The sequence below is a fragment of the Hyla sarda genome, chromosome 12 (assembly GCF_029499605.1).
Source record: "Hyla sarda isolate aHylSar1 chromosome 12, aHylSar1.hap1, whole genome shotgun sequence".
NCBI lineage: Eukaryota > Metazoa > Chordata > Amphibia > Anura > Hylidae > Hyla > Hyla sarda.
Genome location: NC_079200.1, coordinates 7,234,990 through 7,307,078, shown reverse-complemented (window position 1 = coordinate 7,307,078; position 72,089 = coordinate 7,234,990). Strand labels below are relative to the sequence as shown.

General features: G+C 43.6%; 1 protein-coding gene across 1 annotated transcript; it reads left to right on the top strand.

Moving 5' to 3' along the window:
• Positions 1-16,241: 16,241 nt before the first annotated feature.
• Positions 16,242-60,005, top strand: LOC130296905 (uncharacterized). The gene is made up of 16 exons (XM_056548952.1): positions 16,242-16,369; positions 17,019-17,097; positions 18,637-18,810; positions 19,207-19,327; positions 19,411-19,550; positions 19,680-19,788; positions 26,938-27,673; positions 27,964-28,166; positions 34,297-36,131; positions 36,436-36,509; positions 36,619-36,629; positions 51,404-51,481; positions 51,964-52,055; positions 53,956-54,031; positions 54,310-54,486; positions 58,113-60,005. Exons 1-16 carry the CDS (start codon positions 16,242-16,244, stop codon positions 59,402-59,404), a joined length of 5,325 nt encoding a protein of 1,774 aa, XP_056404927.1. The 3' UTR covers positions 59,405-60,005.
• Positions 60,006-72,089: the final 12,084 nt, after the last annotated feature.

Genomic DNA, 72,089 nt, shown 5'->3' with positions numbered 1-72,089 from the left:
AGGTCAGCGACAACTGGCAGAGGAACTTCAGCGGGATCCATGGCCGGATCTACTGTCACGATGCCGGCTGGCAGGTAGTGGATCCTCTGTGCCAGAGAGGGATTGGCGTGGACCGTGCTAGAGGATCGGTTCTAAGTCACTACTGGTTTTCACCAGAGCCCGCCGCAAAGCGGGATGGTCTTGCTGCGGCGGTAGTGACCAGGTCGTATCCCCTAGCAACGGCTCAACCTCTCTGGCTGCTGAAGATAGGCGCGGTACAAGGGAGTAGACAGAAGCAAGGTCGGACGTAGCAGAAGGTCGGGGCAGGCAGCAAGGATCGTAGTCAGGGGCAACGGCAGGAGGTCTGGAACACAGGCTAGGAACACACAAGGAAACGCTTTCACTGGCACTAAGGCAACAAGATCCGGCGAGGGAGTGAAGGGGAAGTGAGGTGATATAGGGAAGTGCACAGGTGTAAACACTAATTGGAACCACTGCGCCAATCAGCGGCGCAGTGGCCCTTTAAATCGCAAAGACCCGGCGCGCGCGCGCCCTAGGGAGCGGGGCCGCGCGCGCCGGGACAGAACTGACGGAGAGCGAGTCAGGTACGGGAGCCGGGGTGCGCATCGCGAGCGGGCGCTACCCGCATCGCGAATCGCATCCCGGCCAGCGGCGGTATCGCAGCGCCCCGGGTCCGTGGAACCGACCGGGGCGCTGCAGTGAGAGGAGTGTAGCGAGCGCTCCGGGGAGGAGCGGGGACCCGGAGCGCTCGGCGTAACAACCATAGCTGTATAGCTTCTCATGTTGTATCTATATACTCATGTTTTATCTATATCTTTGTGCTAGCAGCTTGCTGCTGTATTCTTCTGTTGCTGTATATATATATATATATATATATATATATATATATATATATAAATAGTTATAAAAATAATTGCAGCGCTGGAAATATACAGTTTGTGGGTGATACAGTTATAGTCTGTTATAGTCGATTGCAGTGGTCTCCATCCTTCGGACCTCCAGATGTTGCAAAACTACAACTCCCAGCATGCCCGGACAGCCATCGGCTGTCCGGGCATGCTGGGAGTTGTAGTTTTGCAACATCTGGAGGTCCGCAAGTTGGGTTCACACTATGGTTTGTAATTACTGTTCCCGTATAGGGGTGGGCGGGGCTTAATCGCGGCACCCGAACTCAGCCGTATAGGGAACCGTAGTTAATGTATGTCTATGAGCCGACCGGAGTGAACCGCAGCCTCCGGTCGACCACGTTTTTGCTTGCGGTCGGGAAAGCGCATACGGCCGAAAAAGCAGCCGACCGGAGGCTCATAGACATACATTAACTACGGTTCCCGAATACGACTGAGTGCGGGCGCGGAGATTAAGCCCCGCCCACCCCTCCTCCCAGCCGTATACAGGAACCATAATGACAAACCGTAGTGTGAACCCAGCCTTATACACAGATTTAGGACAGAAGTCCAAACACTGGAAGTGCAACCTGGAGTGCTGAGGGGGGGGGGGGGGGTGTCCAACCAACAGCATATGGCAGTTAAGTGTGAGAGGAGCTATGATTGGATGAGGCTGGACACCCCCCCCCCCCCTAAGCACTCCAGGCTGCACTTTGTGTTTGGACCTCGGTCATAAGATGGGGGAAAATGTGCTCTGGAGCTTTTTTAAGCACAAATAAAATATTTTTTATTTACCATAAGGAGTGCAATAGCAAAAATGAATTTTAATGAGAGCTACCCTTTCCTTGTCAAGGATAGGAATGGCAAATAAGATTGCTGGATAGTAGGCAATAAATTACTTCTATTTAAAAATCTTACTCCTTCCAGTACTTATCAGCTGATGTATGCTCCACATGAAGTTCTTTTCTTTTTGAATTTCCTTTCTGTCTGACCACAGTGCTCTCTGCTGACACCTCTGTCCATGTCAGGAATTGTCCAGAGTAGGAGGAAATCCCCCCATAGCAAACCTCTCCTGCTCTGGACAGTTCCTGACATGGACAGAGGTGTCAGCAGAGAGCACTGTGGTCAGACTGGAAAGAACAACTCAACTTCCTGTGGAGCGTACAGCAGCTGATAAGTACTGGATGGGTTAAGATTTTTAAATAGAAGTCATTTACAAATCTGTTTAACTTTCTAACATCAGTCGATTAAAAATTTTTTTTTACAGCGGTGTACTCCTTTAAAGGGGTATTCCGGTGAAAACCTTTTTTATTTTAAATCAACTTGTGGCAGAAAGTTAAACATATTTGTAAATTATTTCTATTAAAAAAATCTTAATCTTTCCAGTACTTATTAGCTGCTGAATGCTACAGAGGAAATTCCTTTCTTTTTGGAACACTGATGACATCACGAGCACAGTGCTCTCTGCTGACATCTCTGTCCATTTTAGCAACCATGCATAGCAGATGTATGCATGGTGGCTCAGTGGTTAGCACTGCTGCCTTGCAGTGCTGTGGACTTGGGTTCAAATCCCACTAAGGACAACAATAAATAAAGCATTATTATTATTATTATTATTATAATATCGTCAGCAGAGAGAACTGTGTTCGTGATGTCATCAGAGAGCATTCCAAAAAGAAAAGAATTTCCTCTGTAGTATTCAGCAGCTAATAAGTACAGGAAGGTTTAAGATTTTTTAATAGAAGTAATTTACAAATATAAGAAAGAATTGGGGCTCAGGGTAAATGATGTATGGACACAACTGGCTAAATATGTTAAATGATGATATTTATTAATTAATTATAGTAATCAAATTATTTGTAAGACGTGGTAAGTACCGTGACTTACAGGGCCCTTGTAGAGCCACGGCACTCCCTACAAATAATATAGTATAGATAAAATTGCAAATACAATTAAAATAAATTAATCATGAATATAAAATGTTATTTAACCCCTTAAGGACACAGCCCATTTTCACCTTAAGGACTCAGCCATTTTTTGCACATCTGACCACTGTCACTTTAAACATTAATAACTCTGATGCTTTTAGTTATCATTCTGATTCCGAGATTGTTTTTTCGTGACATTTTCTACTTTAACATAGTGGGAACTTTTTGTGGTAACTTGCATCCTTTCTTGGTGAAAAATCCCCAAATTTGATGAAAAATTTGAAAATGTAGCATTTTTCTAACTTTGAAGCTCTCTGCTTGTAAGGAAAATGGATATTCAAAATAATTTTTTTTTTATTCACATATGCAATATGTCTACTTTATCTTTGCATCATAAAATTGACAAGTTTTTACTTTTGGAAGATATCAGAGGGCTTCAAAGTTCAGCAGCAATTTTCCAATTTTTCACAAAATTTTGAAACTCGCTTTTTTTCAGGGACCAGTTCAGGTTTGAAGTGGATTTGAAGGGTCTTCATATTAGAAATACCCCATAAAAGACCCCATTATAAAAACTGCACCCCCCAAAGTATTCAAAATGACATTCAATAAGTGTATAAGAACAGTGGATAAGGAGATTCATGCGTTACAAACCAGCTGTAAAAATAAATGTAGCCCGAAAAATTGTAATCCCAATAATTGAAAAAATTCCATTAGCCCCAATAACTCAATAACTACAATAAGCCCCATTAACTCAAAAAATCCCATTAGCCCCAATAACTTAAATAATAACGTTAGACCCAATAACTCAAAAAAGCCCATTAGCCCCAATAACTTAAATAGTACAATTAGCCCTTATAACTCAAAAAATGACATTAACCCCAATAACTCTGAAAATCCCATTAGTGAGACTATATGTGTAAAACTTAATGGAAATGTAAAGTGTATGTTCACAAATGCCAGAAGCCTAGCAAATAAAATGGGGGAGCTTGAGGCCTTGATACTGGAGGAACATATTGATATAGTTGGGGTCACTGAGACATGGCTGGTGATATAGTTGGGGTCACTGAGACATGGCTGGTGATATAGTTGGGGTCACTGAGACATGGCTGGTGATATAGTTGGGGTCACTGAGACATGGCTGGTGATATAGTTGGGGTCACTGAGACATGGCTGGTGATATAGTTGGGGTCACTGAGACATGGCTGGACTCCTCACATGACTGGGCTGTCAATCTGCAGGGGTTTACATTGTTTCGCAAGGATAGAATGAACAGAAAAGGTGGTGGAGTCTGTCTGTATGTAAGAAGTGGTATGAAAGTCAGTGTGAACGATGCCATAGTGTGTGATGATTCTGAGGAGGTGGAATCATTGTGGGTAGAATTACAAAAGGAGGGAAATACTGAAATAATATTTGGTGTAATCTACAGACCCCCTAATATCACTGAAGAGATAGAAGGTCGGCTGTATAAACAAATAGGGAGGGCCGCCCGGGCAGGTACAGTGGTAATAATGGGAGATTTTAACTATCCAGATATAGATTGGGGTCCGGGGTTGGCTAAAACTACAAAGGGGAGAAAATTCCTAAATTTATTGCAGGATAATTTTCTGGGCCAGTTTGTGGAGGACCCAACAAGAAGTGATGCCTTGTTGGATCTGATCATTTCCAACAACGCAGAGCTGGTTGGTAATGTAACTGTGCGGGAAAACCTTGGTAATAGCGACCACAATATAGTTACTTTTGACTTAAAATGTAGAAAACAAAGACAGACGGGGAAAGCAAAAACATATAACTTTAAAAAGTCAAATTTCCCTGGACTGAGATCTGCACTACAGGACATAGACTGGGGGGAGGGGTTCTCAAATACTGATACAGAAGGTAAATGGGACATCTTTAAATCAACTCTAAATAACTATACAGCTAAATATATACCAAAGGGGAACAAATATAAACGATTAAAACTAAATCCTACATGGCTGACAAATGATGTTAAAAGAGCAATAAACAACAAAAAAATAGCCTTCAAAAAATACAAATCTGATGGGTCAGCTATAACATTTAAACAGTACAAGGAGCTTAATAAAATCTGTAAAAATGTAATAAAAACAGCAAAAATTCAAAATGAGAGACAGGTGGCCAAAGAAAGCAAAACTAATCCTAAATATTTTTTTAGATATATAAATACAAAAAAACCAAGGACAGAGCATGTAGGACCCCTTAATAATGATAATGGGGAGGTTGTCACGGGCGATCAAGAGAAGGCGGAGCTACTGAATGGGTTCTTTAGTTCTGTATGTACTATGGAAGAAGGAGCTGACATTGGCCAGGTCAGTGCTGGTAACACATCATGTACAGGTCAGTGCTGGTAACACATCATGTACAGGTCAGTGCTGGTAACACATCATGTAATGTACTGAACTGGCTTAATGTAGAGATGGTACAAGGTAAGTTAAGTAAAGTAAATGTAAGCAAATCTCCAGGGCCGGATGGACTACACCCAAGAGTTCTTAGAGAGGTAAGTTCAGTAATATCTGTACCCCTGTTCATGATATTTAGAGATTCTCTGGTGTCTGGTATTGTGCCAAGGGACTGGCGCAAGGCTAATGTGGTGCCAATCTTCAAGAAGGGCTCTAGGTCTTCCCCAGGAAACTATAGACCGGTAAGTCTAACGTGCATTGTGGGTAAATTGTTTGAAGGACTTATAAGGGATTACATACAGGAATACATAGGGGATAATTGTATTATAAGTGATAGCCAGCATGGGTTTACTAAGGATAGAAGGTGTCACCAATCTAATCTGCTTTTATGAAGAGGTGAGTAGAAGCCTTGACAGAGGAATGGCTGTGTATATAGAGGGGGGGGGGGTGTATATAGAGGGGGGGGGCTGTGTATATAGAGGGGGGGGCTGTGTATATAGAGGGGGGCTGTGTATATAGAGGGGGGGTGTGTATATAGAGGGGGGGGCTGTGTATATAGAGGGGGGCTGTGTATATAGAGGGGGGCTGTGTATATAGAGGCGGGGCTGTGTATACAGAGGAATGGCTGTGTATATAGTGTTTCTGGATTTCCCTAAAGCATTTGATACTGTCCCTCATAGACGTCTGACAGGTAAGTTAAGGTCTTTGGGTTTGGAAACTTTAGTTTGTAACTGGATTGAACACTGGCTCATAGATCGTACCCAGAGAGTGGTGGTAAATGATTCGTACTCTGATTGGTCCCCGGTTATTAGTGGTGACCCCAAGGTTCAGTACTGGGCCCGCTGTTGTTTAATTTATTTATCAATGATATAGCGGATGGTATTAACAGCTCTGTATATAGAGGGGGGGCTGTGTATATAGAGGGGGGGCTATGTATATAGAGGGGCGGTGTATATAGAGGGGGCTGTGTATATAGAGGGGGGCTGTGTATATAGAGGGGGGCTGTGTATATAGAGGGGGGCTGTGTATATAGAGGGGGGCTGTGTATATAGAGGATGGTAATAACAGCTCTGTTTCTATCTTTGCAGATGACACCAAGCTTTGTAGCACGGTACAGTCTATAGAGGATGTGTATAGGTTACAGGATGACTTGGATAGACTAAGTGTCTGGGCATCCACTTGGCAAATGAGGTTCAAGGTGGATAAATGTAAAGTTATGCATCTGGGTACTAATAACCTGCAGCATCGTATGTCTTAGGGGGGATTAAACTGGCAGAGTCACTGGTAGAGAAGGATCTGGGTGTACTTGTAGATCACAGACTACAGAATAGCACAATGTCAGGCTGCTGCTTCCAAAGCCGGCAGGATATTGTCATGTATAAAAAGAGGCATGGACTCAAGGGACAGGGACATAATACTCCCCCTTTTTAAAGCATTGGTACGGCCTCACCTGGAATATGCTGTTCAGTTTTGGGCACCTGTCCATAAAAGGGACACTGCGGAGTTGGAAAGGGTGCAGAGACGGGCGACTAAACTAATATGGGGCATGGAACATCTTAGCTATGAGGAGCGATTAAAGGAGTTACAATTGTTTAGTCTTGAGAAGAGACGTTTAAGGGGGGATATGATAAACGTATATAAGTATATAAATGGCCCATACAAAAAATATGGAGAAAAACTGTTCCAGGTTAAACCCCCCCAAAGGACGAGGGGGCACTCCCTCCGTCTGGAGAAGAAAAGGTTTAGTCTAAAGGGGCGACACGCCTTCTTTACCGTGAGGACTGTGAATTTATGGAACGGTCTACCTCAGGAACTGGTCACAGCAGGAACAATTAATAGCTTTAAAACGGGATTAGATACATTCCTGGAATAAAATACCATTAATGCTTATGCAGAATTATAAAACTACATCCCTTTCCCTTATCCCCTTACACCCTTCCCTTCAATTCCCTGGTTGGACTTGATGGACGTCTGTCTTTTTTCAACCATACTAACTATGTAACTATGTAACTATGTATTAACCCTTTAGGTGTTTCACAGGAATAGCAGCAAAGTGAAGGAGAAAATTCACAATCTTCATTTTTTACACTCGCATGTTCTTGTAGACCCAATTTTTGAATTTTTGCAAGGGATAAAAGGAGAAAATGTATACTTATATTTGTAGCCCAATTTCTCTCGAGTAAGCACATACCTCATATGTCTATGTTAATTGTTTGGCGGGCGCAGTAGAGGGCTCAGAAGGGAAGGAGCGACAAATGGTTTTTGGGGGGCATGTCACATTTAGGAAGCCCCTATGGTGCCAGAACAGCAAAAAAAAACTCGGGGAACATAACAAGGGGTAAAGTAAACCTTAATACCCCACAGGTGATTCACGACTTTTGCATATGTAAAAAAAAAAACAAAAAAAATTCCCTAAAATGCTTGGTTTCCCAAAAGTTTTACATTTTTAAAAAGGGTAATAGCAGAAAATACCCCCAAAATTTGAAGCCCAATTTCTCCCGATTCAGAAAACACCCCATATGGCATACCATTTTGGAAACTAGACCCCTTGGGGAACGTAACAAGGGGTAAAGTGAACCTTAATACCCCACAGGGGTTTCACAACTTTTGCATATGTAAAAAAAAATAATAATAATTTACCTAAAATGCTTGGTTTCCCAAAAAATTTACATTTTTACAAAGGGTTAAAGCAGAAAATACCCCCCAAAATTTGAAGCCCAATTTCTCCCGATTCAGAAAACACCCCATATGGGGGTGAAAAGTGCTCTGCTGGCGCACTACAGGTCTCAGAAGTGAAGGAGTGACATTTGGCTTTTTGAAAGCAAATTTTGCTCTGGGGGCATGCCGCATTTAGGAAGCCCCTATGGTGCCAGGACAGCAAAAAAAAAAACACATGGCATACCATTTTGGAAACTAGACCCCTCGGGGAACGTAACAAGGGGTTAAGTGAACCTTAATACCCCACAGGTGTTTGACGACTTTTGCATATGTAAAAAAAAATTTTTTTTTTTTACCTAAAATGCCTCTTTTCCCATAAATTTTACATTTTTAAAAAGGGTAAAAGCAGAAAATACCCCCCAAAATTTGTAACACAATTTCTCCCGAGTACAGCGATACCCCATATGTGGCCCTAAACAGTTGCCTTGAAATACGACAGGGCTCCAAAGTGAGAGCGCCATGCGCATTTGAGGCCTAAATTAGGGACTTGCATAGGGGTGGACATAGGGGTATTCTACGCCAGTGATTCCCAAACAGGGTGCCTCCAGCTGTTGTAAAACTCCCAGCATGCCTGGACAGTCAGTGGCTATCTGGCAATACTGGGAGTAGTTGTTTTGCAACAGCTGGAGGCTCCGTTTTGGAAACAGTGGCGTACCAGACGTTTTTCATTTTTATTGGGGAGGGGAGGGGGCTGTGTAGGGGTATGTGTATATGTAGTGTTTTTTACTTTATTTTGTGTTAGTGTAGTGTAGTGTTTTTAGGGTACAGTCACATGGGCGGGGGTTCACAGTAGTTTCTCGCTGGCAGTTTGAGCTGCGGCAGAAAATTTGCCACAGTTCAAACTTGCAGCCGGATACTTACTGTAATCCTCCGCCCATGTGAGTGTACCCTGTACCTTCACATTGGGGGGGGGGGGGGGGAACATCCAGCTGTTGCAAAACTACAACTCCCAGCATGTACGGTCTATCAGTGCATGCTGGGAGTTGTAGTTTTGCAACAGCTGGAGGCACACTAGTTGTGAAACACCGAGTTTGGTAACAAACTCAGTGTTTTGCAACCAGTGTGCCTTCAGCTGTTGCAAAAGCTACAACCCCCAGCATGTACGGACAGCGGAAGGGCATGCTGGGTCTTGTAGTTATGCAACAGCTGGAGGCATACTACTTTGGCTGGGGATGCTGGGGACTGTAGTTATGCAATAGCTGGAGACACACTGGTTTGCTACATAACTCAGTGTGCCTTCAGCTGTTGCAAAACTACAACTCCCAGCAGTCACCGACAGCCAACGGGCATGCTGGGAGTTGTAGTTATGCAACCAGCAGATGCACTACTACAACTCCCAGCATGCACTTTAGCTGTTTGTGCAAGCTGGGAGTTGTAGTTACACAACAGCTGAAGGTACACTTTTCCATAGAAAGAATGTGCCTCCAGCTGTTGCAAAACTACAAGTCCCAGCATGCCCATAAGGGCATGCTGGGAGTTGTGGTGGTCTGCCTCCTGCTGTTGCATAACTACAGCTCCCAGCATGCCCTTTTAGCATGCTGGGATCTGTTGCTAAGCAACAGCAGGAGGCTGTCACTCACCTCCAACGATCCTCGCTGCACCAGGTCAGTCCCTCGTCGTCGTCGCCGCAGCTCCTGGGGCCCCGATCCCAACATTGACGCCGGGGATCGGGGTCCCCAGCACCCGGGGTGCACGTCCCGCACCCGCTCACGTCCTCTGAAAGTGTGGCGGAGCGGGTTGCGGGAGTGACACCCGCAGCAGGCGCCCTGATTGGTCGGCCGGGAAACCGGCCGACGAATCAGGGCGATCGTGAGGTGGCACCAGTGTCACCTCACCCCTGCAGGGTCTGGCTGTTCGGGGCTGTCGGAGACATGGGGGGGCATAATGACCCCCCTGGGCGATATGCCCCGATGCCTGCTAAACGATTTCAGCAGGCATCGGGCACCGGCTCCCCTCCAGCTAGCGGCGGGGGGCCAGGATTTGACAGGACGTACTCAAACGTCCTGAGTCCTTAAGGACTCGGAAAAGGGGCCGTTTGAGTACGTCCTGCGTCCTTAAGGGGTTAAAACATGATAGTATTATTGAGACCAATCAAAAATTAAAAATGATGGCCAATCAAAAATATGATATCCAACAAAAGGTCCTCCTTAGATGTTAGTAACTAATAGCAACCAATGGGGCTATTTATATATATAGTAATATAACCACAGTCTAATGAGTCTTTTGATAAATAGTTAAATAGGTTTGTATCCAGTTCATTAAACATATCAGTGCAGCGCTGTTATATCCCTTGGTAACAGAGTTAATGTATCACTTGGTAGCAGAGTTAATGTATCACTTGGTAGCAGAGTTAATGTATCACTTGGTAGCAGAGTTAATATATCACTTGGTAGCAGAGTTAATGTATCACTTGGTAGCAGAGTTAATGTATCACTTGGTAGCAGAGTTAATGTATCACTTGGTAGCAGAGTTAATATATCACTTGGTAGCAGAGTTAATATATCACTTGGTAGCAGAGTTAATATATCACTTGGTAGCAGAGTTAATGTATCACTTGGTAGCAGAGTTAATATATCACTTGGTAGCAGAGTTGTAATAATTGCCGGCAATTGTAACAGTTAGTAGAATGATACAGTTATGCTCACCGCCCCGGGACCGGTACTTGTCCGGATGCTGTTGCTCTTTAGTGATGCTGCGATCCCTCCTGCGGTCTCTCCTGCGGCTTTTAGGGATAGTTGGAGATACTGCGATCCCTCCTGCGGTCTCTCCTGCACTTTCTCCTGTGCGCTTTGCTGGAACAAACTCTGTTATCTCTCTCACGGCGGGAGAGGACACTGTTGGGGGGACTCTGCCGTCTCCTATGGTGAAGGTGCCGTGACGGGCGGTGGGCTCCGAGTGTTGTAGCTCCAGCGCTTCTATTCAGAGTAGCGGTCGCGTCCTCGTGGCTACAAGACGCGCGTATGTGGCTGGCAACTGACCGGGTGAGACACCTATCGATGCGGGACTCACAAAGGCTTAGGTAAGTGGTCTCAATAATCGTATTGGGGGGGCTGGACGCGTTTCAAGACTATACTCAGTCTTTTCCTCAGCAGCAATGTAAATACATGATTTATATTGCTGCTGAGGAAAAGACTGTTTTTTGTAAATTTTGTAAAAATATTTATGTAATCATGGGGAGGATTTTAATGGTACTGACACAGAATAAAGAAAACGTCATTTCTACTGTAAAGTTTACAGCGTGAAAATGAAACCTCCCAAAATTAGCAAAATTGCGGCTTTCGTTTAAAAACATGAAAATAAAATTGTCTGCGTCCTTAAAGGGTTACTCCGACGCTAGACATCTTATCCCATATCCCAGCGGTGGGATCTCCGCGATCTCCCGCAGCACCCGACGTTCTAAGGAAACACTGGGTTCCGGCAGCAGTGGTTGTGGCGTCAAGGCCACGCCCCTAGTGATGTCACACCACGCCTCCTCCATTCATGTCTATGGGAGGGGGGCGTGATGACCACACCCAATAGACATGAGAGGGGGGGGGGGCGTGGTGCTGACGTCACAATCACGGCCGCCTGCTCTAAGTGTTCTGAACATAATGTTGAGAACGCTGGGGCACGGGAGTACCCCTCTAAGGGGTTAAAGGGGTACTCCGGTGAAAACCTTTTTTCTTTTAAATCAACTGGTGGCAGAAAGTTAAACATATTTATAAATTACTTCTATTAAAAAATCTTAACCCCTTCCCGACCTATGACATACCTGTACGTCATGGGTGGCAAGGTGTTCCCGACCCATGACATACAGGTACGTCATGGACATTACTGCCGCTACTCGCGGCATCCCGCAGCGCCCGGAGAGATGGTGGCTATCACTGATAGCCAGCCATCTTACCATGCGACCACAGGGGGTTTCGTCGCCCACCCCCCCCAGCGATCGCTGCTATCAGCTGGTCAAATCTGACTAGCTGATAGCAGCGTTTCGCTATCAGAATACTTAGCAGCGCGGTGTGTGAGTCCAGATCACAGGGATCGGGACACACACCGCTCTACTAAGTGTCCCTGACCCGTCCCCCGGCGTCACTTACCCGTCGGAGCGGTGTCCCGAGCGGTCCCGGCGTCCTCCGTGCGGTCCCGGCGTCCTCCGTGCGGTCCCGGCTGCGCTGCGTCCTGGCGGTGAGTTTCCGGCAGCAGTGCGGCATCTTCATTGGCAGCAGTGAGATCGCCGTAAAGCGATCTCACTGCTGCCTCTGAGAGTTTCAAAACTGCAACTCCCAGCATGCCCAGACAGCCTTTGGCTTTCTGGGCATGCTGGGAGTTGTAGTTTTGCAACATCTGGAGGTCCTCAGTTTGGAGACCACTGTATAATGGTCTCCAATCTGTGCTCTTCCAGATGTTGCAAAACTACAAATCTCAGCATGCTCAGTCTGTCCAGGCATGCTGGGAGTTGTAGTTCTCTAACATCTGGAAGAGTACAGATTGGAGACCATTATACAGTGGTCTCCAAACTGTGGACCTCCAGATGTTGCAAAACTACAACTCCCAGCATGCCCAGACTGCCCAAGCATGCTGGAAGTTGTAGTTCGGCAACATCTGATCCTTCAGATATTGCCGAACTACAACTTCCAGCATGCCTTGGCAGTCTGGGCATGCTGGGAGTTGTAGTTTTGCAACAACTGGAGGCACACTAGTTGGGAAACATTGTCCGTTTCCTACCTCAGTGCCTCCAGCTGTTGCAATTGTTGCAAAACTATAACTCCCAGCATGCACTGACAGACCATGCATGCTGGGAGTTGTAGTTTTGCAACAGCTGGAGGCACACTGGTTTGGAAACACTAAGTTTGGTTGCAAAGCACTTGAAAGTTTATTACTTAACTTAGTGTTTCCAAACCAGTGTTCCTCCAGCTGTTGCAAAACTACAACTCCCAGCATGCACGGACAGCCAAAGGGCATGCTCGGAGTTTGCAACAGCTGGATGTTTGCCCCCTCCCCCCAATGTGAATGTACAGGGTACACTCACATGGGCGGAGGTTTACAGTGAGTGCTGCAAGTTTGAGATGGCGCAAATTTTGCGCTGCAGCTCAAACTTCCAGCGGCAAACTTGCTGTGAACCTCTGCCCATGTGACTGTGCCCTAAAAACACTACACTACACTGACACTAACCTAAAATAAAAAGTAAAAAACACTACATATACACATACCCCTACACAGCCCCCCCTCCCCCCAAAAAATGAAAAACGTCTGGTACGCTACTGTTTCCAAAACGGAGCCTCCAGCTGTTGCAAAATAATAACTCCCAGTATTGCCGGACAGCCATTGACTGTCCAGGCATGCTGGGAGTTTTGCAACAGCTGGAGGCACCCTGTTTGGGAATCACTGGCGTAGAATACCCCTATGTCCACCCCTATGCAAATCCCTAATTCAGGCCTCAAATGCGCATGGCGCTCTCACTTTGGAGCCCTGTCGTATTTCAGGGCAACAGTTTTGGGACACATATGGGGTATCGCCGTACTCGGGAGAAATTGCCTTACAAATTTTGGGGGGCTTTTTCTTCTTTAACCCCTTATGAAAAGGTGAAGTTGGGGTCTACACCAGCATGTTAGTGTAAAAAAATTAATTTTTTACACTGACATGCTGGTGTTGCCCTATACTTTTCATTTTCACAAGAGGTAAAAGGGAAAAAAGACCATCTAAATTTGTAACGCAATTTCTCCCGACTACGGAGATACCCCATATGTGGGCGCAAAGTGCTCTGGGGGCGCACAACAAGGCCCAGAAGGGAGAGCGCACCATGTACATTTGAGGCGATTTGCACAGGGGTGGCTGATTGTTACAGCGGTTCTGACAAACGCAAAACAATAAATATCCACATGTGACCCCATTTTGGAAACTACACCCCTCACGGAATTTAATAAGGGGTGCAGTGAGAATTTACACCCCACTGGTGTATGACAGAGTTTTGGAACAGTGGTCTGTGAAAATGAAAAATAAAATTTTTGATTTGCACAGTCCACTGTTTCAAATATCTGTCAAACGCCAGTGGGGTGTAAATGCTCACTGCACCCCTTATTACATTCCATGAGGGGTATAGTTTCCAAAATGGGGTCACATGTGGGGGGGGGGTCCACTGTTCTGGCACCATAGGGGCTTCCTAAATGGGACATGCCCCCCAAAAACCCTTTCATAAAAACTCACTCTCCAAAATCCCATTGTCGCTCCTTCCCTTCTGAGCCCTCTACTGCGCCCGCCGAACACTTTACATACACATATGAAGTGGTTACTTACTCGAGAGAAATTGGGTTACAAATTTTAGGTGATTTCTCTCCTTTTACCCCTTGTAAAAATTCAAAAATTGGGTCTACAAGAAAATGCGAGTGTAAAAAATGAAGATTTAGAATTTTCTCCTTCACTTTGCTGCTATTCCTGTGAAACACCTAAAGGGTTAAAACACTTACTGAATGTCATTTTGAATACTTTGGGGGGTGCAGTTTTTATAATGGGGTCATTTATGGGGTATTTCTAATATGAAGATCCTTAAAATCCACTTCCAACCTGAACTGGGCCCTGAAAAATTACGATTTTGAAAATCTTGAGAAAAATTGGAAAATTGCTGCGGAACTTTGAAGCCCTCTGATGTCTCCAAAAGTAAAAACTTGTCAATTTTTTAATGCAAACACAAAGTAGACATATTGTATATGTGAATCAATATGTAATTTATTTGGAATATCCATTTTCCTTTCAAGCAGAGACTTTCAAAGTTAGAAAAATGCTAAATTTTCAAAATTTTCATGAAATTTTTAGATTTTTTACCAAGAAAGGATACAAATATCAGTGAAATTTTACCAATAACATAAAGTAGAATATGTCACGAAAAAACTATCTCGGAACCAGAATGATAAGTAAAAGCATCAGAGTTATTAATGTTTAAAGTGACAGTGGTCAGATTTTCAAAAAATGCCCAGGTCATGAAGGTGAAAATGGGCTGGGTCATGAAGGGGTTAATCCTTCCTGTACTTATTAGCTGCTGAATACTACAGAGGAAATTATTTTCTTTTTGGAATGCTCTCTGATGACATCATGACCACAGTTCTCTCTGCTGACGTTATTATAATAATAATAACGCTTTATTTATTGTTGTCCTAAGTGGGATTTGAACCCAAGTCCCCAGCACTGCAAGGCAGCAGTGCTAACCACTGAGCCACCATGCTGCCCTTAGCATACATCTGTTATGCATGGTTGCTAAAATGGACAGAGATGTCAGCAGAGAGCACTGTGGTCGTGATGTCATCAGTGTTCCAAAAAGAAAGGAATTTCCTCTGTAGCATTCAGCAGCTAATAAGTACTGGAAGGATTAAGATTTTTTAATAGAAGTCATTTACAAATATGTTTAACTGTCTGCCACCAGTTGATTTAAAAGAAAAAAGGTTTTCACCGGAGTACCCCTTTAATAGGTGTCTGATCCGACCGCTAAATAAAAAGCGATTAAAAAGTCCCATCAAAACAAAAATGGTCCCAATAAAAACTATAGATCACGGCGCCAAAATGACCCTCATAAATAGCGCCGTGTACGGAAAAAATAACAAAAGTTTTTAGGGGTCAGAAGAGGATTTTAAGAAGACGAATTTTCATCAATTGCTCCACGTTATTTAACCCAGTGGTCTTCAACCTGCGGACCTCCAGATGTTGCAAAACTACAACTCCCAGCATGCCCGGACAGCCGTTGGCTGTCCGGGCATGCTGGGAGTTGTAGTTTTGCAACATCTGGAGGTCCGCAGGTTGGAGACCACTGATTTAACCCATTGAAAACATTAGTAACTTTAGTGTATTCCAAACAGTGTGTCTCCTGCTGTGTCAAAACTACAACTCCCAGCAAGACCGGACATACTGGGAGTAGTTTCGCAACATCTGGAGCCACACTGTTTGCAAAACACATAGTTACTGTCTGGATATAGTTGGGTACTATGTAGGAGCCCAATGGTGTTTAACCCCTTAAAATCCTCACTTACTTAATCAAAACTTTATTTATGTATTGTTTACTGCTGTTTCTTCTACAAAAATAAACAAATTAAATACTTTTAAACAAATTAAATACTTTTTTTTCCTTGATTATGATTTTCCCCAAAAATATTTAACATTTAAAATACAAAAAAAAAACAAAAAAAACCCGCTGAGCTCCGCCCATTCCTGTCATATGATCATCTTCACAGGTCCTTCAACTCCACGGGTCCAATCCCACTGGTTGGCTCCGCCCACTCGTGTCACATGATCATACCCACAGTTCCATTATCCTGCACAGCTCCGCCTCCAAAATGTATTGGTCACGTGACTGTGACATCATCACAGGTCCTACACCGCGAGCATGGAACAGAAACAGAGCAGGACCTGATCGGGCAGTCACTGCTGTTTGTGTCTTGTTTGGAGATTATATGAGGAGGAGGTTTGTTACAGTGTGTCACCCCAGTAGTAAGGAGATTACATGAGGAGGAGGTTTGTTACAGTGTGTCACCCCAGTAGTAAGGAGATTACATGAGGAGGAGGATTGTTACAGTGTGTCACCCCAGTAGTAAGGAGATTACATGAGGAGGAGGTTTGTTACAGTGTGTCACCCCAGTAGTAAGATTACATGAGGAGGAGGTTTGTTACAGTGTGTCACCCCAGTAGTAAGGAGATTACATGAGGAGGGGGATTGTTACAGTGTGTCACCCCAGTAGTAAGGAGATTACATGAGGAGGGGGTTTGTTACAGTGTGTCACCCCAGTAGAAAGGAGATCACATGAGGAGGAGGTTTGTTACAGTGTGTCACCCCAGTAGTAAGGAGATAACATGAGGAGGAGGATTGTTACAGTGTGTCACCCCAGTAGTAAGGAGATTACATGAGGAGGAGGTTTGTTACAGTGTGTCATCCCAGTAGTAAGGAGATTACATGAGGAGAAGGTTTGTTACAGTGTGTCACCCCAGTATTAAGGAGATTACATGAGGAGGAGGTTTGTTACAGTGTGTTATGTAATTCAGTCTCCTCCTCTTTTACAGGACTCTTTCCCTCCAGCTGACCCCGTTGTCTCCTCTTCTTCTGAATGACCCCCAAGGATGGACAAGGACAGGAATGAGATGACTAAGAGAATATTACACTTCACCTTGGAGATCCTCCACCTGCTGACCGGAGAGGTGAGGTGACCCATCTACATTTCCACCATTGTTGTCCCCATCTACATTTCCACCATTGTTGTCCCCATCTACATTTCCACCATTGTTGTCCCCCCCCATCTACATTTCCACCATTGTTGTCCCCAACTACATTTCCACCATTGTTGTCCCCAACTACATTTCCACCATTGTTGTCCCCAACTACATTTCCACCATTGTTGTCCCCAACTACATTTCCACCATTGTTGTCCCCCATCTACATTTCCACCATTGTTGTCCCCAATTACATTTCCACCATTGTTGTCCCCAACTACATTTCCACCATTGTTGTCCCCAACTACATTTCCACCATTGTTGTCCCCCCCCCAACTACATTTCCACCATTGTTGTCCCCCCCAACTACATTTCCACCATTGTTGTCCCCCCCAACTACATTTCCACCATTGTTGTCCCCTCCAACTACATTTCCACCATTGTTGTCCCCCCCAACTACATTTCCACCATTGTTGTCCCCCCTCATCTACATTTCCACCATTGTTGTCCCCCCCAACTACATTTCCACCATTGTTGTCCCCCCTCATCTACATTTCCACCATTGTTGTCCCCCCTCATCTACATTTCCACCATTGTTGTCTCCATCTACATTTCCACCATTGTTGTCCCCCCAACTACATTTCCACCATTGTTGTCCCCCAACTACATTTCCACCATTGTTGTCCCCCAACTACATTTCCACCATTGTTGTCCCCCCTCATCTACATTTCCACCATTGTTGTCCCCCCTCATCTACATTTCCACCATTGTTGTCCCCCCTCATCTACATTTCCACCATTGTTGTCCCCACTCATCTACATTTCCACCATTGTTGTCCCCCCCCATCTACATTTCCACCATTGTTGTCCCCATCTACATTTCCACCATTGTTGTCCCCATCTACATTTCCACCATTGTTGTCCCCATCTACATTTCCACCATTGTTGTCCCCATCTACATTTCCACCATTGTTGTCCCCATCTACATTTCCACCATTGTTGTCCCCCCATATACATTTCCACCATTGTTGTCCCCCCATCTACATTTCCACCATTGTTGTCCCACCATCTACATTTCCACCATTGTTGTCCCCCCATCTACATTTCCACCATTGTTGTCCCCCCATATACATTTCCACCATTGTTGTCCCCCCATCTACATTTCCACCATTGTTGTCCCACCATCTACATTTCCACCATTGTTGTCCCCCCAACTACATTTCCACCATTGTTGTCCCCCCAACTACATTTCCACCATTGTTGTCCCCCCCATCTACATTTCCACCATTGTTGTCCCCCCATCTAAATTTCCACCATTGTTGTCCCCCCATCTACATTTCCACCATTGTTTTCCCCCATCTTTGGAGCCGCTCTATGTTCTGGATGTCTCTTTGTAGGTGAGGTCTCCAGAACTGACCCCAGTATTCCAGATGTGCTCACTAGAGCTCTATACAGGGGCACAATCTCCTCTTTGTAGTGAGGGAGGACTACTGGGGTCAGTCCCATCATTGTCTCTCTCCATACACAGGATTACACCATAGTGAAGAAGACATGGGGGGAGTGTGTGGCCCCCAGCAGCCATGAGTCAGGAGGATGGAGCAGGGCCCGGGGCCCCATCACGGAGCCTCCACCTCACTCACCGATACATGAGGAGAAGATCCTAGAACTCACCCACAGGATCACTGAGCTGCTGACTGGAGAGGTGACACTGCTGGGACATTATACAGTAATGGAGGGGTCTGGTGATGATTAGAGAGGTGACACTGCTGGGACATTATACAGTAATGGAGGGGTCTGGTGATGACTGGAGAGGTGACACTGCTGGGACATTATACAGTAATGGAGGGGTCTGGTAATGACTGGAGAGGTGACACTGCTGGGACATTATACAGTAATGGAGGGGTCTGGTGATGACTGGAGAGGTGACACTGCTGGACATTATACAGTAATGGAGGGGTCTGGTGATGATTAGAGAGGTGACACTGCTGGGTCATTATATAGTAATGGAGGGGTCTGGTGATGATTAGAGAGGTGACACTGCTGGGACATTATACAGTAATGGAGGGGTCGGGGTGATGACGATATCATTGTGTGTCAGGTTCCTATAAGGTGTCAGGATGTGGCGGTCTATTTCTCCATGGAGGAGTGGGAGTATGTAGAAGGACACAAGGATCTGTACCAGGACATGATGGAGGATCACCGGCCCCGAACAGCTCCAGGTAAGTAGAGACATATATAGATATCACTGTCCCCTACAGATGTACAGGAGATGTTGTATTCATTCCCTGTGTGTTCCCTACAGATGGATATACAAGAGGTGATGTATTCATTCCCTGTGTGTTCCCTACAGATGGAGTCATTGATAGAAATCCACCCGAGAGGTGTCCCCGTCCTCTGTATTCCCAGGACTGTCCAGAGGGAAATGTCCCAGAGAAGCATCAGGTAGATGAGGCTGCTCCTATATCTCTATAGGGGGGTCCTGCAGTCATAGATGTGGGGATAGATTTTGGGTGTCTCTGTTGCTCCTCCTGTCTGCTGTATTGTAATGAATTGTTCTATATGTCACATCAGGGGGGAGATCTGACTAATAATAAAGTGGAGGATGAAGAAGAGAGGATGAGGGGCCATCACCCGTGTATGAGGGAAGTGAAGGAGGAAATTCCAGGAGGTGTTACCCCAGGTATGTAATAATTCCAGGAGGGGTTACCCCAGGTATGTAATAATTCCAGGAGGGGTTACCCCAGGTATGTAATAATTCCAGGAGGTGTTGTCCCAGGTATGTAATAATTCCAGGAGGTGTTGTCCCAGGTATGTAATAATTCCAGGAGGTGTTGTCCCAGGTATGTAATAATTCCAGGAGGTGTTGTCCCAGGTATGTAATAATTCCAGGAGGTGTTGTCCCAGGTATGTAATAATTCCAGGAGGTGTTGTCCCAGGTATGGAATAATTCCAGGAGGTGTTGTCCCAGGTATGGAATAATTCCAGGAGGTGTTGTCCCAGGTATGTAATAATGGATTACAGAGGGAATTCAGAGGTTTCTTCAGGGGAGGCTCCACCTTAGATCTACATTACATTAACCCTTCAGGCCCCAGTGATCCCCTGTGTTATGTAGAGTACAGGACCTGAGGGAGGTGACTGCACATAGAGATCCTCTCCAAGGTGATCTATGGATCCTGTTATACTCCAGGCTGAACACCTTGGCTGCCAAATTCCTGAGATGCTGCTTAAGAACCGTAGATTTTGTCACCATAATAAACTCAGCCTCGGACCACCATTTTGATGTTCTGTTCCTGCCTATACCCAGCTTCTCCCAGTAGTGGTGGGTACCAGGTAGTTATACGGGGGTTAGCATTAGCGGTTTTATAGGCCAACAATGAGCCCTTCTCAGTAATGGAAATCTATCAGACAGTTCAAATATTAAGCCATGAATAACTTAAAAAACATAGAAACACTAGAAAATATATCAAATTAAAGCCGTAACACCATCAGTGACCATTTTATTAAAAGAAAGAAATGTAAGTAATTTAACCTAAACGGACATAGTTAAAATGATCCTGGAAATCTGTGTTTAAATAAAAACAAACAAAAAAACATCTGAATACAGTGACCCCCCCCCCCCAACCTACGATGGCCCCGACATACGATCATTTCAACATGCGATGGCCTCTCAGAGGCAGCATCAACATATGGTGCTTTTGTATGTCGGGGCCATCGCATAAACGGCTATCCTCCAGCACAGACTGCTTCAGCTGCCACCGGATAGCCGTTTACGGTGCCCCGTGTGGTCCGCTGACGATCACTTACCTGTCCTCGGGGCTCCGGCGCGTCCTCTTCGGGATCCCCTGCATCGTCGGCGCTCTCCATCGTCGTCATCACGTCGCTGCGCACGCCGTCCCGTCATCCAATAGGAGCGGCGTGCGTAACGACGTGATGGCAGCAATGGAGAGCGAGGATGCCGGGGAAGCAGAGGCCTTACCGGAGCGTCGGGGACACCACGGGGACGCGGCGACAGCGATGGAAGGCGACATCCAGGGCAGCGGTGACGAGCGGTGACGGTCCGGAGTGGCGGGGACAGGTGAGTATAACCTCCAATACCAGTGGTCTTCAACCTGCGGACCTCCAGATGTTGCAAAACTACAACTCCCAGCATGCCCGGACAGCCGCTGGCTGTCCGGGCATGCTGGGTGTTGTAGTTTTGCAACATCTGGAGGTCCGCAGGTTGAAGACCACTGTCCTATACTTTACATTGCACGGATCCCTCAACATATGATGGTTTCAACAAACGATGGTCCATTTGGGACGGATTACCATCGTATGTTGAGGGACCACTGTATTAAAAAATTTAAACTGTAAAAAATGCAAATATTTTACAAACCTGTTCTATGTTTAGTCTTGGCTCTGCTAACTGCCGCAGGGTTTCCTGGGCTAGAGCAGAAGATTCACCTGTAGGGGGGGGGGGGGGTATTCCTGGCAAAACTTTTTTTATATATCAACTGGCTCCGGAAAGTTAAACAGATTTGTAAATTGCTTCTATTAAAAAATCTTAATCCTTCCAATAGTTATTAGCTTCTGAAGTTGAGTTGTTGTTTTGCGTCTAACTGCTCTCTGATGACTCGCGTCCCGGGAGCTGTGCAGTTCCTATGGGGATATTCTCCCATCATGCACAGCTCCCGGGACGTGACATCATCATTGAGCAGTTAGACAGAAAACTTCAGAAGCTAATAACTATTGGAAGGATTAAGATTTTTTAATAGAAGTAATTTACAAATCTGTTTAACTTTCCGGAGCCAGTTGATATATATAAAAAAAGGTTTTGCCTGGAATACCCCTTTAATAGGCAGAACATACAGTAGTAGAAAAACAAGTAGTCTCAGTTGCCCAGAACTTTATCGGTGGTCAGAGATACTAAAGAAACTTTAAAGGAAAACTGTCACTTGACGCTGGAGACGCTGATTAAAATGAGCCCTACCTTGTCCGGATCTGCGCCGCCGTTCTCCCACAATTGTAGTTTTATTATGTGTTGAAATCTTCCTGTAACTGGCACGGGCGGGGCTTCGGCGCTTAACTGGCACTGATGTTAGCGCCGCTTATGAATATTCATCCCCCTCCCCCCCAGTTAGGAGCGGCGAAGAGAGGGAGAGCTGGAGGGAGGGGGGGATGAATATTCATAAGCGGCGCTGACATCAGTGCCAGTTAAGCGCCGAAGCCCCGCCCGTGCCAGTTACAGGAAGATTTCAACACATAATAAAACTACAATTGCGGGAGAACGGCGGCGCAGATCCTGACAAGGTAGGGCTCATTTTAATCAGCGTCTCCCGCACTATCCACCAAACCAGTACCTGTGTATATAGTGCGGGAGACAACAGGTGACAGTTTTCCTTTAATGTATTTTTCCTGCACAGTGTGGACCGTCTGGAGGAGGCAGACAGGCTTATAGATTGTAAATACACAGGTCAGCTAACTCCCTATCTGTGCATAGCCCCAACCCCACCTCCTTTGTCCTTTCTTGTTTGCTTGATTATTAGACATGGAAAGTACAGGCAGTGGACATCAGATTACAGACAAGTGAGAAATGTAGCGGCCAAGACGTGAGAACTTTTTTCTGGTCTAAGGAGCCATTTTTGGTAAACAAAGTGACTAAAATATTATGTATGTATTACATGATGAGAAGCTGCTGAAACGACAGTCACCATGATTGCCTGTGTATATGTATATATATATATTATACAGTGGTCCCTCAAGTTACAATATTAATTGGTTTCAGGACGACCATTGTATGTTGAATCCATTGTATGTTGAGCCCATAACTCTATGGAAACCTGGAAATTGGTTCTAAAGCCCCAAAATGTCATCCAAAAATAGGAAGAAGTGAGAATTAATGTAAAATACGTAGATAACTAATATAGATAAAGCAAATCCTTACATATAAAAGTAATAAAGATCTGCTGGGAGCTGTAATCACTGTCTATGTAGAGGACAGGAGCTTCTTCAGGGTCCTGTACAGTACACAGTGTCCTAAAAAAGTAATGGAGCCGCCCTCACCTGGTGTCCAAAGGCACAGGTAAAGAGTACGGAACATGTAATACCTCCCTGTACTCTAGGTGGCGCTACTAGATACCAGTCAGTGCATACACTTCAGTAATACAGGTAAAGAGTACAGAACATGTAATACCTCCCTGTACTGTAGGGGGCGCTACCAGACACCAGTCAGTGCATACACTTCAGTAATACAGGTAAAGAGTACGGAACATGTAATACCTCCCTGTACTCTAGGTGGCGCTACTAGATACCAGTCAGTGCATACACTTCAGTAATACAGGTAAAGAGTACAGAACATGTAATACCTCCCTGTACTGTAGGGGGCGCTACCAGACACCAGTCAGTGCATACACTTCAGTAATACAGGTAAAGAGTACACAACATGTAATACCTCCCTGTACTGTATGGGGCGCTACCAGACACCAGTCAGTGCATACACTTCAGTAATACAGGTAAAGAGTACAGAACATGTAATACCTCCCTGTACTGTAGGGGGCGCTACCAGACACCAGTCAGTGCATACACTTCAGTAATACAGGTAAAGAGTACACAACATGTAATACCTCCCTGTACTGTATGGGGCGCTACCAGACACCAGTCAGTGCATACACTTCAGTAATACAGGTAAAGAGTACAGAACATGTAATACCTCCCTGTACTGTAGGGGGCGCTACCAGACACCAGTCAGTGCATACACTTCAGTAGTACAGGTAAAGAGTAGTACAGAACATGTAATACCTCCCTGTACTGTAGGGGGCGCTACCAGACACCAGTCAGTGCATACACTTCAGTAATACAGGTAAAGAGTACACAACATGTAATACCTCCCTGTACTGTATGGGGCGCTACCAGACACCAGTCAGTGCATACACTTCAGTAATACAGGTAAAGAGTACAGAACATGTAATACCTCCCTGTACTGTAGGGGGCGCTACCAGACACCAGTCAGTGCATACACTTCAGTAATACAGGTAAAGAGTACACAACATGTAATACCTCCCTGTACTGTATGGGGCGCTACCAGACACCAGTCAGTGCATACACTTCAGTAATACAGGTAAAGAGTACAGAACATGTAATACCTCCCTGTACTGTAGGGGGCGCTACCAGACACCAGTCAGTGCATACACTTCAGTAATACAGGTAAAGAGTACAGAACTTGTAATACCTCCCTGTACTGTAGGGGGCGCTACCAGACACCAGTCAGTACATACACTTCAGTAATACAGGTAAAGAGTACAGAACATGTAATACTAGTGCTGGGCGGTATGGCCTAAAATGAATATCACAGTATTTTTTTTTTATTATCACGGTATTACCGCCACCCCCACCCTGCGAGCGGGGTCCATGTGCCAACTAGCGGGGTGAAATATGCCCCCCGCGAGCGCGATCGCTACCGTCACCGCTAGCGGGGTCCCTGTGCCCACTAGCGGTGTCACAAGAATGCCGAGCGCGGCTCTGTTCCCCGTCCCTGTCAGCTCTTAGGGTACGGGAACAGATTTAAAAGCCTCACGCGCAGCTAACGTAGTACTGCGCATGCGCAGTACTACGCAAATAGCGTAGGGCTAACGCTAGGCTCCTAGCGCTGCCTACGTTAGCCCTACACTATTTACGTAGTGCTGTTCCCGTACCCTGAGAGCTGACAGGGACGGGGAACAGAGCCGCGCTCAGCATTCTTGTGACACCGCTAGTGGGCACATGGATCCCGCTAGCGGTGGGGATTGATCGTGCTCGCGGGGACATTGGCTGACAGGTGCAGCGGAGGGACACAGTAAATGGATTAGCTTCTGTAATCGGGCCACAGAAGCACACCGGGACAAGTGAGGGCGCCGCACTGGGCTCTACAATTCATCCGGAGGGTGGGGGAGGGGCCCGACCGGTATAGTGGTATGGGCAAAAATCCATACTGTGGGAGAAAAAAAAAAGGGTATCCGGTTCATACTGGTTTAGGCTGCTTTCACACTATGAAAAGTACCCGTTATACAATGCCGGTTATAAAATAGCGGGCGATCGCGGGGTTAAACCGCCATTAGAAAATCCCTAACGTACGTTAGAAAATCCCATTATAGTCTATGTGATTTTTCTAATAGCCGTTTTAACCCGTTATCGCCCGTTATTCATAACGGACGTTATTTTATGACGGGAGATAGTAACAGGAGAAATAGTGCGTGCACTTCTTTCTATTTTGCCCCCTCATGGCCAGACAAACTGTAGTGTAATATCCACTTATTACCTGTACTGCGCCATTTTCCCTGTTGGAATATGCTGTGACAAGCAGGAGATCATGTGACACTTTGTACTGGCTTTCAGTGTCTTCGCCTTGTAAACCACACCCCTTTCTGGTGCTACACCGACAAACCACGCCTCCTTTCTAACATTATCCAACCAAGCCACCCCTCTCTCACAGCTAAAGACACGCCTCCTTCCGACATCATGCCAGTAAGCCATGCCCCCTTTCTACTGGTAGTGGCAGTGGGGTTTGCTGGGAATCATAGTTTTGATAGAGTGCGCAGAAGGAAGGATGAAAAAGTAAATGGAGCAGTGGGCAGAGGAGGACGGTGCAACAAGGAGCAGTGAATGGGGCCAGAAACAAGCCGGGGGGCTCTCTAGGCATATTCCACTTTTTTTAGGTCCTTGGCTAACTCGTTTAAGTTACTTTAAATCTACCAGGCTGCTGGAGGCCACACCCCTTTCATTAATCCTGCCCTTTTTTTAATATTTTGTGTTTCAATCTAATAAAATTAGTAAATAGAAGAACAAAAGCCAAAAAAAAAAGGGGGGGGGGGCACCCCATTGTGTAGATTCACAATAGGTATGTACCCGATCACCACACCAATGTGAGATACTTACCTTCTGGAGTTAACCCTCTGCACTCTCAACCCGAATCATCATGCAGCTGAGACCGATCAATGAAGAGGAATAAAGGAAAAGATGGGTTCACAGAGGGGCTGCTGGATGCATGAAGTAAGATGACTACAGGCAATGCCCAGGACAAATGCATAGAATGTCGGGACGTGTTTCAGCGCAGACGTGTGCCTTCCTCAGGTCCAACAAATACGCTGCTGAAGCGTCCTGAAGTGTTTGCTGTGCATGGACAGGAAACACTTCAGGACGCTTCAGAAGCTTATGTGTTGGACCTGAGGAAGACGCATCAGGACATTACAGAAGCTTATTTGTTGGACCTGAGGATGGCGCATCAGGACGCTTCAGAAGCTTATGTGTTGGACCTGAGGAAGACGCATCAGGACATTACAGAAGCTTATTTGTTGGACCTGAGGAAGGCGCATCAGGACGTTACAGAAGCTTATTTGTTGGACCTGAGGATGGCGCATCAGGACGTTACAGAAGCTTATTTGTTGGACCTGAGGAAGGCGCATCAGGACGTTACAGAAGCTTATTTGTTGGACCTGAGGAAGGCACATCAGGATGTTACAGAAGCTTGTTGGACCTGAGGAAGGCACATCAGGACGCCTCAGCTTATTTGTTGGATTTGAGTAAGACTCATCAGTACACTTTAGTATATGTTGGATCTGAGGAAGGCGCATCAGGACGCTTCAGAAGCTTATTTGTTGGATCTGAGGAAGACGAATGTCTGCACCAAAGCGCGTTGTCCCATTTTATTATTAAAGTTGATTGTTGTCCTGTGCATCGCCTGTGGTCATCTTCCTTCATGCATTCATCAGCGCCTCTGTGAACCCATCTTTTCCTTTATTCCTCTCAACAGTAAAAAAAAATATGTTTGTCTACTTTGTGGTTTGTAAGTCTCAAAATCCATCTTTAATTCTTACAGAAAATCCCGGTAAGAACTCTGAGGTGAACGTCATATTACCCATAAAATATAAAGTAGAAGGAGATATCATAGAGCGCTCCTTAGAAGAAGACATACTCACCCTTATTGTACATCCAGAACTTCACAATACAGAGCTATCGTATAATAATCCCCCTGATTATACGGAACCTTCTCCTGACCAATTACAGATTGTTACCACAAGGACAGATCCGAAAGATGGAGAAAGGATTCAATGTGGTGAATGTGGAAAACAGTTTACAAGAGGATCAGAACTTTTTACACACTTAAGAAATCACACAGGAGAAAAACTGTGTTTATATTCAGAATGTGGAAAATATTTTACGAAGAAATCACAGTTTGTTACACCTAAAATAATTCGCAATGGAGAGAAGCCGTATTCATGTTCAGAATGTGGGAAATGTTATATGAAGAAATCACTGCTTATTATACATGAGAGAAGTCACACGGGAGAGAAGCCGTATTCATGTTCAGAATGTGGGAAAAGTTTTACAAGTAACTCAAATCTGGTTCGACACGAGAGAATTCACACAGGAGAGAAGCCATATTCATGTCCAGAATGTGGGAAATGTTTTATAAGTAGATCATATCTTGTTAGACATGCGAGAAGTCACACCGGAGAAAAGCCATATCCGTGTTTACAATGCGGGAAATGTTTTAAGGATCAATCAAATCTTGTTAAACACGAGAGAGGACACACAGGAGAGAATCTATATTCGTTGGGAAACTGATTTGGGTCCCTTGTCTGATGATGACTGGTCTACCGTTTTAGCCCTAACTCCTTATTTGTCTCTCTCTGAGGCAAATCGCTTGTCTCAGTTGTATCTGTTGCATAGGGTATACAAAACACCAGCACTCCTCCATAGGATTGGTATAAGATGTGACTCTACAGGCCCTTGGTGCGGTCAATTAAATGCTCATTTAATACATATGATGTGGGACTGTCCCCACCTTGTCTCTACTCCTAATTCATAGGGTGTATGGAATTACATTATCTTTCACCCCTAGGGTGTGTATTCTGGGCCTTATTGGGTGTGATTCTTGCCCCTCTGGTGTTGGGATTGGGATGTTACGAATGTTGTACCAGGCGAGGAAGTTAATTGCCCAATACTGGATTAGAGCAAGTCCTCCCTCCATTGTGGATTTAACTGTCCGGCTGTCGCTCATTGTGCGTTTGGAAAAGGGTATAAATGAGAAAAGGAAAGCTAATCGTAAATTCCAGGCGGTTTGGGGACCGTGGTTGAATGCTTTTGATGGACAATCAGATAATCATTAACCCCTTAACGACGCAGGACGTATATTTACGTCCTGCGCCGGCTCCCGCGATATGAAGCGGGATCGTGCCACGATCCCGCATCATATCGCGTCGGTCCCGGCGCTCATCAACGGCCGGGACCTGCGGCTAATACCACACATCGCCGATTGCGGCGATGTGCGATATTAACCCTTTAGAAGCGGCGGTCAAAGCTGACCGCCGCTTCTAAAACGAAAGTGAAAGTGACCCGGCTGCTCAGTTGGGCTGTTCGGGACCGCCGCAGTGAAAGCGCGGCGTCCCAAACAGCTGACAGGACGCCGGGAGGGCCCTTACCTGCCTCCTCGGTGTCTGATCGGCGAATGACTGCTCCGTGCCTGAGATCCAGGCAGGAGCAGTCAAGCGCCGATAACACTAATCACAGGCGTGTTAATACACACCAGTGATCAGCATAGGAGATCAGTGTGTGCAGTGTTATAGGTCCCTATGGGATAACAATGATCAGTATAAAAGATCAGTGTGTGCAGTGTTATAGGTCCCTATGGGATAACAATGATCAGTATAAAAGATCAGTGTGTGCAGTGTTATAGGTCCTTATGGGATAACAATGATCAGTGTAAGAGATCAGTGTGTGCAGTGTTATAGGTCCCTATGGGAGCTATAACACTGCAAAAAAAAGTACAAAAAAAGTGTTAATAAAGGTCATTTAACCCCTTCCCTAATAAAAGTTTGAATCACCCCCCTTTTCCCATAAAAAAAATAAAACAGTGTAAATAAAAATATGGTATCGCCGCGTGCGTAAATGTCCGAACTATAAAAATATATCATTAATTAAACCGCACGGTCAATGGCGTACGCGCAAAACAATTCCAAAGTCAAAAAAAGCGCATTTTTGGTCACTTTTTATACCATTAAAAAATGAATAAAAAGTGATCAAAACATCAGATCAAAACAAAAATCATACCAATAAAAACTTCAGATCACGGCGCAAAAAATGAGTCCTCATACCGCCCTGTACGTGGAAAAATAAAGTTATAGGGGTCAGAAGATGACATTTTTAAATGTATAAATTTTCCTGCATGTAGTTATGATTTTTTCCAGAAGTGCGACAATATCCAACCTAAATAAGTAGGGGATCATTTTAACCGTATGGACCTACAGAATAATGATAAGGTGTAATTTTTACCGAAATATGCACTGCGTAGAAACGGAAGCCCCCAAAAGTTACAAAATGGCGTTTTTTCTTCGATTTTGTCGCACAATGATTTTTTTTCCGTTTCGCCGTGCATTTTTGGGTAAAATGACTAATGTCACTGCAAAGTAGAATTGGCGACGCAAAAAATAAGCCATAATATGGATTTTTAGGTGGAAAATTGAAAGGGTTATGATTTTTAAAAGGTAAGGAGGAAAAAACGAAAGTGCAAAAACGGAAAAACCCTGAGTCCTTAAGGGGTTAATAGGTATCTCCTTTGACTGGATGGCTGTGAGGATGGAGTGGAATGGGAGCTATTGCTCCACTTGATTGGCGCCTGGTGTTCCGTGACCTGCTATATGTCCGTGCCGTCTCTCCTTTATGTTTCCGATTATGTCCGCATGACCTCCTACAGAATCGATTTGGGGTTCATATATTGTCATACGGCTTTTTATCGCGGTGCTTTCTACTAATGGACGGCTTCTTTGTTGTTCTTTTTGTAGTCGTTTGGTGGACAAAGGGTTGGGATGTATGTCTCTGGGGTGGTGGGTCTGGGTGTTTGATGATGTATGGGTATTTGTTGTTAAAATTGTAAAATGTTTTAATAAAAATATCTGATTTAAAAAAAAGAAGCCATATTCTTGTTCACAATGTGGGAAATGTTATACGGATAAATCGACTCTTACTAGACATGAGAGAAGTCAGACTAAAAAAGACCATATTCCTGCTCAGAATGTGGGAAATGTTTTACAAATAAGTCACATTTTCTGATACATGACATAAGTCACGCAGGGAGAAGCCATTTTCATGTTCAGAAAAGAAGACGCTTTATTGGAGGCAACAGAAAATTGCACTAGACTTGTCAGTAAAAGCAGAAAAAGGAAGAGACCACTGTGGTTCTCAGCAGAAGTGGCCAAAATCATTAAAAACAAAAAAAAACTAGCATTAAGTCATTATAAAACAACCCAGAGCAATGAAGATAGGGAAATCTACAAGACTAGGCAGAAAGAGGCCAAGCAAGTTCTAAGAACTTCTAAAGCACAGGCAGAAGAAAAACTAGCTCAGTCTGTGAAAAAAGGGGTTAAGACATTCTTCAGATATATAAATGAAAAAAGGAAATCAAAACAAGGAATAACTAAATTAAAAACAAAGGAAGGAAGGTGTGTAGAAGAGAAGAAAGGGCGAGCCGACTGCCTTAATGATGACTCCTGTTCAGTTTTTACAGAAGAAAAAGAAGGAAAAGGACCTCCATTAGAGAGATAAACTAAGGAATCGTTTGATGCATGTGTCTTTACAGAGGAAGAGGTTCTACGTTTGCTTTCTAAAGTGAAGACAAATCACAGGGGCCTGATGGGATACACCCAAAATTATTAAAAGAGTTTAGTGGTGAGCGAGCAAAACCGTTAGCAGATTTATTTAACCAATCAATGGTAACAGGAGCCGTCCCGGAAGATTGGAAATTAGCAAATGTCTTGCCCATTCACAAGAAAGGTAGTAGGGAGGAATCAGGTGACTATAGGCCAGTAAGTCTGACATCAATAGTGGGGAAGTTAATGGAAACCCTACTAAAGGATAGGATTGTGGAACATCTAAAATCCCATGGATTGCAAGATGAAAATCAACATGGGTTTACTTCAGGGAGATCATTTCACAGCAACAAAAAACTGTCAGATTAAAGGTTCCTCTCTAGGTATCACAGCAACTGAAAATAACCTTTTTCTAAAACATATATACTTTAATGGTATGCTTTAAAATGAGAATAACTAAAGCAAAAATAAACTATAATTGGTGACATATAGGTGAAAAAATATATCAAATAACGAGACACAGGTCCTATTGTTAGATGGGCAGCACCCTATGAGAGAGATAATGTACCACAACCGTCGATCACTGCGGATATATCAGTGGTACAATTAGATACATTCTCATATATATTCAATGGTGCTACTCATTATCTAGGACCTCTCCCCACACCACGTGAGAAAGGTGATAAGATAAATGTTACAATTTGGTATCCGTTCCGACGCGTTTCCCCCCAACTCGTGGGGTTTCTCAAGGAACTAATGGGATACAATCAACAGTCATAAAAATCGTCTCTGGTGTTTTTAGATTGTCTCTGATGCAGTAGGTGCCTGAATAAAAAAAATACATAAACACACTATTTGCATCTCTCTCGGTCCAGCATAAAAACTGCTAAATACATACATGAAAGAAATGAAAATAAAAGGATATTTATATAGAAACTCTCCCCAGGAGGGGTACATACCATAACTTGATTGACATCACTCTCAAGGCAGATAAATTATGGACAGTCTATTGTACTGCATCTCCAAAGAAGAAGCACTAGATAAACAAGCAGCAGTACATGTCCGTCAGTTTTTAAACCACATTGCATTAACACAATCAAGCAGGGGGGACATGATATAACAAGGTACCCAGCTGTGATACATACCTATCTTATGCCCGCCTTGTACCAACAATGGATACCGAGCGCCAGGATAAGCGCACTCTTTAATCACCGGCGGCATGTGTGTGGCTCAGTACACTGCCATTAAATACACCGGCCGGCATACATTTCCGGGGTAGCACCGATTCACTTCCGGTATTTACCCGACTGTGTAATGCGCATGCGTGACTTCCCTGCTTCTGAAAGTGTTTTCTATGATGTCACTCAGATCAAGCGCAGGCGCATTCGGATTTCACAGCGCTCACATCAGTGTCTCCGTGTGTGCCTATTGCGCATGATCGGAGCTACTCCCGATCATGTGACCGTCATGTGATTTTGGTGTTTAAAAACAATATGGTAAAGAATGGACCAAGTCAGTCCACTCTATCCCATAGTGTACAAACAAGGTAAGTATGAACTGTTGTCCATCGGGGAGGTTTATATTGAAAAAGATGTAAATTTATTATTATTACAGGACACCATAGATGGTAATTATTATGAAGGTTTGTGATTATGTCCGCAGATTTGGATGTGCTTATGATCACCAAATCCATTGTCCTTCCATATTGGTTAATCAAAAGGAGAGAGAGGTGGTTATAGAAAAAGAAGCTGTAAGAAAATAATAAAAATAATAATACTAACACTTAGAGTAGCAAAAAAAGAAGATCTATCATTCTGGTCATATATTGAGATGATATAGCTACCCAGAGTAATAATATGTCATACCTTCCTCTTAAATCTATACCTGTTTCGGATCCCTGTTGATCTTATCATTAATCCCAGCAAAATCAAGTTTTATGACTATATCTTGTTAGGGAAGATAGATGTAATACGGGCTCCAGAACTTATGTAAAGGAAAAGAAAAAGATAAGAATGAACAAAAATGGGGAGACAGCGGTGCCCCCCTAAATCTAAATCCTCAACCCTCTGTCCCTACCTTTTGAGGGACCCACCTCCTTAGCAGGGTGGCCTCAACCACGAGGACTTTCCCTCCCTTACTAAGTGATGGATCTATCCGGTTCACATCCTACAGAAAGGAAAATGGGACGAATGTCTTTGGCGATCCCATCCCCGCAAATCTATAATCACAGCCTGTCATCAAATTATAGTTAGTCTTCATAATGTTCACCAAATAAATTTTAGCTCCTACGTTGGAGACAAATAGATACCCTAAAACAAGGGGGGAGAGAACAAGGCAATTTATCACATCTCCTAGTCTCCTGTAGCCTAAGCTAATCCTCCTTTATCATCCAATGAAGTGACACTGTAAATTATCCCTGTTCGATAAAGGGTGTGAATAAAAGGCTCTCATTTAAGCCATAAGGTCTCACTGTCTTCAGTCTGAAAATCCATTCGGCCTCCTTCCTCAAAATCTTTCTATCCGTATCACCTCTCCTTATACTCGATCTGATGACCTCTATCACCTGAAATGTTAATACCTTAGGGTCTCCATTGTGTTGTTCCCACACATGTTTGGCTATAGAAGTGTCATGTCTGTGTCGTATGTCACCTAGATGTTCACCCACCCTCCTTCGTATCTCACGGCTCGTTTTCCCCACATAACCTAATGGGCATGTACATCTACATAAATAGACCACTCCACTTGTTTTACAGTTTGCGAAGTCCCTAATCTTAAATTCTTCACCTGTATGATCGTTCTTAAAGGTTTTGGATTTGTCCATAAAAGGGCATGCTATACAGTTCCCTCCACATCTAAAAGTGCCTATAGGCTTTCTTGCCAACCATGATCCTGATACTTCTTCTCTTTCGAAGTGGCTATGGACCACAAAGTCCATGATGGATCTTCCTCTTCGAAAAGTAATGGACGGGTGGTCAGATAACACATCTTTCAAGTGAGGGTCAGTTTTTAGAATGCCCCAGTATCGACCCAAAATCTTTTTAACCTGTTCTGATCTTTCATCAAATGTGCCTATCAGGCGGATCTGTTTGTTTTTATTGGGTGGTCTCTTTTTAGGAGTTAGAAGGTCTGTCCTATCACTCTTAAGTGCATGTTTAAAGGCTTTCCTAAGGACCCTATCGGGATACCCCCTTTCTTGAAACCTCTTTCTCAGGTCAGCCGACTGTCTAATAAAGTCCTCCCTATCTGAGCAATTGCGTCTCAGTCGTAAATACTGACCCTTGGGGATCCCGTGTTTCTGAGGGTTGGGGTGGTGACTCTCGTATCTTAATAAGTTATTGGTCGCCGTGGGTTTCCTATATATGCTCGTCCTAAGGCTCCCCCTTCCGTCTTTCTCAATTAGCACATCCAAAAACGGGAGGGATACAGAGCTGCTTTCTGATGTAAACCGCAGCCCAATAGGATTATGATTGAGGGATGATACAAACTCCTTAAACAAAGCCTCCGTACCTTTCCACAATATAAACACGTCGTCTATGTATCTTCCCCAATATAGAATTTTTGATGTATACTGGTTTTCCTCCTCTCCAAAGACAATGTTATCCTCCCACCGGCAGATAAAGGGGGAAACCTGGTTATCTTACCCATTGACAAATATAAGACCATGTGTTTAGACCTTCTTCGGGACAGGGATGGATATGCTGTACTTACCTCGGATCCGACTGATGAATTCTTATTGGAACTAGAAAATGTGCTTGTTGATGCCTTAGATAAAAGACTGATTGATAGGGATGAGTTTAAATTCCTCCTCCCCAATAAACCACAAATAGCGACTTTTTACGCGTTGCCAAAGGTCCATAAGGGGCTTCATCCTCTAAAAGGACGACCAATTGTATCAGGTGTCTCATCAATCACACAGAATTGTGGCATATATGTAGCCAGGATCCTGAGAGAGTTTGTAACTGCCCTTCCCTCTTATATTAGGGACACTTCTGACTTATTGCAAAAACTTGACGGGATAACAGTGGAAACAGATGTTCTACTAGCATCAATAGATGTAGAGGCCTTGTATAGTAGTATACCACACGAATGGGGTTTAAAAGCCACTGAACACTATTTAAGGTCTCGAGGTATCCCCTGTCAAGAACATAGTCGCTTTGTTTTATCCCTCCTCCAATTTGTTTTGCAACATAACTATTTCATATTTGACCGTCGTATCTACCACCAACTCAGGGGCACAGCGATGGGGAGCCCTTGTGCCCCCACATACGCAAACGTGACCCTGGGTTGGTGGGAGGATAACATTGTCTTTGGAGAGGAGGAAAACCAGTATACATCAAAAATTCTATATTGGGGAAGATACATAGACGACGTGTTTATATTGTGGAAAGGTACGGAGGCTTTGTTTAAGGAGTTTGTATCATCCCTCAATCATAATCCTATTGGGCTGCGGTTTACATCAGAAAGCAGCTCTGTATCCCTCCCGTTTTTGGATGTGCTAATTGAGAAAGACGGAAGGGGGAGCCTTAGGACGAGCATATATAGGAAACCCACGGCGACCAATAACTTATTAAGATACGAGAGTCACCACCCCAACCCTCAGAAACACGGGATCCCCAAGGGTCAGTATTTACGACTGAGACGCAATTGCTCAGATAGGGAGGACTTTATTAGACAGTCGGCTGACCTGAGAAAGAGGTTTCAAGAAAGGGGGTATCCCGATAGGGTCCTTAGGAAAGCCTTTAAACATGCACTTAAGAGTGATAGGACAGACCTTCTAACTCCTAAAAAGAGACCACCCAATAACAACAAACAGATCCGCCTGATAGGCACATTTGATGAAAGATCAGAACAGGTTAAAAAGATTTTGGGTCGATACTGGGGCATTCTAAAAACTGACCCTCACTTGAAAGATGTGTTATCTGACCACCCGTCCATTACTTTTCGAAGAGGAAGATCCATCAGGGACTTTGTGGTCCATAGCCACTTCGAAAGAGAAGAAGTATCAGGATCATGGTTGGCAAGAAAGCCTATAGGCACTTTTAGATGTGGAGGGAACTGTATAGCATGCCCTTTTATGGACAAATCCAAAACCTTTAAGAACGATCATACAGGTGAAGAATTTAAGATTAGGGACTTCGCAAACTGTAAAACAAGTGGAGTGGTCTATTTATGTAGATGTACATGCCCATTAGGTTATGTGGGGAAAACGAGCCGTGAGATACGAAGGAGGGTGGGTGAACATCTAGGTGACATACGACACAGACATGACACTTCTATAGCCAAACATGTGTGGGAACAACACAATGGAGACCCTAAGGTATTAACATTTCAGGTGATAGAGGTCATCAGATCGAGTATAAGGAGAGGTGATACGGATAGAAAGATTTTGAGGAAGGAGGCCGAATGGATTTTCAGACTGAAGACAGTGAGACCTTATGGCTTAAATGAGAGCCTTTTATTCACACCCTTTATCGAACAGGGATAATTTACAGTGTCACTTCATTGGATGATAAAGGAGGATTAGCTTAGGCTACAGGAGACTAGGAGATGTGATAAATTGCCTTGTTCTCTCCCCCCTTGTTTTAGGGTATCTATTTGTCTCCAACGTAGGAGCTAAAATTTATTTGGTGAACATTATGAAGACTAACTATAATTTGATGACAGGCTGTGATTATAGATTTGCGGGGATGGGATCGCCAAAGACATTCGTCCCATTTTCCTTTCTGTAGGATGTGAACCGGATAGATCCATCACTTAGTAAGGGAGGGAAAGTCCTCGTGGTTGAGGCCACCCTGCTAAGGAGGTGGGTCCCTCAAAAGGTAGGGACAGAGGGTTGAGGATTTAGATTTAGGGGGGCACCGCTGTCTCCCCATTTTTGTTCATTCTTATCTTTTTCTTTTCCTTTACATAAGTTCTGGAGCCCGTATTACATCTATCTTCCCTAACAAGATATAGTCATAAAACTTGATTTTGCTGGGATTAATGATAAGATCAACAGGGATCCGAAACAGGTATAGATTTAAGAGGAAGGTATGACATATTATTACTCTGGGTAGCTATATCATCTCAATATATGACCAGAATGATAGATCTTCTTTTTTTTGCTACTCTAAGTGTTAGTATTATTATTTTTATTATTTTCTTACAGCTTCTTTTTCTATAACCACCTCTCTCTCCTTTTGATTAACCAATATGGAAGGACAATGGATTTGGTGATCATAAGCACATCCAAATCTGCGGACATAATCACAAACCTTCATAATAATTACCATCTATGGTGTCCTGTAATAATAATAAATTTACATCTTTTTCAATATAAACCTCCCCGATGGACAACAGTTCATACTTACCTTGTTTGTACACTATGGGATAGAGTGGACTGACTTGGTCCATTCTTTACCATATTGTTTTTAAACACCAAAATCACATGACGGTCACATGATCGGGAGTAGCTCCGATCATGCGCAATAGGCACACACGGAGACACTGATGTGAGCGCTGTGAAATCCGAATGCGCCTGCGCTTGATCTGAGTGACATCATAGAAAACACTTTCAGAAGCAGGGAAGTCACGCATGCGCATTACACAGTCGGGTAAATACCGGAAGTGAATCGGTGCTACCCCGGAAATGTATGCCGGCCGGTGTATTTAATGGCAGTGTACTGAGCCACACACATGCCGCCGGTGATTAAAGAGTGCGCTTATCCTGGCGCTCGGTATCCATTGTTGGTACAAGGCGGGCATAAGATAGGTATGTATCACAGCTGGGTACCTTGTTATATCATGTCCCGCCTGCTTGATTGTGTTAATGCAATGTGGTTTAAAAACTGACGGACATGTACTGCTGCTTGTTTATCTAGTGCTTCTTCTTTGGAGATGCAGTACAATAGACTGTCCATAATTTATCTGCCTTGAGAGTGATGTCAATCAAGTTATGGTATGTACCCCTCCTGGGGAGAGTTTCTATATAAATATCCTTTTATTTTCATTTCTTTCATGTATGTATTTAGCAGTTTTTATGCTGGACCGAGAGAGATGCAAATAGTGTGTTTATGTATTTTTTTTATTCAGGCACCTACTGCATCAGAGACAATCTAATAACACCAGAGACGATTTTTATGACTGTTGATTGTATCCCATTAGTTCCTTGAGAAACCCCACGAGTTGGGGGGAAACGGATACCAAATTGTAACATTTATCTTATCACCTTTCTCACGTGGTGTGGGGAGAGGTCCTAGATAATGAGTAGCACCATTGAATATATATGAGAATGTATCTAATTGTACCACTGATATATCCGCAGTGATCGACGGTTGTGGTACATTATCTCTCTCATAGGGTGCTGCCCATCTAACAATAGGACCTGTGTCTCGTTATTTGATATATTTTTTCACCTATAGGTCACCAATTATAGTTTATTTTTGCTTTAGTTATTCTCATTTTAAAGCATACCATTAAAGTATATATGTTTTAGAAAAAGGTTATTTTCAGTTGCTGTGATACCTTCAGGGAGATCATGTCAAACAAATCTTATTGATTTTTTTTGACTGGGTGACTAAAATAATAGATGGCGGAGGGGCAGTAGACATTGCATATCTAGATTTTAGTAAGGCTTTTCACACTGTCCCACATAGAAGACTTATCAATAAACTACAGTCATTGAGCTTGGACTCCAATATTGTTGAGTGGATTAGGCAGTGGCTGAGTGACAGACAACAGAGGGTTGTCGTCAATGGAGAATATTCAGAACGAGATCTTGTCACCAGTGGGGACCTCAGGGATCTGTTCTGGGACCAGTATTGTTTAATATCTTCATTAGTGATATTACAGAAGGTCTCGATGGTTTTGGTCTTTTTGCTGATGACACAAAGATATGTAACAGGGTTGATGTTCCTGGAGGGATCCGCCAAATGGAAAAGGATTTAGGCAAACTAGAAGAATGGTCAGAACTCTGGACACTGAAATTTAATGTGGATAAGTGCAAGATAATGGACCTGGGGCGTAAAAACCCTCGGGCAGAATATAGAATATGTGATACAGTCCTGACCTCAGTATCAGAGGGATTTAGGAGGAATTATTTCAGAAGATTTAAAGGTAGGAAGACAATGTAATAGAGCAGCAGGAGATCATAGCAGAATGCTTGGATGTATAGGGAGAGGTATAATCAGTAGAAAGAGAGAAGTGCTCATGGGTGTATAGGGAGAGGTATAAGCAGCAGAGAGAGAAGTGCTCATGGGTGTATAGGTAGAGGTATAAGCAGTAGAAAGAGAGAAGTGCTCATGCATGTATAGGGAGAGGTATAAGCAGCAGAGAGAAGTGCTCATGGGTGTATAGGTAGAGGTATAAGCAGTAGAAAGAGAGAAGTGCTCATGGGTGTATAGGGAGAGGGATAAGCAGCAGAAAGAGAAGTGTTCATGGATGTATAGGGAGAGGTATAAGCAGTAGAAAGAGAGAAGTGCTCATGCATGTATAGGGAGAAGTATAAGCAGTAGAGAGAGAGAAGCGTTCATGGATGTATAGGGAGAGGTATAAGCAGTAGAGAGAAGTGCTCATGCTGCTGTACAGAACACTGGTGAGACCTCACTTGGAGTATTGTGCGCAGTACTGGAGGCCGTATCTCCAGAAGGATATAGATACTTTAGAGAGAGTTCAAAGAAGATACTAAACTAGTACATGGATTGCAGGATAAAACTTACCAGGAAAGAATAAAAGGACCTTAACATGTATAGAAGAAAGAAGAGACAGAGGGAGATGATAGAGACTTTAAAATACATAAAGGGAATCAACACGGTAAAGGAGGAGAAGAGATATAAGAGAAGAAAAACTACCACAAGAGGACATAGTGTTATATAGAGGACATAGTGTTATATATAGAGGACATAGTGTTTTATATATAGAGGACATAGTGTTATATAGAGGACATAGTGTTATATAGAGGACATAGTGTTATATAGAGGACATAGTGTTATATATAGAGGACATAGTGTTATATATAGGACATGGTGTTATATATAGAGGACATAGTGTTATATAGAGGACATAGTTATAAATTAGAGGGGCAAAGGTTTCTGCAGTAATATCAGGAAGTATTACTTTACTGAGAGAGTAGTGGATACATGGAATAGCTTTCCTGCAGAAGTGGTCGCTGCAAATACAGTGAAGGAGTTTAAACATGCATGGGATAAGCATAAGGCTATCCTTCATATAAGACAGGGATAGGTATAAGGCTATCCTTCATATAAGATAGGGATAGGTATAAGGCTATCCTTCATATAAGATAGAGATAGGTATAAGGCTATCCTTCATATAAGATAGAGATAGGTATAAGGCTATCCTTCATATAAGATAGGGATAAGCATAAGGCTATCCTTCATATAAGATAGGGATAAGCATAAGGCTATCCTTCATATAAGATAGGGATATGTATAAGGTTATCCTTCATATAAGACAGGGATAGGTATAAGGCTATCCTTCATATAAGATAGGGATAGGTATAAGGCTATCCTTCATATAAGATAGGGATAGGTATAAGGCTATCCTTCATATAAGATAGGGATAGGTATAAGGTTATCCTTCATATAAGACAGGGATAGGTATAAGGCTATCCTTCATATAAGATAGGGATAGGTATAAGGCTATCCTTCATATAAGATAGAGATAGGCATAAGGCTATCCTTCATATAAGATAGAGATAGGCATAAGGCTATCCTTCATATAAGATAGAGATAGGCATAAGGCTATCCTTCATATAAGATAGAGATAGGCATAAGGCTATCCTTCATATAAGATAGAGATAGGTATAAGGCTATTCTTCATATAAGATAGGGATAAGCATAAGGCTATCCTTCATATAAGATAGAGATAGGCATAAGGCTATCCTTCATATAAGATAGAGATAGGCATAAGGCTATCCTTCATATAAGATAGGGCCAGGGACTATTCATAGTATTCAGATTATTGGGCAGACTAGATGGGCCAAATGGTTCTTATCTGCCGACACCTTCTATGTTTCTATGTGGAAAATGTTTTACACAAAATTGGAGATAAGACATTTTAATGTTTTATACGTGGAAATATTTTTACATTTTTGTAAGGGTAAACTAACGTATGCACTGACTGTGGAAACAAAGATTGCTATTCTACACAAAAAAGAGAGTGCTTCAAGTGCCGTTATCCCAATGGTACAACACCAACACCGGTGCACAAATCTACGTGATGTCTGGAGCAGCCTACGTCTACCCCGTGGCTCAAAGGATTTGCGGCGGCGAATTAAATCAATTAAAGGGGTACTCCGGTGCTTACACATCTTATCCCCTATCCAAAGGATAGGGGATAAGATGCCTGATCGCGTTTGTAATCAGTCCCCGGAGCGTGTTCGGACTGATTACAAACGGGGTGCCGCGTGCATGATCACGGGCGCCCCCAGCTGCGGGACTCCCGCGATCAGGCATCTTATCCCCTATCCTTTGGATAGGGGATAAGATGTGTAAGCGCCGGAGTACCCCTTTAAGGAGATCTTCAGGGAACCTCCATGGGCCAGAAGATCGTCCAGAGTCTTCAGAAAAGACACACCTAGAGAGGGCGCTCTTGGCTAAAGTTATATAACATTCCAGACAAGGTATATAAAATAACAAAGGCTTCATTGGAGTAAAGATCGGACAACGGTCCAGCCCTGAAGAAGAGGGTTGGATCCTTGAAACGCGTTGATTTTTACTTCAATAAAACCTGTTGCTATTTTTTATATCTTGTCCGGAATTCACTATTGGATGCTATAATTATATATAATTAGCCAGAAGCGCCAGACGTCTGGATTTTCAGAAGACTCCCAAGGACCTCCTGGCCAAACGAGATTTCCCAAGGGCCTGTGTCTTTAAAGGGGTACTCTGCTGGGTACTGAGCTGGGGTCATGCCATCACGCCCCGCCCCCTTGTGCTGTCGACGTGATGACGAGGAAGGAGAGCGCCGGCCATACAGGGGATCCCTGAACGGAGAAGACACCGAGGCAGCAGGTAAGGTCCCTCCCGGTGTCCTGTAAGCACTAACCCGGCTATTCAGTCGGGCTGTTCGGGACGCCGCGGTGAAATCGCTGAACAGCCGGGTTAGTGTCACTTTCCCTTCAGACGCGGCGGCAGCTTTGATCGCCGCGTCTGAAGGGTTAATACAGGGCATCACCGCGATCGGTGATGTCCTGTATTAGCCACGGGTCCCGGCCACTGATGGTCGCAGGGACCGCCGCGATAGGGGTGTATTCGCCGTATAAGACGCACCGACTTTTTCCCCCCAGTTTTGGGGAAGAAAAAGTGCATCTTATACGGCGGAAAATACGGTAATTATATTGATCATTAGACTGCTATATTGAGATTACAGGCTCAAGTTGCATAATATTTTACAGTTGTTACATTTATTATTGTTTTTTTTATTTATTTTGTATTATTTAATATTATTTAGGGGGGTACAAGTGCCCTGTACATTCCCTATTTAATTTATTATCATTGCATATTAAAAAATATTAACTAATATTTTAAACCAAATATCTTTGACCTTGAGCCCCATTTTTCTTTTAACAGATTTGTAAATTACTTCTATTAAAAAAATCTTAATCCTTCCAGTACTTATTAGCTGCTGAATACTACAGAGGAAATTCTTTTCTTTTTGGAACACGGAGCTCTCTGCTGACATCACGAGCACAGTTCTCTCTGCTGACATCTCTGTCCATTTTAAGAACTGTCCAGAGTGGGAGAAAATCCCCCATGGAAAACATATGCTGCTCTGGACGGTTCCTAAAATGGACAGAGATGTCAGCAGAGAGCACTGTGCTCGTGATGTCAGCAGAGAGCTCCGTGTTCCAAAAAGAAAAGAATTTCCTCTGTAGTATTCAGCAGCTAATAAGTACTGGAAGGATTAAGATTTTTTTAATTTTCTGGCACCAGTTGAAAAAAAAAAAAGTTTTCCACCGGAGTACCCCTTTAAGCTATTTCTTTTTCACTTTTTTGAGACACTGTCACGAATCCTGTTGCAGTTCCCAAAAAGTAAGAATTTTTGGAACGCTTGGACATATCCATTGTGTCTTCCGATAACTCTGTGTGCATTGTAACATCAGCAGGTATTTGCCAACAACCAGGAATACTTTCTGCACAATTATTGTAGTGTTAAAAAATTTACAAAATCCACTAGTGTGTTTTTAAATGGGCGCGGTCAGATCCAAAAATATTATTATATGTTGTTACTGATGAATATTAACTCCTACGGACCAAGGGCGTACAGGTACGCCCTGACATCCTGGTACTTGAGGACCAAGGGCGTACCTGTATGTCCGTGGGAATTCCCTGCCGCGAATCATTCAGCTGGCACCCTGCTGGAAAATACGGATGATCGGAGCTGCTACGGATCAGATCCCCCTGCTCTGCCCACTCCAGGAAGTCCGGGCAGAGCAGGGGAAGATGGTGGCGATCGTGCGGGGGCTGTTGATGCGGGGGGGACACTGGCGGCAGTTACCTGAGATCACGTGGTGATTGGGGATCGGCAGCAGAAAGGAGGCGGCGGTGAAGATCGCTGTAAAGTGATTTTCACTGCTGCTTCTAGGAGTTTCAAAACTACAACCCCCAGCATGCCCAGACAGCCTTTGCAACATTGGTAGGGCCACAGTTTGGAGACCACTGTGCAGTGGTCTCCAGACTGTGCTCTTCCAGATGTTGCAGAACTACAACTCCCAGCATTCCTGGACAGTCTCGCCATGCTGGGAGTTGTAGTTTTGCAACATCTGGAAGGGCACAATTTGGAGACCACTACAATTTAAAGCACACAGAGACTGTCCAGGCATGCTGGGAGTTGTATCTGGTGGTTGAAATTTTTTTATTGGACCTGAAAATGAAAATTTTTTATTTTTTCACTAAAATGCTGGTATCATCCCAAAAAGCCCCCCGAAATTTTTAACCCCATTTCTTCTGAGTATGGAAATACCCCATATGAGGATGTAAAGGGCTCTACGGGCGAACTACAATGCTCAGAAGAGGAGGAGTGCCATTGGGCTTTCGGAGAGAGAATTTGATTGGAATAGAAGTCGGAGGCCATGTGCGTTTAAAAAGCCCCCATAGTGCCAGAACAATGGACCCCCCCCCACATGTGACCCCATTTTGGAAACTACACCCCTCATGTAATGTAATAAGGGGTCTGACAGATTTTTGGAACAGTGGTCTGTGAAAATGAAAAATGTTATTTTTAATTTGCTCAGCCCTCTGTTCCAAAGATCTGTCAAACGCCAGTGGGGTGTAAATTTTTCATTTTCACGTCCGACTTTACCGAAAATTCGTCAAACACCTGTGGGGCGTTAAGGCTCACTGTACCCCTTGTTACATTCCAAAATAGTATGCCAGGTGTTTTTTTTATTTATTTTTTGTTCTGGCACCATAGGGGCTTCCTAAATGTGACATGCCCCCCAAAAACCATTTCAGTAAAACTCACTCTCCAAAATCCCTTAACTTCTGAGCCCTCTAGTGTACCCACAGAGAACTTCACGTTCACATACAAGGTATTTCCTTACTCAAGAGAAATTGGGTTACAAATTTTGGGGGGATTTATCTCCTTTTACCCCTTGTAAAAATTGCAATGCAAAAAAATATAATTTAAAACTGGGTCTACAAGAACATGTTCATGTACAAAATGGAGATTTTGAATTTTCTCCTTCATTTGCTGCTATTCCTTTGAAACACCTAAAGGGTTAACAAACTTTCTGTCATTTTGGATACTTTGGGGGGTGCAGTTTTTTTTATAATGGGGTCATTTGTGGGGTATTTCTAATATGAAGACCCTTCAAATCCACTTGAAACCTGAACTGGTCCCTGAAAAATTCTGATATTGAAAATTTTGTGAAAAATTGGAAAATTGCTGCTGAACTTTGAAGCCCTCTGGTGTCTTCCAAAAAGTAAAAACTTCTCAACTTTATGATGCAAATATAAAGTAGACATATTGTATCTGTGAATCAATATATAATTTATTTGGAATGTCTATTTTTCTTACAAGTAGAAAGCTTCAAAGTTAGAAAAATGCAAAATTTTCAAATTTTTCACAACATTTTAGAATTTTTCACCAAGAAATGATGAAACTATCGACAAAAATTTACCGCTATGTTAAAGTAGAATATGTCACGAATCAAATTCAGAAGTAAAAGCATCCCAGAGTAATAAATGCTTAAAGTGACAGTGGTCAGATGTGCAAAAAATGGTCTGGTCCTTAAGGTGAAAATGAGCTTGGTCCTTAAGGGGTTAAATACTTTTTGTAAAAAAATAAAAATAAAAAAAATGTAGATGTTTAAAAAAGAAAATCCCCTCCGAAGACCAGACAGACAGACATTTCTGCTGCAGCCGGCTTGGGGATTGCGGTGGGAATCCAGTGACAGGACCCTCGCGATCAGACATCTTAAGATGGATAAGATGTTTTTGCCGGAGTACCCCTTTACCTTTTAAACCACTTTAAAACTACCCGAATACCTTCCTTGGTGACCCGAGCAGTGTTATACACATGTGATGGACGGATGGGAAGAGTCACGTTTTTGGATTTTGTGCCAACCGAAAGTAAATTATTTGTTCAAAACCCCTGATGACTCTACTGGTTTAGTGAAACATGTTGGCTGGGCATTTTCTTGTTTTTTAAGATGTTTGCATGCACCCGCAGTGTTTAGGTAGTCAGCAGCTACCAATGTTTTGGACACATTTATCCACATTGACCTCATTTGACGAGTGGTTAAAATACTCAGTGTGACCGAGTCAGGCGCAACTACTATAGACTGTACAAAAGAGGAGTGAGGACCCTGATCACAAGAGCTTACAATCTATGAGGAGGAGACAAGAGGAGTGAGGATCCTGATCACAAGAGCTTACAATCTATGAGGAGACAAGAGGAGTGAGGATCCTGATCACAAGAGCTTACAATCTATGAGGAGACAAGAGGAGTGAGGATCCTGATCACAAGAGCTTACAATCTATGAGGAGGAGACAAGAGGAGTGAGGACCCTGATCACAAGAGCTTACAATCTATGAGGAGGAGACAAGAGGAGTGAGGATCCTGATCACAAGAGCTTACAATCTATGAGGAGGAGACAAGAGGAGTGAGGATCCTGATCACAAGAGCTTACAATCTATGAGGAGGAGACAAGAGCAGTGAGGATCCTGATCACAAGAGCTTACAATCTATGAGGAGACAAGAGGAGTGAGGACCCTGATCACAAGAGCTTACAATCTATGAGGAGACAAGAGGAGTGAGGACCCTGATCACAAGAGCTTACAATCTATGAGGAGACAAGAGGAGTGAGGATCCTGATCACAAGAGCTTACAATCTATGAGGAGACAAGAGGAGTGAGGATCCTGATCACAAGAGCTTACAATCTATGAGGAGACAAGAGGAGTGAGGATCCTGATCACAAGAGCTTACAATCTATGAGGAGACAAGAGGAGTGAGGATCCTGATCACAAGAGCTTACAATCTATGAGGAGACAAGAGCAGTGAGGATCCTGATCACAAGAGCTTACAATCTATGAGGAGACAAGAGGAGTGAGGACCCTGATCACAAGAGCTTACAATCTATGAGGAGACAAGAGGAGTGAGGATCCTGATCACAAGAGCTTACAATCTATGAGGAGACAAGAGGAGTGAGGACCCTGATCACAAGAGCTTACAATCTATGAGGAGGAGACAAGAGGAGTGAGGACCCTGATCACAAGAGCTTACAATCTATGAGGAGACAAGAGGAGTGAGGATCCTGATCACAAGAGCTTACAATCTATAAGGAGGAGACAAGAGGAGTGAGGATCCTGATCACAAGAGCTTACAATCTATGAGGAGGAGGAGACAAGAGGAGTGAGGATCCTGATCACAAGAGCTTACAATCTATGAGGAGACAAGAGGAGTGAGGATCCTGATCACAAGAGCTTACAATCTATGAGGAGGAGACAAGAGGAGTGAGGATCCTGATCACAAGAGCTTACAATCTATGAGGAGGAGGAGACAAGAGGAGTGAGGATCCTGATCACAAGAGCTTACAATCTATGAGGAGGAGAGAAGAGGAGTGAGGATCCTGATCACAAGAGCTTACAATCTATGAGGAGACAAGAGGAGTGAGGATCCTGATCACAAGAGCTTACAATCTATGAGGAGGAGACAAGAGGAGTGAGGATCCTGAGCACAAGAGCTTACAATCTATGAGGAGGAGACAAGAGGAGTGAGGATCCTGATCACAAGAGCTTACAATCTATGAGGAGACAAGAGGAGTGAGGACCCTGATCACAAGAGCTTACAATCTATGAGGAGACAAGAGGAGTGAGGATCCTGAGCACAAGAGCTTACAATCTATGAGGAGGAGACAAGAGGAGCGAGGATCCTGATCACAAGAGCTTACAATCTATGAGGAGGAGACAAGAGGAGTGAGGATCCTGATCACAAGAGCTTACAATCTATGAGGAGACAAGAGGAGTGAGGACCCTGATCACAAGAGCTTACAATCTATAAGGAGGAGACAAGAGGAGTGAGGATCCTGATCACAAGAGCTTACAATCTATGAGGAGACAAGAGGAGTGAGGATCCTGATCACAAGAGCTTACAATCTATGAGGAGGAGACAAGAGGAGTGAGGATCCTGATCACAAGAGCTTACAATCTATGAGGAGACAAGAGGAGTGAGGATCCTGGAACTTCCAATAAATTCTCTCCACTGCTAATCTCCGCCCACTCCTGTCACATGATCACCCTCACAGGTCCTTCACTTACAATCTCTTTTATCCTGCGCTGTTCCGCCCCCATACGTACTAGTCACATGATTGTGACATCATCACAGGTCCTACAACACCAGCGTATAGCAGATTCTGAACAGGTCCTGGTCGGGCACTGATGTACGGAGAAGGTTTGTTACAGTGTGTCACCCCAGTAGTAAGGAGATTACATGAGGAGGGGGTTTGTTACAGTGTGTCACCCCAGTAGTAAGGAGATTACATGAGGAGGAGGTTTGTTACAGTGTGTCACCCCAGTAGTAAGGAGATTACATGAGGAGGAGGTTTGTTACAGTGTGTCACCCCAGTAGTAAGGAGATTACATGAGGAGGAGGTTTGTTACAGTGTGTCACCCCAGTAGTAAGGAGAATACATGAGGAGGGGGTTTGTTACAGTGTGTCACCCCAGTAGTAAGGAGATTACATGAGGAGGGGGTTTGTTACAGTGTGTCACCCCAGTAGTAAGGAGATTACACGAGGAGGAGGTTTGTTACAGTGTGTCACCCCAGTAGTAAGGAGATTACATGAGGAGGAGGTTTGTTACAGTGTGTCACCCAGTAGTAAGGAGATTACATGAGGAGGGGGTTTGTTACAGTGTGTCACCCCAGTAGTAAGGAGATTACATGAGGAGGGGGTTTGTTACAGTGTGTCACCCCAGTAGTAAGGAGATTACATGAGGAGGAGGTTTGTTACAGTGTGTCACCCCAGTAGTAAGGAGATTACATGAGGAGGAGGTTTGTTACAGTGTGTCACCCCAGTAGTAAGGAGATTACATGAGGAGGAGGTTTGTTACAGTGTGTCACCCCAGTAGTAAGGAGATTACATGAGGAGGAGGTTTGTTACAGTGTGTCACCCCAGTAGTAAGGAGATTACATGGGGAGGAGGTTTGTTACAGTGTGTCACCCCAGTAGTAAGATTACATGAGGAGGAGGTTTGTTACAGTGTGTCACCCAGTAGTAAGGAGTTTACATGAGGAGGAGGATTGTTACAGTGTGTCACCCAGTAGTAAGGAGATTACATGAGGAGGAGGCGTGTTACAGTGTGTCACCCCAGTAGTAAGGAGATTACATGAGGAGGGGGTTTGTTACAGTGTGTCACCCCAGTAGTAAGGAGATTACATGCAGAGGAGGTTTGTTACAGTGTGTCACCCCAGTAGTAAGGTGATTACATGAGGAGGAGGTTTGTTACAGTGTGTCACCCCAGTAGTAAGGTGATTACATGAGGAGGAGGTTTGTTACAGTGTGTCACCCCAGTAGTAAGGAGATTACATGAGGAGGGGGTTTGTTACAGTGTGTCACCCCAGTAGTAAGGAGATTACATGAGGAGGGGGTTTGTTACAGTGTGTCACCCCAGTAGTAAGGAGATTACATGGGGAGGAGGATTGTTACAGTGTGTCACCCCAGTAGTAAGGAGATTACATGAGGAAGAGGTTTGTTACAGTGTGTCACCCCAGTAGTAAGGAGATTACATGGGGAGGAGGTTTGTTACAGTGTGTCACCCCAGTAGTAAGGTGATTACATGAGGAGGTTTGTTACAGTGTGTCACCCCAGTAGTAAGGAGATTACATGGGGAGGAGGTTTGTTACAGTGTGTCACCCCAGTAGTAAGGAGATAACATGGGGAGGAGGATTGTTACAGTGTGTCACCCCAGTAGTAAGGAGATTACATGAGGAGGAGGATTGTTACAGTGTGTCACCCCAGTAGTAAGGAGATAACATGGGGAGGAGGAGTGTTACAGTGTGTCACCCCAGTAGTAAGGAGATTACATGAGGAGGAGGAGGTTTGTTACAGTGTGTCACCCCAGTAGTAAGGAGATAAGAGGGATGGTCCCCCTGTCCCTGTGTAATGTACCTGGACACTGGTGCTCAGTCCTGACTGTATTGTGTCCTATGTCCAGTATATGAGAGGAGTTGATCTCTTGGATAATGTCTTCTAACCGTGCGGCGCCATTCGCAACTCCAAGGCGTGATAGAAGAAGATTGCGGTGTACGTGGTTCAGGTGGCATTGTACAAGGCTCGTGTTCTGTACCGGAGCGCAGGCTACACTGGGGCATCACTGCAGATCCAGGAGGTAGTCATCAAGGTCCTGATCTCCGCCGACCAGGAGGGAGAGGACCCAAGTCACAGGAGGAACACCACCACACAGCGCCACCGCTGCCCTAAAGTCTCCATAAGAAACATAGGCCTCAAATACAACCGCAGCTCTGTGACTTCTGGGCTCCATCATAACAATTTAGGGCCACGTATGGGGTATTTCAATGGTCCGAAAAAATTGAATTACATTTATTTATTTATTTTTTAACCTTTTTTTTTTTTTTAAATAAAAAATTAGGGTAAACATTTTAATTCTTCGTTTTCACGGCCCAATGTTCCAAAATCGTGTGAACACCTGTGGGGTCTAAATGCTCACGCACCCTTTGTTACATTCCTTGAGGGGCGTAATTTCCAAAATGTGGTCGATTTTGGGGGATTTCTCACACCCCAAAAGCTGTTACCCAACCAGGGCGCCTCCAGCTGTTGCAAAACTACAACTCCCAGCATGCCCGGACAGCCAAAGGCTGTCCGGGCATGCTGGGAGTTGTAGTTTTGCAACAGCTGAAGGTACCCTGATTGGGAAACACTGCCCCAAAAGCCTCTGCAACCATGGAATGGAAGTGGAAGGAGGCCTCAAAATCCTGACGGTGCTCCGCCATGTCTAAAACCTGTGGATGACTAAGTAGCGCACTAGTCGCGAAAAGACAAAAGAATCCGAACGGTAAATAAAAGCGTCTCAGACGGATCAATGCAGAAAGTGACACGGGTCAAATGTGAAAAAATATATCTGTGTCCTTAAAGGGGTACTCCACTGGAAAACATTTTGTTTTTAAATCAACTGGTGCCAGAAATTTAAACAGATTTGTAAATGACTTCTATTTAAAAATCTTAATCCTTCCAGTACTTATCAGCTGCTGTATGTTCCACAGGAAGTTCTTTTCTTTTTGAATTTCTTTTCTGTCTGACCACAGTGCTCTCTGCTGACGCCTCTGTCCATGTCAGGAACTGTCCAGAGTAGGAGCAAATCTCCAAGCAAACCTCTCCTGCTCTGGACAGTTCCTAAAATGGACAGAGGTGTCAGCAGAGAGCACTGTGGTCAGGCAGAAAGGGAATTCAAAAAGAAAAGAACTTCCTGTGGAACATACAGCAGCTGATAAGTACTGGAAGGATTAAGATTTTTTTTTTTTTTATAGAAGTAATTTACAAATCTGTTTTAACTTTCTGGCACCAGTTGATTTAAAAAAAATATATATATTTTCTAGTGGAGTACCCCTTTAATATTTTTATTCATTCAGATAAAATGGACAAGGGGTTCGGTGGCTAAATAAGTGGTATAGGGAATAATGGGCAGCCCTGCCCGGTACAGGCACATTTACTTTAGCTCCGCCCATCTCTATTCTTTGTCTTTTGTAATATGGTTTGTTCTTTAAAGGGATTATCCAGGAAAAAAACTTTTTTTTATATATATATATCAACTGGCTCCAGAAAGTTAAACAGATTTGTAAATTACTTCTATAAAAAATCTTAATCCTTTCAGTACTTATGAGCTGCTGAAGTTGAGTGGTTCTTTTCTGTCTAAGTCCTCTCTGATGACACCTGTCTCGGGAACCGCCCAGTTTAGAAGCAAATCCCCATAGCAAACCTTTTCTACTCTGTGCAGTTCCCGAGACAAGCAGAGATGTCAGCAGAGAGCACTGTTGCCAGACAGAAAAGAACAACTCAACTTCAGCAGCTGATAATTATTGAAAGGATTAAGATTTTTTAATAGAAGTAATTTACAAATCTGTTTAACTTTCTGGAGTCAGTTGATATATACATATTTTTTTTTCCTGGAATACCCCTTTAAACCTTCCACCATTGTTGTCCACATCTTTGGACCCGCTCTATGTTATTGATGTATTTTTGCAGGTGAGGTCTCCAGAACTGACCCCAGTAGGACATCACCCCAGAACATGATGGAGGATCACCCACCCCGAACATCCCAAGGTAAGAAGAGACATATATATAGATATCACTCTCACTACCTAGAAACATAGAAATCTATCCAGCAGGTGATGTATTCAGTCCCTGTGTGTTCCCTACAAATGGATATACAGGTGGTGATGTACCCATTCCCTGTGTGTTCCCTTCAGATGAATATACAGGTAGTGATGTATTCATTCCCTGTGTGTTCCCTACAGATGAATATACAGGTGGTGATGTATTCATTCCCTGTGTGTTCCCTACAGATGGATATACAGGAGGTGATGTATTCATTTCCTGTGTGTTCCCTACAGATGAATATACAGGTAGTGATGTATTAATTCCCTGTGTGTTCACTACAGATGGATATATAGGAGGTGATTTATTCAGTTCCTGTGTATTCCCTACAGATGGATATATGGGAGGTGATTTATTCAGTCCCTGTGTGTTCCCTACAGATGGATATATAGGAGGTGATTTATTCAGTCCCTGTGTGTTCCCTACAGATGGAGTAATGGATAGAAATCCACCCGAGAGGTGTCCCTGTCCTCTGTATTCCCAGGACTGTCCAGAGGGAACTGTCCCAGAGAACCATCAGGTAAATGGCGCTAAAGTCTTCACCAAATATGATCATAAAGTGATAAAACTAAAGTTCTTCTTAAAGGGGTACTCCAGTGGAAAACATTTATTTATTTTTTTAAATCAACTGGTGCCAAAAAAGTTAAACAGATTTGTAAATTACTTCTGACACCTCTGTCCATGTCAGGAACTGTCCAGAGCCGGAGAGGTTTGCTATGGGGATTTGCTTCTACTCTGGACAGTTCCTGACACGGACAGAGGTGTCAGCAGAGAGCACTGTGGTCAGACAGGAAAGAACTACACAACTTCCTGTGGAGCATACAGCAGCTGATAAGTACTGGAAGGATTATGATGTTTTCCACCGGAGTATCCCTTTAAAGTGTACCTGACATATCACAGAAATAAATAACGCTTCTATATGTTCCTCACACGGTCATGCAGATTCTTTACATGTCTTTTTTTTATGTGTCTAGCTTCGGTATTAGGCTCACAAATCCCTCTGTTCTGCTGCTCACTCACTCTGACATCCACTGCCCAGGGAGGTGGCGTGTCCAAGGCAAGCACTAAGCCCGCCCTCACTCACCATGCATTTACTTCCTCCCTGAGTCTGCTGTGCTGGGTCTCTTCCTCCAATCACTGCAGGCTGCTCTGTAACCCCCTCCTCTCTGTTTTCATGCTGCAGTCTGATAGGACAGGAGTAAGTACAGAGGAGTTCTAGTCCCGCCCTCACTTCCTGGACTCTGTCCCTGTCTGTGCTTCAGCTGGGACAAAAATGATGCTGCAGCCGGACAGGGTTATGTTCTGGATGCTATGGGGACCCCTAGTGGTCTTTTTTTGTGGTGCAAACCCCTGTCAAAGGGTTGTAGTAAAGTTCCGGGTCCAAATGGCGCTTCCACAAATGAAAGTCAATGGATGTGACGATTAAAACATTAAAAGTTTTTATTGCCACTTAAAACAAGCGCGTTTCGGGACAATGCACGTCCCTTTATCAATACAAGTACCTGTCAATAACAGTATTCGTTTAAAGGGGTACTCCGCTGCTCAGCGTTTGGAACAAACTGTTCCGAACGCCGGAGCCGGTAGCTCGTGACGTCATAGCCCCGCCCCCTCGTTAAGTCACGCCCCACCCCCTCAATGCAAGTCTATGGGAGGGGGCGTGACGGCCGTCACGCCCCCTCCCATAGACTTGCATTGAGGGGGTGGGGAGTGACTTCATGAGGGGGTGTGGCTAAGACATCACGAGCTCTTGGCGCCGGCTCCAGCGTTCGGAACGATTTGTGCCAAACGCTGAGCAGCGGAGTACCCCTTTAAGGCCAAGAGGACAGAGAGACTCCCGTTTTCTCAGTCTCTCAAATCTATCGTCAATGTTATCGGGAATCCTCTCCTTTTTTATAAGCCGGGATTTCTATAATTATGAGGAGATACATTTTTATAAGAACTATATTAGAAAGGTTAAAGGGGTATTCCAGGCCAAACCTTTTTTTTTATATATCAACTGGCTCCGGAAAGTTAAACAGATTTGTAAATTATTTCTATTAAAAAATCTTAATCCTTCCAATAGTTATTAGCTTCTGAAGTTGAGTTGTTGTTTTCTGTCTAACTGCTTTCTGATGACTCACGTCCCGGGAGCTGTGCAGTTCCTATGGGGATATTCTCCCATCATGCACAGCTCCCGGGACGTGACATCATCATTGAGCAGTTAGACAGAAAACTTCAGAAGCTAATAACTATTGGAAGGATTAAGATTTTTTAATAGAAGTAATTTACAAATCTGTTTAACTTTCCGGAGCCAGTTGATATATATAAAAAAAAGGTTTTGCCTGGAATACCCCTTTAATGTTTTGTCAAGATTTACAACATAGATAAAGTTTATGATTCTGACAGAGACCATTTTACATTTTATTTTTATATCTGTTTAGGACGAAAATCTGATCGATATTAAGGTTGAGGTTAAAGATGAAGAAGAGGAAACGGATTTGATGAGCGGTCAGCAGAGTAAGGAGGGAGGGGAAGACTTTCATTAGGAGTTAAATGAAAAATATGTTTTGTGGACCCCCTAGATACCACTACACTCATCATCTGATCATTACATGTAAATTATGTATTCAGTCCCTGTGTGTTCCCTACAGATGGATATACAGGAGGTGATGTATTCATTCCCTGTGTGCTCCCTACTGATGGATCTACAGGAGGGGATGTATTCAGTCCCTGTGTGTTCCCTACTGATGGATATACAGGAGGTGATGTATTCAGTCCCTGTGTGTTCCCTACAGATGGAGTCATTGATAGAAATTCACCTGAGAGGTGTCCCCGACCTCTGTATTCCCAGGACTGTCCAGAGGGGGGAGATCTGACTAATAATAAAGTGGAGGATGAAGAAGAGAGGATGAGGGACCATCACCCGTGTATGAGGGAAGTGAAGGAGGAAAGTCCAGGAAGTGTTACCCCAGGTATGTAATCATTCCAGGAAGTGTTACCCCAGGTATGTAATCATTCCAGGAGGTGTTACCCAAGGTATGTAATAATTCCAGGAGGTGTTACCCCAGGTATGTAGTAATTCCAGGAGGTGTTACCCCAGGTATGTAGTAATTCCAGGAGGTGTTACCCCAGGTATGTAATAATTCCAGGAGGTGTTACCCCAGGTATGTAATAATTCCAGGAGGTGTTACCCCAGGTATGTAATAATTCCAGGAGGTGTTACCCCAGGTATGTAATAATTCCAGGAGGTGTTACCCCAGGTATGCAATAATTCCAGGAGGTGTTACCCCAGCTATGTAATAATTCCAGGAGGTGTTACCCCAGGTATGTAATAATTCCAGGAGGTGTTACCCCAGCTATGTAATAATTCCAGGAGGTGTTACCCCAGGTATGTAATAATGGATTTATAGAGAGCATTGACACTTTTCCCAACCTTAAAGGGGTATTCCAGGCCAAAACTTTTTTTTTATATATCAACTGGCTCTGGAAAGTTAAACAAATTTGTAAATTACATCTATTAAAAAATCTTAATCCTTCCAATAGTTATTAGCTTCTGAAGTTGAGTTGCTGTTTTCTGTCTAACTGCTCTCTGATGACTCACGTCCCGGGAGCTGTGCAGTTCCTATGGGGATATTTTCCCATCATGCACAGCTCCCGGGACGTGACATCATCATTGAGCCGTTAGACAGAAAACTTCAGACGCTAATAACTATTGGAAGGATTAAGATTTTTTAATAGAAGTAATTTACAAATCTGTTTAACTTTCCGGAGCCAGTTGATATATAAAAAAAAGTTTTTGCCTGGAATACCCCTTTAAATAGGCACTGTCTCATACAAAAACTTTTGATATGTTGTAAATCATGTATAACCAATAGGTTTTGCAATTGATTTCATTAGAACATTTTCAGTATTTCAAAGTGAAAAACCCAGTCAAACAACTGCGCCCCTCTCCTCCCCCCGCCTTCTTGGACACATACTAGTCCTGCTGTGTCCATGCATCATCACCTATGTCATGGACTCACTCCCTTGATTGACAGCTGTGAGTGCAGGGCTCCTCCCACTGTCATCTTGTGTCCCACTACTGTCAGTGAGGACATGCTGGGAGTTGTAGTTTTGCTAATGCTAGGGGAGATGTGAGCAGAAACATACTGAGGGAGGGGGCGGAGACCTGAACAGTGAGGCCACGCCCCCTGCCTTTGAGAGGAATTCAGACTAGTGAGCTAAATTAAAAGTGTAATAAAAAAATTAAATAAAGGAGCTAGACACATAAAAATTATATGTGCATGGTCAGGATTAGGCACTGAGTGATATATAAAAAAAAAAAATTGGGTTGGATCTGGCGGGTCCACTTTAACCCCTTAAGGACCAAGGACGTACCGGTACGTCCTTGGTCCTGCTCTTCTGATATAACGCGGGGTTACACAGTAACCCCGCGTCATATCACGGCGGGCCCGGCGTCATAGTGAAGCCGGGACCCGCCTCTAATAGCGCGCAGCGCCGATCGCGGCGCCGCGCGCTATTAACCCTTTAGCCGCGCGCTCAGAGCTGAGCCGCGCGGCTAAAAGTAAAAGTTGCCGGCTAGCTCAGTCGGGCTGTTCGGGATAGCCGCGGCTAATCGCGGCATCCCGAACAGCTGACAGGACAGCGGGAGGGCCCCTACCTGCCTCCTCGTTGTCCGATCGCTGAATGACTGCTCAGTGCCTGAGATCCAGACATGAGCAGTCATGCGGCAGAATCGTTGATCACTGGTTTCTTATGAGAAACCAGTGATCAACATAGAAGATCAGTGTGTGCAGTGTTATAGGTCCCTATGGGATAACAATGATCAGTATAAGAGATCAGTGTGTGCAGTGTTATAGGTCCCTATGGGATAACAATGATCAGGATGAGAGATCAGTGTGTGCAGTGTTATAGGTCCCTATGGGATAACAATGATCAGTATAAGAGATCAGTGTGTGCAGTGTTATAGGTCCCTATGGGATAACAATGATCAGGATGAGAGATCAGTGTGTGCAGTGTTATAGGTCCCTATGGGATAACAATGATCAGTGTAAGAGATCAGTGTGTGCAGTGTTATAGGTCCCTATGGAACCTATAACACTGCAAAAAAAAAGTGAATAAAGATCATTTAACTCCTCCCCTATTAAAAGTTTGAATCACCCCCCTTTTCCAATAAAAAAAAAAAACACAGTGTGAATAAAAATAAACATATATGGTATCACCGCGTGCGGAAATGTCCGAATTATAGAAATATATCATTAATTAAACCGCTCGGTCAATGGCGTGCGCGCAAAAAAATTCCAAAGTCCAAAATAGTGCATTTTTGGTCACTTTTTATATCATTTAAAAATGAATAAAAAGTGATCAATAAGTCCTATCAATGCAAAAATGGTACCGTTAAAAACTTCAGATCACGGCGCAAAAAATGAGCCCTCATACCGCCCCATACACGGAAAAATAAAAAAGTTATAGGGGTCAGAAGATGACCATTTTAAACGTATTAATTTTCCTGCATGTAGTTATGATTTTTTCCAGTAGTGATACAAAATCAAACCTATATAAGTAGGGGATCATTTTAATCGTATGGACCTACAGAATAAAGAGAAGGTATCATTTTTACCGAAAAATGTACTACGTAGAAACGGAAGCCCCCAAAAGTTACAAAACAGCGTTTTTTTTTTCAATTTTGTCGCACAATGATTTTTTTCCCCGCTTCACCGTAGATTTTTGGGCCAAATGACTGACTTCATTACAAAGTAGAATTGGTGGCGCAAAAAATAAGCCATCATATGGATTTTTAGGTGCAAATTTGAAAGAGTTATGATTTTTTAAAGGCAAGGAGCAAAAAACGAAAATGCAAAAACGGAAAAACCCCCGGTCCTTAAGGGGTTAAGTTAATAAAAAATGAGAAAATTCTGCAGAAGCATACAGCATTGCTTACCTGTCTGCCAGAGTTCTAAAAACGCCCAAATACAAATATTTATTTATTTAATTTTTTAAATTTTTTTTTTTAATGTCCAAACTATTAAAATTTTATGTTAATTAAACCACACGGTCAATGGCAAAAATGTAATGATAGATAAAAAATTAAGAAAAAATAAATGATTAAAAAGTCCAATCAAAACCTGTGGACCTGAAGAGCATGATTTTAAGCATACAGATTTTTATACAAAAAGTTATCATTAAAAAGATAAATAAAATGTAAAAAAAAAATTTAATAAAACCAAAACTTATATAATTCGGGTATCGTTTAAATCGTATGGACTCACAGAATAAAGATAACATGTCTTTGTACTTGAAAATGCACTGCTTAGAAACAGAAGCCCCATAAATGGTAAATGAGTGATGTCATTACAAAGTACAATAAGTAGTGCAAAAAACAAAAACAATCCTCATATGATTGAAAGCATTAGGACTATTAGGAGGGGAGGATATAAAAACTAAATAGAAAAAATTAAAAAATCCTGATGGGGTTCAATAAAAAAACTAAAAACCTGCATGCGTTTTTCCAACCAAATAAGAGTTATAGAATTCTCCACTCTGTTGTTTGTAACATAAATAAAGTAAAAATAACAAAATCCATCTTTAACCCTCACAGATAATCCCATTAAGAATTCTGAGGGAAACTTCATGTTAAAACTGAAGTATAAAGTAGAAGATGAAGATATTATACAGCACTGCTCAGGAGAGAACATCCTTAACCTTACTGTACATCCAGGACATCGCAGTACAGATGTATCACATAATAATACCCCAGATCATGAGGGACTTTCTCCTGACCAATCACACATTGTTACCACAAGGACGTGTCAGAAAGGAGGGAAACCGTTTTACTGTCATGAATGTGGAAAAGAGTTTACAAAAAGATCAATTCTTTTAACACACAGAAGAAGTCACACAGGAGAGAAGCCTTATTCATGTCCGGAATGTGGGAAATGTTGTGGAAGTAAATCAGATCTGGTAAAACATGAGAGAAGTCACACAGGAGTAAAGCCATATTCATGTCCAGAATGTGGGAAATGTTTTACATGTAAAAAAGATCTTGTTGTACATGAGAGAAGTCACACAGGAGAGAAGCCGTATTTCTGTTCAGAATGTGGGAAATGCTTTAGTACTAATGGCAACCTAAGGACTCACCAGAGAACTCACACAGGAGAGAGGCCGTATTCATGTTCAGAATGTGGAAAATGTTTTTCAAGGAAATCACATCTTGTTATACATGAAAGACGTCACACAGGAGAGAAGCCATTTTTATGTTCAGAATGTGGCAAATGTTTTACAGAAAAATCACAACTAGTTAAACATGTGAGAATGCACACAGGAATTAAACCATATTCAAGCTCAAGTACACACACCACAAGTGACACACCAAGAAAAACCTTTTCATGTTCAGAATGTGAGAAATCTTTTACAAGTAAATTTCATCTTATTATACACGAGAGACATCACACTGGAGAAAAGCCGTATTCATGCTCAGAATGTGGTATATGTTTTAATAATAAACGCATCCTAAAGAGTCACCAGAGAATTCACACAGGAGAAAAGCCATATTCATGTTCAGAATGTGGGAAATTTTTTTCACAAAAAAACAGTCTTAATAAACATAAGAGAATTCACACAGGAGAGAAGCCGTACTCATGTTCAGAATGTGGCAAATGTTTTATAGATAAATCAAATCTTGTTCTCCATCAGAGAATTCACACAGGAGAGAAGCCATATTCATGCTCAGAATGTGGGAAATGTTTTGCAGATAGATCAGTTTTTGTTAAACATCAGAGAATTCACACAGGAGAGAGGCCGTATTCATGTTCGGAATGTGGGAAATGTTTTATACTTAAATCACGTCTTTTTGCTCATAAGAGAAGTCACTCAGGGGAGAAACCATTTTGATGTCCTATATGTGGAAAATGTGTGAGTAGTTTTTACACCCTGATCTACTCTGCACTGACTGATCAGCAATCAGATTAAGTGTATATATTTTTTATATATTTTTTTTGTCTTCCATAAAGACCGATTTGTGGAGGAAATGACTGTGGACAGATTCTACCACCTCCTCTGTTGTTCTTTGCAGCTCCTCCAGAGTTACTATGACCCTCCTGGTTTCTTTTTTGATAGGTTTTTCTCCTTGCTCGTCTTGTCAGTTTGGGTGGACGGTCTTGTCTTGGTAGGTTTGCGGTTGTGCCTTATTCTTTCTGTTTTCTGATGATGGATTTTATGGTGCTCCGTGCTTAGGAATTTTTTTTTTTATAACCAAACCCTGCTTTGTATATCTATACGATTCTATGCCTGACCTGTTTGGTGAGCTCCTTGGTCTTCATGCTGCTCTTTGTTCAGTAATGCTCTCTTACAAACTCTGAGGCCTTCAAAGAACATGTGTATTTGTACTGAGATTAAATTGCGGACAGGTAGGTCCTATTTATTAATCATGTGACTTGTGATGGCAATTGGTGGCACCAGATTTTTAGTAGGGATTGAAGGGGTGAATACATATATTTCCCCCAACCCCCCCCCCCCCCCACACACACCCCCCCCAAAATCGTGGACTATTGTGTTGAGATATATATATATATATATATATATATATATATATCCTAAAGATATAATTTAGGAATTGGGTAGCCTTGGTATATTTTGGCATCAGTCCCAGAGGGTTAGTTTTTATTTTATTTTCCATTGTTGACCACTATATTTCTTTATAGCTTTGTTTCATATTTAGTGTATGTTTTCTGTAATAAATTTATGCTTTTTTATTTTCCTTCTTTTATTCTGCTGCACCCGGCGTTCATTTAGAGCGTTGGGTGCAGCGCCGGAGGCTCATGACTTCACGGTCATACCCCCTCAATGTAAGTCTATGGGAGGGGTGTGTGGCCGTGACATAACAAGTGGGACGTGACCTTGACGTCACGAGCCTCCGTCCCGCATCGCCAGTCATCTGTTACGGAGCGAAGTTGGCTCTGTGCATCGGATGTCTGGGGTGCCGAAGCCAAGATTGTGGGGGTCCCTAGCAGCGGGAACCCCGCGATCAGACATCTCATCTCCTATCCTTTGTATAGGGAATAAGATGTCTAGGGGCAGAGTACCCCTTTAGACTTTTCTTGTACTACACTGCTCAAAAAATAATGGAACACGTAAACAACACAATGTAACTCCAAGTTAATGACACTTGTGTGAAATCCCACTGTCCACTCCAATAAAGGAGTGGTTCTGCACAGACCACTTCTCAGTTCCTATGCTTCCTGCCTGATGTTTTGGTCACTTTTGAATGCTGGCGGGGCTTTCACTCTAGTGGTAGCATGAGACGGAGTCTACAACCCACACAAGTGGCTCAGGTAGTGCAGCTCATCCAGGATGGCACATCAATGCGAGCTGTGGCAAGAAGGTTTGCTGTGTCTGTCAACATAGTGTCCAGAGCATGGAGGCGCTACCAGGAGACAGGCCAGTACATCAGGAGACGTGGAGGAGGCCGTAGGAGGGCAACAACCCAGCAGCAGGACCGCTACCTCCGCCTTTGTGCAAGGAGGAGCACTGCCAGAGCCCGGCAAAATGACCTTCAGCAGGCCACAAATGTGCATGTGTCAACTCAAACGGTCAGAAACAGACTCCATGAGGGTGGTATGAGGGCCTGACGTCCACAGGTGGGGGTTGTGCTTACAGCCCAACACTGTGCAGGACATTTGGCATTACCCAGAGAACACCAAGATTGGCAAATTCGCCACTAGCGCCCTGTGCTCTTCATAGATGAAAGCAGGTTCACACTGAGCACATGTGACAGAGTCTGGAGACGCCGTGGAGAACGTTCTGCTGTCTGCAACATCCTCCAGCATGACCGGTTTGGCGGTGGGTCAGTAATGGTGTGGGGTGGCATTTCTTTGGGGGGCCGCACAGTCCTCCATGTGCTTGCCAGGGGTAGCCTGACTGCCATTAGGTACCGAGATGAGATCCTCAGACCCCTTGTGAGACCATATGCTGGTGCGGTTGGCCCTGGGTTCCTCCTAATACAAGACAATGCTAGACCTCATGTGGCTGGAGTGTGTCAGCAGTTCCTACAAGAGGAAGACATTGATGCTATGGACTGGCCGTCCTTTCCCCTGAATCCGATTGAGCACATCTGGGACGTCTCGCTCCATCCACCACAGACTGTCCAGGAGTTGGCGGATGCTTTAGTCCATCTCGGAAGTTTACACATCCAAAGGGGAACCAGTTCCAAAAGGATTGAAGGCTCATTCCACTTGGGCCGTGTCTGCTGCATCTATTGACCAGATCTGCAGAGCTGCCTAGTCTTGTCTAGTCTTGTCTTGTCTAGTTCCAATACCTTATTAAAACATTATAGGCTTGACCTATCAGATTTTTTTGGTAGGAAAGTGTTGCACGCTATTGTCCCTCCCTAATTAGTTTTTTTGGTATTTCTCTGTTGGACGATGAATAAAGTCAGAATTATGACTTACCCATAATTAGGTTTTTTTGAGTCCACCATGACAGCCCCTTCATACCCTCCCTTATTTATTGATTTGTGTTTAATTATTTCATCTTATCCTGTCTCTAAAGGGTAATTTGTAGATTTGAGGAGGTGTGGGGCTTTTAAACTCTCTGTTCCTTTTCCTATTAGGTCCAAGGGGACCATCTCTCTGGTGGCTGTCATGGTGAACTAAAAAAAAGTAATTCTGACTTTTCTGCTCAGTCTCCGTCAGATTCACAGACTGGGAAGGGGCGTTCCCCAGCAGGCGTGACATCATCTGAAGCCATACAGTGGAGAACTTCCTCACTCTGCTACACACAGCCCAGAGCAGTTCAGTGTGAGATGAGCTATGATTGGCTAAGGCTGCACACACACCCATCAGCACTCCAGACTGCATTTCCTGATTTTGGACTTCTGCCAGGCCAGCAGGAGTCCAAAGTCTGTGCAAGAGATTGGGGGGGAAATGTTCTCTTCTGGACAAGTAGGGAGACACCTAGTGGCAGCTTTTTTTAAACACAAATAAAAAATAAATAAAGTTTTCTATGCTTTAACAAAGTACATTAGAAAGATTGTTTTTAATTACCATAAGGAGTGCAATAGCAAAAATTAGTTTTAATGACTGTGCCCATTTAATTCCAATTAGTGACCAATGCCCGAGCATTGTCGAGTTATTGTACTTTTGAGTTATTCTTTTTCACTTTCGGTAATAGAGAAGCTGAAGACTTTTTGTACATGTGAACGTTCTCCTATGTGCGTGGTCGGGGGAAGTCTGGTCATTGAGTCACCGGTTTGAACTTTTATCTCGTTTGATTAATTGTAAATTTTTCCTTTTGTAATACAAAATAAAGATAGATTTTTGTGACACTAGTATGTGGAGACTTTTATACTTTTATTACATATTTCCTCCTCCTGTACTTTTAATTTTGTTCCGATCCTCCTCAAGCCATTCCTGGGGGAAATGTGACCATGTGGGAATGTGTGTGAGGTTGTTCGTGACTCTGTAGGACACTGGTCCGAAAGACTCTCTCACCAGCCAATTTTTGGTCTCATTCCATAAGGGTACGGGTCCCAGGTAGAGATTGTGAAAGTGTAATTTCTGCTGGGCAGCGGGCAATACGTTGCGTACTCTCCAATGAGCATACACACAGGGATAACCGGCGGCAGCCCTGTGTGTGCAGTGAGGTTTGGAGGCCCTGCCTCCAAACCTCACTGCACACACAGGGCTGCCGCCGGGTAGGCCCTATTTGTAGACTCATCGGAGAACACGCAACGTATTTCCCTTTGCGTAGCATGAAATACGCGGCATAAGCACTACGTTGGACTGTAGCCTCAGGTTACGAAGTAACAGGCAAACAGCTCTCACCCTTTCCTGAGACCTATCTGCTCGGAAGACCGGGAGCAAGGTCCACACAATTCAGAGACGTTCCGAGCAGTAGAGGTTCCCATTAAACTTTATTAGATTAATTTAGGTAAAGGGAGTAAGATTTCTCCTTGAGATCACCATGAAGGCGATTTATCAAGCTCAGTAAATTCTTTTTTTTTTGCGTAAAAAAAAAGTCGCACGCACTTGCCACTTTTCTATACATGCTTTTGACTTTTTTGATTTTTGCTTTTTCCAAAGCACATTTCTGAAATGTGCTCACAGTAATATTTTAAAAAAATTTTTTTTTTTTTACTTTGCAGTGGTCATGTATTTATCAAATGCGATAGTCGCTATTTATGAAGAAAAAAAAGTTGCATCTCCATTTAAAAGTCTCATATGTATTCCAGGTCCACCCTGGCTTACAGAAAGTGCAGACATCCGCAAAAAAGGACATTAACACCTACTTTAACAACTGTTCTTGTTCTCCATCATGAAACAAAGCCACTACATTAATGTTAATTATAGAAAAAAAATTATTATAGAACGAATAACTCCTAATTTTAAGGTTGAAAATACACACTGCACACCTTGTTAATTTTAGGACATGTTCATGCTGGGGTACCCACTAAATTTTAAAATGTATGCTGTGTTAAAATAGAATAAAGTACAAAATAATTGTGTAATATGTGGCACAAACTTTTTTCCTTAAAAAAAGAAACATTCATAGTAATACAGCTTTTTTTTTTGTGGCTTCACTATTGTTTATGTGCCTGTTGTTGCTGCGCTGTCTTCCTTCCTGACGTAAACTCTGGCCTCATCGCAGCGACGCAAGACCCATCAGGTCCTCACCATAAACCCATCGGAACCCCTGCCATAAACCCATCGGATCCCCACCATAAACCCATCGGATCCCCACCATAAACCCATCGGATCCCCGCCATAAACCCATCGGATCCCTGCCATAAACCCTTCAGATCCCCACTATAAACCCATCGGATGCCCAACATAAACCCATCGGATGCCGCAATCTAAAGAGTTGATGGTGAAATCTAAAATTGTTAAAACTGTGTTGCTGGTCCTTTAGGGGGCTTAATAAGCCCCTACCCTATAAGTTTAAATCTGAGGGGTTAATGGTGGGCATAAGTGTGATTACTGATATCCGCCATTACTGGGGAGTCCCCGGCTGCAGATAGAACCTTGGCCCACAGTCTATTAAGGAGCGCAGCTCCTGCATTCGCTTCATGGTCCGAATGGGACTTAGGACATAAACATCCAGTTGCGCAAAGTACCGGGCAGCCAGGGTGTACATGTACATCCTGCGTCCTCTAGAGGTAAAAAAAAAAACTGTACTTACTGTACTAACAAACTTTAAAGGGGTACTCCTTCGGGGAAAAAAAATCTTTTAATGTCAACTGGTGCCAGAAAGTTAAACAGATTTGTAAATTACTTCTATTTAAAAAAAATCTTTATGCTTCCAGTACTTATAAGCTTTTGTATGTGCCACAGGAAGTTCTTTTCTTTTTGAATTTCTTTTCTGTCTGACCACAGTGCTCTCTACTGACACCTCTGTCCATTTTAGGAACTGTTCAGAGCAGGATAGATTTGCTATGGGGATTTGCTCCTACTCTGGACTGTTCCTAAAATGGACAGAAGTATTGGAAGTATTAAAATTTTTAAGTAGAAGAAATTTACAAATCTGTTTAACTTTCTGGCACCAGTTCGTTAAAAAAAAAAAATTTTTTTTTACAGTGGAGTACCCCTTTAACTCACCTTGCGACGTTCCCCCGTAGCGCCGATATTGGTGTCCCTGTCCTCTGGTGCTGGTCTTCTTCCTGGGGACGGTGAGTCACACTGCGCTCAGCGTATAGCCGACTGCATCGATGTCCCGCCTCGGTCGGTGATAGGCTGAGAACTCTGTCATGTAAGGAGCGCGGGCAGCAAGGAGAAGGCGGGGCCTGAGCATCCTTACATGCGCTCAGCCTATCACCGGCCGAGGACGGGACATCGATGCAGCCGGCTATACGCTGAGCACAGTATGACTCACCGTCCCTAGGAAGAAGACAGGGACCGGTGAACCAGAACGCAGATATCGGTGCAACAGGGGAACGTCGGGTGAGTTAAAGTTTTAAAAAAAAAAATTTTTTTTAAAGTTTTTGCAGCCCGGGCACAGAGGTAATGGATACATTTTCACTACAGTTCTCCTTCAACATCATGCGCCAAAGTTTGCCTATTTTTCCAGCCATAATTTTAGTTGTTTTTTTTCCCCCAAAATGTGGGAGTAGTTTTTGTTTATTTATTTATTTTTTTACATGAAATTTTTCACCCTATTTTTTGGTATCTTTTTCAGGCTTTGAGAAATCACTTTTAATAGGGAGGATAAATCTGTAGTGCAATCTGGCACACTTTGGTGCTCTTCTGATGCCATCTTTTCCCCTATCCAAAGGATATCCAAACAATAGGGGGTAAGATGTCTGATTGTGGGGGTCCCGCTGCTGGGTGCTGCACGAAGATGGCAGGGGGGTCCCCACTAGCGGGACCCCCCCCCCCCCCGATCAGACATCTTATCCTCTATCCTTCGGATGTCTATGGGCGGAGTACCCCTTAAAGACATATGAAGCACAATTTATGAATATGATGAAAAGGTAAATTAAAGGAGAACTCCAGACCATAAAAATTGTCCCCCATAGTGCCGTCAGTAAAAAAATAAAGATGTACATACCTTCCTCCACTCCCCTGGGGCCTCCGGTAACCGGCTCCGGTCTCCACCGCAATCCACTTCCTGGTTGCCGGTGGTCGGATGAATCAGCCAATCACCAGCAGCAGCGCAGTCCAACTCGGCCGGCGATAGGCTGAGCGGCAGTGGACATTTTCGGCCCCGGCAGCAGGTGCCGGTGTAGTGAAGAGTTTTGTGTCCTGAAGCGTTTTCACACTGCCGTTCAGCCTATCACCGGCCGAGTCGGAATTCGCTGCGGCTGGTGATTGGCTGATTCATCCGACCACCGGCAACCAGGAAGTGGATTGCGGTGGAGACCGGAGCCGGTTACCGGAGGCCCCAGTGGAGCGGAGGAAGGTATGTACATCTTTATTTTTTTTACTGCCAGCACTATGGGGAACAATTTTTATGGTCTGGAGTTCTACTTTAAAATTCACTATGAAAAGGGAAAAAAAAAAGGGGAACCATAGAACATGAGGCCCCAAATGTTACCCACCTTAGATGTTGACGTCCAGTATTTTCTTCCGTCTGTAGCATCTTTATACACGTTTATTTTTTCTTTCTTTCATTTTTGTTTACATGTGGTAAGACAAAGTAATTCTAAATGAGTTTTAGGAAACATCTGAAAATGTTTTAAACAATGGCTGATTGGTATTAACACCCACTACGGGATTTTGAAGCAAGTTTAGTGGCTGCGTTCTTTTCAAAGCTGGTGAGTATTGGCTGCTATCAGCAGCCAGGACTCGCCGCTAATGCTGCACTTAGAACATCACGCTGCTGTTCGGCATTAACACTCAAGATGTAAAATAGTGGTGCCGGACTGTTAGGGTGGCTGATTGGTACCTCCGTACTGCATCATCCATTTATGATGATGGCTGGGGGTCACTTACCCCCAGGGCCGGTTTTAGGCTTAGCGTGGCCCTAGGCAAAATCAAAAGTGGGGCCCCAAAAGTCGTAATAGTGCACTAACCGTATTTGCACATTTTTGGTCACCTCAAATACTAAAAAAAATATCTAAAAAGCAATTGAAAAGTCCCATTAAAACAAAAATGGTACCGATAAAAACTACAAATCAAAGCGCAAAAAATTACCCTAATACATCCCCTCATACCGAAAAATAAGAGTTATAGGGATCAGAATAGTACAATTTTATATTTTTGTATAGTTCCCCCACATTAGGTTGGCAGTATAGTTCCCCCACATTAGGTGCAGTACAGTTCCCCCACATTATGTGCAGCATAGTTCCCCCACATTAGGTGCAGCATAGTTCCCCCACATTAGGTGCAGCACAGTTCCCCCACATTAGGTGCAGTATAGTTCCCCCACATTAGGTGCAGTATAGTTCCTCCACATTAGGTGCAGTAGTTCCCCCACATTAGGTGCAGTAGTTCCCCCACATTAGGTGCAGTATAGTTCCTCCACATTAGGTGCAATAGTTCCCCCACATTAGGTGCAGTACAGTTCCCCCACATTAGGTGCAGTATAGTTCCTCCACATTAGGTGCAGTACACTTCCCCCACATTAGGTGCAGTACACTTCCCCCACATTAGGTGCAGTAGTTCCCCCACATTAGGTGCAGTACAGTTCCCCCACATTAGGTGCAGTATAGTTCCTCCACATTAGGTGCAGTACACTTCCCCCACATTAGGTGCAGTATAGTTTCTCCACATTAGGTGCAGTAGTTCCCCCACATTAGGTGCAGTACAGTTCCCCCACATTAGGTGCAGTACAGTTCCCCCACATTAGGTGCAGTATAGTTCCCCCACATTAGGTGCAGTACAGTTCCCCCACATTAGGTGCAGTATAGTTCCTCCACATTAGGTGCAGTACACTTCCCCCACATTAGGTGCAGTATAGTTCCCCACATTAGGTGCAGTATAGTTCCCCCACATTAGGTGCAGTATAGTTCCCCCACATTAGGTGCAGTATAGTTCCCCACATTAGGTGCAGTATAGTTCCCCCACATTAGGTGCAGTATAGTTTCCCCACATTAGGTGCAGTATAGTTTCCCCACATTAGGTGCAGTATAGTTCCCCCACATTAGGTGCAGTACAGTTCCCCCACATTAGGTGCAGTACAGTTCCCCCACATTAGGTACAGTATAGTTTCCCCACATTAGGTGAAGTACAGTTCCCCACATTAGTTGCAGTACAGTTCCCCCACATTAGGTGCAGTACAGTTCCCCCACATTAGGTGCAGTACAGTTCCCCCACATTAGGTGCAGTACAGTTTCCCCACATTAGGTGAAGCATAGTTCCCCACATTAGTTGCAGTACAGTTCCCCCACATTAGGTGCAGTACAGTTCCCCCACATTAGGTGCAGTACAGTTCCCCCACATTAGGTACAGTATAGTTTCCCCACATTAGGTGAAGTATAGTTCCCCACATTAGTTGCAGTACAGTTCCCCCACATTAGGTGCAGTACAGTTCCCCCACATTAGGTGCAGTACAGTTCCCCCACATTAGGTGCAGTACAGTTCCCCCACATTAGGTGCAGTACAGTTTCCCCACATTAGGTGAAGTATAGTTCCCCACATTAGTTGCAGTACAGTTCCCCCACATTAGGTGCAGTACAGTTCCCCCACATTAGGTGCAGTACAGTTTCCCCACATTAGGTGAAGTATAGTTCCCCACATTAGTTGCAGTACAGTTCCCCCACATTAGGTACAGTATAGTTTCCCCACATTAGGTGAAGTATAGTTCCCCACATTAGTTGCAGTACAGTTCCCCCACATTAGGTGCAGTACAGTTCCCCCACATTAGGTGCAGTACAGTTCCCCCACATTAGGTGCAGTACAGTTCCCCCACATTAGGTGCAGTACAGTTTCCCCACATTAGGTGAAGTATAGTTCCCCACATTAGTTGCAGTACAGTTCCCCCACATTAGGTGCAGTACAGTTCCCCCACAGACATACAGCCTTCAACCATATACAGTGTATGGCTGGAGGCTGTAAGCCTGTGTACTGCCCCACTTCAGTGTTCCGACCACCGGTCCAGGGTCACGATCTACTGCTATGGCCTATTGGCGTCCTAGATCTGAACGAATTAACTAATCGTATGAAATCCTTTCGTCTTTACATAGCTGAATGTGACAACAAAATCATCACAAAAATTATCAATGGAAAGCAAATGTATGAACTAGAGATGAGCGAACTTACAGTAAATTCGATTCGTCATGAACTTCTCGGCTCGGCAGTTGATGACTTTTCCTACATAAATTAGTTCAGCTTTCAGGTGCTCCCGTGGGCTGGAAAAGGTGGATACAGTCCTAGGAGACTCTTTCCAAGAGGAAGCCATTCATGCTATGGACTGGCCGCCCGTTCCCCTGAATCCGATTGAGCACATCTGGGACGTCTCGCTCCATCCACCACAGACTGTCCAGGAGTTGGCGGATGCTTTAGTCCAGGTCTGGGAGGACATCCCTCAGGAGACCATCCTCCACCTCATCAGGAGCATGTCCAGGCGTTGTAGGGAGGTCATACGGGCACGTGGAGGCCACACACACTACTGAGCCTCATTGGGACTTGTATTAAGGACATTACATAAAGTTGGATCAGCCTGTAGTGGGGTTTTCCACTGTGATTTTGAGTGACTCCATATCCAGAACTCCAGGGGTTCATACTACAGATGAGCGAACTTACAGTAAATTCGATTCGTCATGAACTTCTCGGCTCGGCAGTTGATGACTTTTCCTGCATAAATTAGTTCAGCTTTCAGGTGCTCCGGTGGCTGGAAAAGGTGGATACAGTCCTAGGAAAGAGTTGTAGTTTTGCAACATCTGGAGGTCCACAGGTTGAAGACCACTGATATTGGAGGTTATACTCACCTGATCCCACCGCTCCGGACCGTCACCACTGCCCTGGATGTCGCCGTCCATCGCTGTCCTCGACGCTCCGGGAAGGTCTCTGCTGCCGGGGAATGTCGCTCTCCGTTGCCGCCATCATGTCACTACGCACGCTGCTCCTATTGGATGACGGGACAGTGCCCGCAGCGACGTGATGACGACGATGGAGAGCGCCGGCGATGCAGGGGATCCCGAAGAGGACGCGCCGGAGCCCCGAGGACAGGTAAGTGATCGTCAGCGGACCACACGGGGCACCGTAAACGGCTACTGAAGCAGTCTGCGCTGCAGGATAGCCGTTTATGCGATGGCCCCGACATACAAAAGCATCGTATGTTGATGCTGCCTCTGAGAGACCATCGTATGTTGAAATGATCGTATGTCGGGGACATCATAGGTTGAGGGGTCACTGTATATTGTATATAATAATATAAAGACGTCTCCTGTCTGATGTTGATATATTCATCATCATCATTTATTTGTCCATTTTCCTTACAAGCCGAGAGCTTTAAGGGTGTGTTCACATGCGCACATTTTTTCTGCAGATCTGCTTCAACAGAATTTTTTGCCCATTGAAGTCAATGGGCAGCAAAATCTGCAGCAGCAGATCTGCAGAAAAAATACGCACATGTGAACGCACCCTAAAGTTTGAAAAATATAAAAATTTTAAATTTTTTCAAGAAGAAATGATGACAGTATTGACAATAATTTATCACTAACATAATGTAGAATATGTCACAAAAAAAACAATCCCAGATTAAAGTGACACAGGTCAGATTTTAAAAAAAATGGCCTGGTCCTTAAAGGGGTATTCCGTCCTTCGGATAGGGGATAAGATGTCTTGGGGCCGGAATACCCCTTTAAGGTCAAAATGGGCTTGGTCCCCAAAGGGGTTAACCCCTAAATGGCGCAGGGTATTTTCCGTTTTTGCATTTTCATTTTTTCCTCATTGCCTTTTTTTTTTTTTTTTTTATTAACAACAAACATACATACGATTTACAATTAAACATCACAAATCATAAAAAGAGAACAGCGAATAAAGGTAATATATCCCCAAAAAAGTAGCAATTTCACTATTTCAGCTTAATCTTACAAAAATGCAAGAAAAAAGGAGAGAAAGAGAAAAAAAAGTAACAGAAAAGGCTTAAAAGACCACCACAAATCTATCGCTCGTCAAGTTAAAGCTCATCAAAATTAAAGCTCATCTGTCAAGGGCTTGTATGTTAGCCACTTGGACCAAAGGTAAAAAAAAAACGTGCAGTATTATTTTTAGATCTTGCTATATTATATTCTATTCTACAGGTCTGGTGCATTTTATTTATTAATTAAATTGCACATATTCGGGAGTCCCTGTTGTCTCCATTTTGCTGCTATTTTATTTTTAGCAATTGTTACAAAATTTACTATTACCACCAAATCCGGAATCATAAGGTTCTCTAATTGCAACAATAGAAGTCCAACTTGTGGACCCCAAGAAATTAAATCAGGAATTATACTATTTAAAAAAGCTCCAATCTGCTGCCAAAGCCTATTTAAATTTTTGCACTCCCACCACACATGGAGAAATGTACCCACTTTTACCCCACATCTCCAGCATACATTGGATCGCTCTGGGAATAGTTTAAATAATTTTGCTGGGGTTAAGTACCATCTATAAAAAAAATTCCTAGTTACCTCTATAAATGAAATACAATTAGAAGTTCGGCTATTTAAAACAAAGGAATATTCCCATTGTTGATTTGAAAATTTCTGGGATAAATCCGTTTCCCATCTTGTACATTGTGGTATTTTATTCATACTTGGGGTCAATTCTAAATAGAATCGGGACAAACCTTTCTGTAACTGAGGTTTGTTAAGGAAAAGATGATTCCTATGAGTGGTGTCTGTCCCTATAGGTAGATCTATAGATGCCGTAAAGTTGCGGAGCTGTAGGTATTTATAGAAATCCGACCACGAAAGGTCGAATTTCTCCCTAAGTTCTTTAAAGGGCAAGAGTCCATTCCTCCCCAGAGTGTCCCCATATGTTGTTATTCCTTTTTCCACCCATTTAGAGAAATTGGAATTTGGGATGTGGCTTTGTATTACCGACATTGGTAGATTATCCCTAGTTAATAATATGTGCAGTTCTTTTATTTCTTTACGGGACCAAATATATAATGTTGCGACAATTGTAGGGGAACCTTGATCCGTTACTTTCCTACC

Coding starts and splice junctions, on each gene's coding strand:
- LOC130296905 (XM_056548952.1), top strand. CDS start 16,242: ATGTATTGGTCACGTGACTGTGACATCATCACAGGTCCTACACCGCGA. Junction 19,551..19,679: donor ATGTCCCAGAGAAGCATCAG/GTAGATGAGGCT, acceptor ATGTCACATCAG/GGGGGAGATCTGACTAATAA. Junction 36,132..36,435: donor GGATTTTCAGACTGAAGACA/GTGAGACCTTAT, acceptor TCCTTTCTGTAG/GATGTGAACCGGATAGATCC.